The 64760-nt window shown below is 45.3% G+C and overlaps 1 protein-coding gene across 12 annotated transcripts; it reads left to right on the top strand.

The window, feature by feature from the left end:
- Positions 1-9746: 9746 nt before the first annotated feature.
- CTBP1 (C-terminal binding protein 1) lies at positions 9747-64380 on the top strand. Of its 12 annotated transcripts, none has more exons than XM_083503482.1 (11): positions 9747-10010; positions 29572-29654; positions 32868-33089; positions 40412-40566; positions 48893-49037; positions 52526-52732; positions 54141-54355; positions 57442-57572; positions 59605-59732; positions 60779-60896; positions 63306-64380. In XM_083503482.1, the coding sequence occupies exons 3-11, from the start codon at positions 33083-33085 to the stop codon at positions 63487-63489; spliced, it is 1290 nt and encodes a 429-aa protein (XP_083359608.1). In that variant the 5' UTR covers positions 9747-10010; positions 29572-29654; positions 32868-33082; the 3' UTR covers positions 63490-64380. The 12 variants fall into 12 exon arrangements, with proteins under 12 accessions (XP_083359608.1, XP_083359604.1, XP_083359603.1 ...); XM_083503478.1 differs by having other exon boundaries at positions 9756-10010; positions 63303-64380; XM_083503479.1 differs by lacking the exon at positions 9747-10010 and adding an exon at positions 10069-10317 and having other exon boundaries at positions 63303-64380.
- Positions 64381-64760: the final 380 nt, after the last annotated feature.

Raw genomic sequence — 64760 nt, 5'->3', positions numbered from 1 at the left:
AAATAAAGGGAATTTTTTTCCCCTTTATTCCCCCCCCCCCAAAGCAGGTCGGGGAAACCGAACCAGGTCGAGGAACAGCGGGATGGCGGCGCTGCGCCTCCCTGCTGTCCCCTGAGCTTGTGGGGCTTGCCCATGTCTGCCCGGTGCGAGGGGCGCTCTGCTTCAGGGCGCCCCGCCCGCTGGGCAGCAGGCTGCTATCCGCAGCGTGGGGAGCCCTGCGGGGACCTCCCGCAGGGCTGCCCAGGCTGCGGGTGTGTTCCCGAAGCGCCGGGCGCTCTGCTTTCAGCGCGCCCGATGCTCCGGGAAGCAGGCTGCTATCCCCAGCCTAGACAGCCCTGCGGGACCTCCCACAGGGCTGGCTAGGCTGCTGATGTCTTCCTGAAGTCGGAGAGCGAGAGGGGTCGGTGCGCACCGACCCCTCTCGCCCTCCAAGCTTCAGCGAAAGCCTCCATTCGCCCCATAGGACGCACACAGATTTCCCCTTCATTTTTGGAGGGGAAAAAGTGTGTCCTATAGGGCGAAAAATACGGTATGTATTAAGAGAAAGTGCGCCCCAAAATGAAACGATGAGTAAAATACAAAATGCATTGCCATGTGTATATTGCAGGAGTGCTGCACAATTTTTGTGAGGTCTTCTCCCCTCCCCGCCTTTTAATGGCAAACTGCTGTGGAAAAGCAACAAACAGAACTTAATACTGGAAAAATGAGAAATGGAGAAAGGCCAAATTTGAGAGATTCAGCCATACCGAATTGCTAAAGCTGCAAACAGTGTATTCTACCAGCTCCTTGTGTGCTGGGGGCTCGGCTTAATTTAGGATGCTGGATGTCAGATTGTAGTTTTAAATGTAGTATTTTTAAAATATTTAAATATTTAATGTTATATATGTGTGTATGTGTGTGAAATTTAATTTTTAAAATGTTTTACTGATGTACATTCTTCAGTGTGAATTACTTTGAGAGACAGTCTTGCCTGAAAAGCTGTAGAGTTGTAAAGGTAAAGGAACCCCTGACCATTAGGTCCAGTTGTGTCTGACTCTGGGGTTGCGGCGCTCATCTCGCTTTATTGGCCGAGGGAGCTGGCGTACAGCTTCCGGGTCATGTGGCCAGCATGACTAAGCCGCTTCTGGCGAACCAGAGCAGCACACGGAAACGCCGTTTACCTTCCCGCCGGAGAGGTACCTATTTATCTACTTGCACTTTGACGTGCTTTGGAACTGCTAGGTTGGCAGGAGCAGGGACCGAGCAACAGGAGCTCACCCCGTCACGAGGATTCGAACCGCCGACCTTCTGATCGACAAGTCCTAGGCTCTGGTTTAACCCACAGCGCCACCCGCGTCCCTACCTATCCACCTGGCTGCCTTTAAAAACAGGTTGGCAGGAGCAGGGACCGAGCAACGGGAGCTCACCCCGTCGCAGGCATTCAAACCGCTCACCTTCTGATCGGCAAGTCCTGGGCTCTGTGGTTTAACCCACAGCGCCACCCGCGTCCCTTGTAGAGTTGTATAGCACCCTTTAATTTTTTAAAAATTTTATATACATGCATATTTATGTATAAGGTACATAAGGATAATCCACTGGCTCTTCTATGCTCTTTGCTAGTTTCTGGATTATACGATACTACACTACACTAGCTAACATGATGCATAATCTATCACATGTTCTCTTTAAGAATCCTTTTGCTACAAATCTGCTAAATATGCAACTCTTCAGTGAATTTATGCAGATAATTTTTTGCAAAGCACTTCCTTGTGACTGGGTCTTCTGCTTAATTCATACATATAGCAGTGTGACAGCCCCTTTCAACACTGTATATAAACTCTTGTCAGAGCATTGAGCCATTCAGAAATAAAGGAATTCCAAAGGGGCTGCGGAAAGAATCCATTACCAATAGTACAAAAGTATTTTCAATGCTGCTGCAGTGTTCTGAAACATACAGAATCACTTCACCCCGTCAGATTATCTTCCTTGCTTGAAGATTTCCCCAACACAATTAGACAGAAAGCTCAAAATCGAGGTGTTGGATTTGTCAGGTACTGATGTCAAGCAATACAACCGTTTATTCTCATGTGCCATTTTTAGAGCCTTTTGTTGTCGTTTTTGGATTTTTGCATGGTTCTTCCAGCCCTCAAAATCATTGGTGGCTAAAAGGGCGTAGCCAGGATTTGGGGGGAGAACCTCAGATTTCTATTGATTTTTATTGATTTAGGGAGGCAGCTCCTCCCCTTGGCTACGCCCATGGAAGGCTATCCATTTTTAAACTCCGCCCCCCTTTTGTTTTTAAAGAGGACATTTCTACCCTGATAAAGGCATGCAAAGTGTAGAAGAGGCGAGGACTGTTTTTGTACAAGGAAGTTGAAAGGTGTGCCCTGATCAGAGGAATAGCTCATTAAACAAAGCAAAGTAAGAAGGTAAAAGTAAAGGGACCCCTGACCGTTAGGTTCAGTCGCGGACGACTCTGGGATTGTGGCGCTCATCTTGCTCTATAGGCCAAGGGAGCCGGCGTTTGTCCGCAGACAACTTCCGGGTCTTGTGGCCAGTATGACTAAACCGCTTCTGGCGAACCAGAGCAGCGCATGGAAATGCCATTTTCCTTCCTGCTGGAGTGGTACCTATTTATCTACTTGCACTGGTGTGCTTTCGAACTGCTAGGTTGGCAGGAGCAGGGACCGAGTAACGGGCGCTCACCCCATTGTGGGGACTCGAACCGCCGACCTTCTGATCAGCAAAAGTGTTCAGGAAGGCATGGTGGCAGGTTTGTGCATCTGAAGAGGAGGAGTATTACTTACGTCACAATTTATATATCTATTTAGAGTATTTCAAGAACACATAGAACCAAACAGCGGCCCAGCTTTGCCCATCTCTTCCATTACTTCCATTATGTGCTAGTGAGTCTGTTTTGTTTTGGTTCTTTTTCTGAAGGCAGCCCTGTTTAGGGAAGTGTGACATTTAAATGTATTTTTAATCTTTCTTGGAAGCTGCCCAGAGTGGCTGTGGAGGCCCAGCCAGATGGGCAGGGTACAAATAATAAAAAATTATTATTATTATTATTATTATTATTATTATTATTATTATTATTATTATTATTATTCGCTTGTGCTGTTCTGAAATGTGCAGGGAAGCAAAAGTATGGGCAGGGCTAACTGGTGTCAATTCTTCCCAGCATGGACATAGCCAGGATTTTTGTTGGGGGGAGGGCAGGCCCCCCTTTTTTTCAACAAGGGCAGAACCTCTGTTAACTATGTATCTTTATTGATTTTATTGACTTAGGGGGGCAGCTGCCCCTTCCTGTCTCTCCCTTGGCTACGCCAGTGTTGCCAGGTACACCAGCAGGGAAATGACCTAGGACTGCTGATGTTGATATTATTATTATTTTATACTATCCTAATGATTGTTGAATGTTACTTTTTTGATGTAGGTTGCTTATTTTAAAGGTATGTTTTATTATCACGTGTACTATTGCATTAGATTGTTATAAGATGTACATTTTTTGTTTGTTCAGCTTGTAAACCACCTTGAGTATTGTAAGACAAAAAGACGGTAATCAAATTAAAAATGAGGAGGAGGAGGATGAGGAGGAAGGAGAGGGTATAAATTTTAGTAACAGCAATGATGATGGTGGTGATAACCGCAACTGCCAGGGTGTTTAAGGAGCTGGATCTTAAAGGTAGTTAATTCCACTCTGTGGGCGCGGTGCTCCCCCCTCCTGAGAGTCAGTGAAGAGAACATTGCTTGAATCCATTGATTTGTGATAACTATAATCATACCTGCCATTCTCTCAACTTAAGTCGGTCTTGGAGAACAGTGATATTTGGATCCCTTCCCATCTAGTTTGTAGCCACAGCACTTTTAATATACTCAACAAATTATTCAGATTAATGATTTTTGGGCTTTCTTCCTTCAGATTCCTTTGTACATGAACTGATTTTTAAAAAACCCACACAAAACTCAATTCAGTAGGAAGGTTTGCACAAGAGACCCTTTCAACAAATTGTGGCCAATTAGGAGTTTTGCAGCTGACTGGAATGTAAACAGTATTATGTTAAATTGAATAGCATAATGAGTCGGTGAATCTTCGGGCACCTCAAGAGTGAAATGGTCTCTGATGGTGAATGACGAAATACATAAGATCCTGGCGAGTGACTTAATGAAGAACCTACGACATCGCCTCATAAACATCGCAACAAACCCAGTTTTGGATTTTCTACAAATCAGCATGCTCCTCAGATCTTATCTAGGTAAAGTTAAAGGGACCCCTGACCGTTAGGTCCAGTCATGGCCGACTCTGGGGTTGCAGTGCTCATCTCGCTTTATTTGCCGAGGGAGCCGGCGTACAGCTTCCGGGTCATGTGGCCAGCATGACTAAGCCGCTTCTGGCAATCAGAGCAGCGCACGGAAACACCGTTTACCTTCCCACCGGAGCGGTACCTATTTATCTACTTGCACTGTGATACTTTGCTTTCAAACTGCTAGGTTGGCAGGAGCAGGGACCGAACAACAGGAGCTCACCCCATTGCGGGGATTCAAACCACCGACCTTCTGATCGGTAAGCCCTAGGCTCTGTGGTTTATCTAGTCAAGCCCAATACCACAAATAGCATACAGAGAAATCAAAGAGGCTGGTTTGATGGGCAATGCAAGGATGCAAATAGAGATCTGCTAAGGGCTATTAGAATCTATCAGGGAAAACCTTCCCTATTCGTCATTTATTGTGGTTGTGTGTGCCTAATAATAATAATAATAATAATAATAATAATAATAATAATAATGTATTATTTATACCCAGCCCATTTGGCTGGGTTTCCCCAGCCACTCTGGACAGCTTCAAACAAATTATTAAAATACAGTAGTCTGTTAAACATTAAAAGCTTCCCTAAAGAGAGTTGCCTTCAGATGTCTTCTAAAAGTCGGGTAGTTGTTCTTCTCTTTGACATCTGGTGGGAGGGCATTCCACAGGGTGGGCACCACTACCAAGAAGGCCCTGTGCCTGGTTCCCTGTAAATTGGCTTCTCGCAGCGAGGGAACCACCAGAAAGCCCTCGGCGCTGGACCTCAGTGTCCGGGCTGAACGATGGGGGTGGAGACGCTCCTTCAGGAATACTGGACCGAGGCCGTTTAGGGCTTTAAAGGTCAGCACCAACGCTTTGAATTGTGCTTGGAAACATAAATAATACCATTTCCCCTTTCAAATAAGAGGATTTTATTCCCTTTTTTTATACCTTTATGGGCAATGCCTACTGCATATTCAAAATGTCTGCAACTTTATGATGACTGAACACTGAGATAAATGACACGTTAGAATGGCTCCAAAATGGCTCTAATGAAGAATCGTGAGTAATATATCTGGTGACAGGCAAAGAAAATGTTTGGGGATATATGGAGCATTGACTTTATGGCACTGCATCTAGGTTATAGCTAGCTTTCTGGTTATCAAAACATGAGTGGCAGAATGAAAATAGCCATCCAGGGAGCGAACCTGCCACAGTTTAAGCCATAGGTTGGCAAACTAAGGCCCAGGGGCTGGATGCGGCCCAATCGCCTTCTAAATCTGGTTCACAGACGGTCCGGAAATCAGTGTGTTCTTACATAAGTAGAATGTGTCCTTATGTTTAAAATGCATCTCAGGGTTATTTGTGGGGCATAGGAATTCGTTCATTCCCCCCCCAAAAAAATATAGTCTGGCCCCCACAAGGTCTGAGGGACAGTGGACTGGCCCCCCGCTGAAAAAGTTTGCTGGCCCCTGGTTTAAGCCCTTGTACAGTGGTACCTCGGGTTACAGATGCTTCAGGTTACATACGCTTCAGGTTACAGACTCCGCTAACCCAGAAATAGTGCTTCAGGTTAAGAACTTTGCTTCAGGATGAGGACAGAAATCATGCTCCGTCGGCAGCAGGAGGCTCCATTAGCTAAAGTGGTGCTTCAGGTTAAGAACAGTTTCGGGTTAAGTACGGACCTCCGGAACGAATTAAGTACTTAACCCGAGGTACCACTGTAACTCTAATTTACATCAGTATAATCATACACAATTTTCTGGGAACAAATGCCCCGAACTCAATGGAACTTACTCCTGAGTAGACATGTATAAACTTGGTCTGCAAGTTTTGCTGTATTGCACCTTAATAATGTTTAACTCAATGTGGATCATTAATTTGCAACAGTGTAACTTAATGGAGAATTGTTACTTTCTTATAGTAGCGATGAACAAACCTTTTAAACTAAAGGCTGTCTCTATAATAGGAAGTATAATCTATTCCTATTTGCAATGGCCTGACTAGTGGTATGTCAAAGGAGACCTGAATCCCTTAGTCAATTCAAAAAATAAAAATATAAAAAATAATTAATTATCCCCTATTCATTATTATTCCCAAAATTTGTGTGTTCTGGAGAGTCTTGTGAAATCTGGTGATTGATATTGCTGGAACTATTTCTGCCCTAGCACATATTTATTGACATAATTAAAAAAAACCAAAAACTGCCTCTTCCTGGGCATCTAACAAAAACTGCTTTCTCAAGCCTTTGTTTTGCATAATACAAACGTCAAATAAGAGGCACTTGGGTGGGTGTGAGTGTGTGGGTGTGTACAGAGTCAGGTTTTATTGATGAATAGCAAAAAAAAATTACATGTTTTGATTTCCTTTATTGCTGTCTCCTTATTGAAACTGAAAGCAATACAAAGGTATTTTAAAGCTGTTGAATTGACTGATCGTGCTCCGATACTCGTGCAACAAATGTGAGAAGCTTCCTGAAAACGGTTGGAAGGCATCAGATTAGAAATCAATGGCTACATCTCCAGTCAGGTAAATTATTAGGCCTTGAAGTGCACAGCCATTCTGAGAGTTAATTGTATTCTTCTATAGTATAGTGTGTACTGCATTATGCGTCAGCTGACCCAGCCAGGCAGCGGAGCTGAACTGAATATTTTGTTTGACATCCACCTCCTCAGCCTTTTTTCATAAAGCCCATACAATCTAATTGGAGGCAGTTTTGCTTTTTCACTATATATATATTTACGTACTTTTTACATACATAACTGATGCTCTAGGGAACCGAAAAGGTATCCTGATTAGAGTTGTCTTGTAGTCCTCTTACTAGTTGTCCTAGAACAAAAGCAATCTCTAACTTAGAACACTGTAGTTGCCTTAATAATAATAATAATAATAATAATAATAATAAATGAAAAGAAATGACTGCGCTTTTAGCAGAAAATATAATTAAAATCTAGTAGGGTGGTTTGAGCAGAGTTCTCTCCCCCTCACCTTTTTAATTTGGAGCTGGTAAGACTGATACATTTTTATGTGTAGACCTTGTATCCCCTCCCCCCCACCAAAGCACTTTTTATATTTCTAAAATTTATCTCTTCCCCATAAATGACCAATAAGTGGTTCTTTAGGAATGTGGAAAGGAGTTTGCTTCTCTTTTAGAAATTTCTGTTACCAGATGCCAACTTTGTGGCATTGTCCAGTATCTGGCTTTTTGTATTTGGTGCATTCATACAATTGCACTGAGATAATTTATTATGGTTGGAGACCATCTTATAAAACACACTTGGGGGTACAGTCACAGAAGAAAAATAGACAATTTAAAACAATGTACAACAATAAACTATCCCAGGGAGTTGATCCAGAGTCACCCATGGAACTGAGTTTGGGGATTTTCATGACGGACTATTTTGAGTTGGGAGATGGTCTGTGCCTACAGATCTGTACACAGAATCTGGCGACCATCCAGATCATTTTCTGATCTTTGCCTGACAGGAAAAGGTCAAATTTTTGTTTGAGCCTCACCAGTAGGGGATCAATGATCTTACTACGTGCCTCTTCATAAAAGGGACATCTAAAGAACAAGTGTTCTGGGCTTCCTATCTCTCCCAATGGACAGGTGCAAAGTCTCTGAGCATATGAGACTTTTCTAAAGGCTCCTTCCAGGACCAGTGAGGGTGTTTTTTTCTTCTTCTTTCTCCTAGCCCTTGAAATCAATTGCACTGATTTCAAGGGCTAGGGGGAAAAACCACAGAGGAGTAGGCAGAGAAAGGCCCAAGTATACCTTGTTTTTAGGGGGAAATGCAACAAGCTGATTTGCCCACTCAGCAGTTGCAGTGTCAGATGCGCCCACTTGCCAATTCTGCCAACTACAATTTACAGTGGGGGACCGTGTGTGTATATGTGTGATTATTCAAGGGCACTAACTCGGCTGTTGACTCAAGTCCTGTTGAAAGTAAAGAAGGTCGTACAGCGGCAATATTCCCTGTTCCCTAATATGGAGGACTTGCCCACCAATTCCAATTAATTCTGAGAATTATCAGGGGTAGGAAAGACTCGTCCACCCTGCACGTGACATCCTTCTTCTTCTTTGGCGATCGCGCGTAGCCGAGTAAGATTGTATCCATGAACACGGTCTTAAAAGTGAGTCCCTAAGTGACTCTGGAGACCAATTTTGGATCCACATGTCCTTCCACAGTGGGGACAGAGGTTTCCGGGTGGGAGTTGATCATGGTGTGGATTTGCCAAGTGTGCCTTCCTCTTAGCATGTTTCTCCCTTACGTCTTGAGTTCGAGTGTATTCAAAAGTCCATGACACCTTTGGTAAAGGCTGTTCTCCAACTGGAGCGCTCGCAGGTCAGTGTTTCCCAGTTGTCAGTGTTTATACTACATTTTTAAAGATTTGCCTTGAAACAGTCTTTAAGCCTCTTTTGTTGACCACAGGCCTCACACTTTCCATTTTTAAGTTCAGAATAGAGTAATTGCTTTGGAAGACGATCATCAGGCATCCACACAACATGACCAGTCCAATGAAGTTGATGTTGAAGAATCATCGCTTCGACACTGGTGATCTTTGCTTCTTAGTTAGTTTGCCTGTCTTCCCAAGTGATATGTAAAAAATTTTTGAGACACCGTTGATGGAATCTTTCGAGGAGTTGGAGATGGCGTTCATAAGTGGTCCACGTTTCACAAGCATACAGTAAGGTTGGTAGTACAATAGCTTTGTAAACAAGCATTTTGGTTTCCCTGCTGCAAATGTCCCGGTCCTCAAACACTCTGCACTTGAATCAGGAGGAAGCTGAACTTTCAGAGCTCAGGAATTGCTGGATTTCGGCATCAATGTTGGCCCTTGTGGGAAGATAACTGCCCTGGTTGTTGTTGTTTAGTTGTTTAGTCATGTCCGACTCTTTGTGACCCCATGGACCGGAGCACGCCAGGCACTCCTGTCTTCCACTGCCTTCCACAGTTTGGTCAAACTCATGCTGGTAGCTTCAAGTACACTGTCCAACCATCTCGTCCTCTGTCGTCCCCCTTCTCCTTGTGCCCTCCATCTTTCCCAACATCAGGGTCTTTTCCAGGGAGTCTTCTTTTCTCATGAGGTGGCTAAAGTATTGGAGCTTCAGGTTCAGGATCTGTCCTTCCAGTGAGCCCTCAGGGCTGATTTCCTTCAGAATGGATCGGAGCGTCTCCTCCAGCACCATAATTCAAAAGCAACAATTCTTCAGCGATCAGCCTTCTTTATGGTCCAGCTCTCACTTCCATACATCACTACTGGGAAAACCATGGCTTTAACTATACGACCTTTGTTGGCAAGGTGATGTCTCTGCTTTTTAAGATGCTGAACTGCCCTGGTAGGAGAAGTATATGTGGGACTGCACTCGCGGCGAGCCTCTTGCGCTTGCAAACGGGATGCTTGGGTTCGAAGAGCGCCTCCCCTCCGCGCGCTTCCCTGCGCGCTCCCGCCTTCCCGCGCTCCCTCCCGCCCCTTCTGCTTTCCGGGGACTTTGGCGAGGCAGGAACCAGAAGACCAACGCCTGCCTGCCTGCCTGGAGCTCCTCCCGCGCCGCCGCCTCCTCCTCCTCCCGGCCTCCGTTCTTGGCGAAGCGTCTGGGCCGCTTGGCGAGCGGGGAGAGCGACGGCGCCGCCATATGCGCCGCACTGCGCCCCAGACGCCGCCGCCGCCGCCGGAGGAGCCGTGCCCCTGACAGCGCGGTTCAATGGGCAGCTCCCACCTCCTCAACAAGGGCTTGCCGCTCGGTAAGGACCCGCCCGGCCAGGCCCTGCCTTGCCTTTGCCCTGCCTTGCCCGGCCTGCTTGGGTCGTGGCGCGGCCGGCGGGCGGGCGCTTGGAGAGGCCGGCGAGGCTCCCTTCCCTTCCCCCCCCCCTCGCCGCCGCGCGCTCCCGCCGCCCGCCGGGCTTTGTGCTGCGCGGCATTGTGCGTCTCGGGGCGCCTTTCGGAGGCGCGAGCCAGGCCCCCCTGCGCCTCTCCGCCGGGCGCGCGCCGGCGCGCAAAAGGGGGGACTTGGAGAGGCTCCAGCGCGCGCGCGCGGGTCTGGTCTGCGCGGTAAGAGGGGAAGGCGGCGAGGAGGGGCGGGCGGCCCTGGCTTCCCCCAGGGCGGGCGAGGGGGTCGGGGCCGCGGCTGGAGAGGGAGAACAAGGCCCACCCGCCGCCGCCGCCTTGCCCGGCCAGGCTCCTTCTCCGCGCGCGCAGAGGTTGCCTGGCGCGGCGGAGCGGGAGGAAGGAAGGAAGGAAGTTGAGCGGGGACGCCGTGTCCCTGTTATTACGGTCTCACGGACGGGAAAGGGTGGTTCAAGGCCTGTGGTGGCCTTCTGGAGTGGGCGGGCGGCCCCGCGTGTGCGTGTGTATGCGTGGACCCGCGTGCAGCCGGCGGGCTTCTGCTCCGCTGTTTGTTGTGGACAGCGCTGGCTTGAAAGGGCCGCGATGGCAGCCCGCGCCCCCAAAGCCCCGCTGGCTGGGCTGGCCTCCGTCTCTGCTGGGATGCTCCGCTGCTCCTAACCCTGCAGCAAAGATGAGATGTTGACACCACATGGATGGAAGAATGGAAAGGGGTACCATTCCCCCCCCCTTCCGACTCGTAACTCTTTGTAATAGATGGCATGCTGTAAAAAGCAGTATGGGGCTGGCGCTGCCCCTTTGGTTAGGGAACAAGGCAGGAACCCTGCTTTGAAAATATGGTTTTGGGAGATACTTTTAACGCTTGCCAGAAAGACATTCGCTTTCCTGCCCAGATGGAGAAACTGCAAGCAAATCCCTGTTTAGTTAGTTTTAAAAAATGAAGCATGATGAATCGGGTGGAGGGGTTTGTTGTTGCGTGCCACCGTCCCCTTCTGTTTTTTGCAATGAAGCGCATGAAATCTGGTGATGGCGGTATTGAAGCTGAGCGACTCGGCTGTACCATCGCTTATGATATGATTCACGCACCTTATACTCAACAGGGCCTGTTTTCCGTGATATTGTCGAGTTCAGCCTATTCGCAAAGCGAGGGAACCATGCTGATTTAAACAAATAAATTCGCAGCAGTTTGAAAGGCTCTCCTAGCATGGCATACTTTCAGGCTGTTCAGTAAATAACAGTTGAGGAACTCCTCCAGCTGACACGAGAGAGCTTGTCTAATTCTAATCTGATTAAGTGGTGTATCTGCACTGTTACACCGCTAACAGTGCACAAGGCTAATATTAGCAACACAGTCGGCATAGCTGCTTTAAAAATACTGCTCTCTATAAAATATTCTGATCAATACGTATTTTATACTTTTTGTGTGTTAACAAGCTTTGTTATTTATTAGATAAACTGGACAGATTTATCTACTACCTTTTTGCACATTAGCAGCTTCCTATATCAAATAATGCGCTTTTGTTTATTTATGTTCTAATAGAGAAAGTAATCTTCATGCAGTGATTTAAAATTCAGACTTTGCCCTAGCACTTGTTTTATTTTATAAAATGTAGATGGTTGTTATATTAGGTTGGGTTATTATTGATTAAACATAGCCAGTATCTCCACAGACGCATCTGATCTGATGCGTTTGCAGTTATATACAGCTTCATTTTAAAAGCAAGTTTCAAGAACTGCTTTTTTTTAAAAAATTTACATATGGCAGAGTAATAAATGCATAACACAACAGTATCAAGCTGCTTCTTAGAAATTCTTGCTCCAAGATTATTATTATTTTTAAATTACACTTGAAATGCAGATTCTGATCTTTTTTAAGGAGATATGTCATGATTGCTCATTTTTATATGGAATATGGTGTCTAGGATTAAAATTATTAATATGCAGATGCCATGGATAAACTCCTAATGGTTTTCGTGTTGCAATCAATTTGTCACATTCACAATAAGAAAATCTGTCTTCATTTATGTATAAGCAGTTTGCCCCAAAAATACCTTAGGAAAGGATTCCATATATGTTACTATTTATTGGGTAGTTGTTACCTAAATACTCAGCGTTCCCATTTATTTTGTAACTTACAAGAACAAGTTAATAGTTTGATATTTTAACTGGTGCATTAAATTACAAAGGGAAATCCCCTATTCCCTACAGTAAAATGGCCTGGAAACATAAAATATGAATGCTAGAACAACTCATTGCTTTATCCAGGATTGTATTAGCAGATAAAGTTGTCAAGAATGATCGAGATATTAAAGGGTGACAAAGCATCTTGTATAAGGTAGCACTAAAAAAGGAGAAGGAAACAAATGCAGAAAGGGAAAGAAATATAGTTTGGTATAATAAAGGAAATCTAAATCAATGCAACGAAAAGCATTCTAAGAAGGGTGACTCGGCTATTATTACTTTTTAGAACAGGCCCACATCTAAGGCCAGTTCGTCTAACTAGTCAAGTATTTTGATGATGTGCAGAGCATGAAAATCTTGATTTCTGCAAGTTATGTTCAGCCACCCTTTTACACAACCAAGCTTGATGCAGTCTGCCTCTAGAATTAAACTGGCATATTTAACTATTATAGCCAAAAGAAATTGTTGAACATCGTTAGAATTGGTTTCACACCTTTACCACTGATCAGAAGATAACCCACATCCTTTTTAGTTGCTGATTTAGCTGAAGTTGGATGCACCCCACCTCCGAGACTGAATCAATCCTAAGGATGACTTTCACTGCCTTGATTTAATGATTCTAGACATTGTGCAGGGTTTTGAAACTCTCTAGCATAACCATGAGTCTGGAAAGGCGGGTAGAATTTCTAAAGCAAACCAGATTGGGAGTAGAGTAGCTCTTGCATCAAATATATTAACTAAAATTGCATTTGCAAGATTACCATTCCTACTTTAAATGCATGCTCTTGTCCTAATGCAGAAAACGAATTACCGTATTTTTCGCCCTATAACACGCACCAGACCATAACACGCACGTAGTTTTTAGAGGAGGAAAACAAGAAAAAAAATATTCTAAACGAAACAGTGGATGTATGATTTTTGTGGTCCATGCTGTGGCCACAGACATGTGATCTGACAGTGAGTTTGGAGTAGCCCAATGCAAAAATCCTGAGGATCCATGTGGATCCATGCTTTGTAACCACAGAGGAGGGAAGGAAAGGGAACCATGGATTCTCTGCTCACGACTGCAGCAGATCCCCCCTGCCACCCGCAGGCATTCGCTCCATAACACGCACAGATATTTCCCCTTACTTTCTAGGAGGAAAAAAGTGAGTGTTATGGTGCAAAAAATACGGTATTTGACCACTTAATAAGTAGGACACTGGTGGTTTTCAGACTCTGCTCCTTAGAAGCTTATCAAGGGTTCTAAATTGGCAATGGCAGACAAGTTGCTCAAAAGAGAGCTTTTCCGTCATTACCAATATTCTTTGCAATGTGCAGTCATGTGGAGCAATGGGGTTAGGAGCAGAACACCCTCTCAGTTGTATGGAACCACAGTTGTGTTGAAAAGGCTCCTGGAAAATACTTCAGAATCTTTACTCAGCCGAAGAATTACTGTGCAAAGGTTTACTTGGTCATTTGAGTTTTGAAAGCCATTTATGGAGGGCGTGAATGTTTTTTCTAGCAAGACCTAGAACAATATAGTCCCAAGTCAAGGTCGGTAGATCCATAGTGGACTACCATGAAAATCTATGTAAAACAGACTTCTGATTGAAATTTGGATTTTCAGTACGTAGTTTTCAAAAGAGCTGGCCAACCCAGCTGAATTGTAAATTCCCAACAACAACAAAAAACGAATTTCCCAAAGGGCAAGGTGAACTGTGCAACTTCCAAGAGGCAATGATTATTTTGAAAGCTTACAGTTCCTATGGAATTTCTGGATAAATCTGCATTAGAAATCCGGAGTGGAGACTACATTTCCACAGAACTCATGGATCATTTTCTGCTCCTCTGTTTTTTGCCAGGCACTTCCAGCTGTGGCTGCAGTTAGAGAGCTCCAAAAATCAGCAGCAGGTGTTGAATAGCTTGAGTCGGGACAGATAATTAATAATGGTCCATTTTTAAAAACTGCATTTTTGTGCTGATGGTCAGTTGCGCATCAGGGACTTGTAAGTCAAGGGTGATAACGTTTGGGCTTTTATTTCACGGTCCAGAACACTGATGTGCTGATGCACTTGGCCTCTGGGCTTGCGGCATTTCAAGATTGTAAAATCCTGCAGTAGTTGGCAACGGAAGGAGCACTGCAGTCAAAACCCAGAGCTTCTTAAAACCTCCTGCGCCCGGCCAATCTTTGTTTAATGAAAACGTAGTAAAGGATTACACATGGAGGATGCAGCAGAGTCTAGAACATGAAAATCCAAAGTTGGAACAATAACTGTAGTCAGTTGATTCTATATTGCAGAACAAGGCCATTTGCATTTGGGACGGCTTCCAGCTGAACATGAAAAATGAGTCTCTGATAAATCCTCATAAGCCTTATGGGGAAAATACCTTTAAAATGTTAACATAATAAAAGTACTAAGAATTATTCCCATTCCTGCTCCTGTTTTGGGATGGAGGAAGTGGATGAATACCTTACAGTGGTACCTCGGGTTAAGTACTTATTTCGTTCTGGAGGCCCGTACTTAACCTGAAACTGTTCTTAACCTGAAGCACCACTTTAGCTAATGGGGCCTTCTGCTGCCGCTGCGCCACCAGAGCACGATTTCTGTTCTCATCCTGAAGCAAAGTTCTTAACCTGAAGCACTATTTCTGGGTTAGTGGAGTCTGTAACCTGAAGGGAATGTAACCTGAAGCGTATGTAACCCGAGGTACCACTGTACTTACTTTGCCAAACCTTTATTAGGCATTACAAATACAAGCCATCATAAAACATCCATATATACAATTTTAAAATATATATAAATAAACAGCCACATTAAAATATGTAACAACAAGGATATTCATTGGAGTGGAGGATGAAAACCAACTTTTGAATATGTGTTTTACTGTGGTGTCATAATCTTGTTTTTAAAATTCATACCAAACTTAAAACCATGGAGAGACCTGGTCTGAACAAAGACATTGGATTCTTATCTCATTATACATGACTAAGCCATTTTTCACCTTCTCACCCCTTGCCTTTTCCTGTAAGACCTATTGCAGTCGTTAAGAGTCGTCAACAGGCTCATCTCAGCTATCTGCCAATCACCCATTCCCACCACCCTCCTCACCTTCTCACTATATAGAAGGATCTGGCAACTTCTGTTTCAGTGTATCTGAAGAAGTGTGCATGCACACGAAAGGTCATACCAAGAACTAACTTAGTTGGTCTTTAAGGTGCTACTGGAAGGAATTTTTTTATTTTGTTTTTAAAATGTTTAGGAAAATGAATCGAAGGCCCGGGTCTAGATTTTAAAAGCATTTCTTTTACCCTGGCATATTATAAAAAAGATACTTTGTATTGGATATGAACTTTTGTATATCTTTGGATAAGTATTAATTTAAAAAATGGTATTTAAAATAAAAGGGAAGGGGGCATGATATAGGCCTATACAGTTATGCATGGTTGGGAAGAAATTGGCAGATCATACCAGAACCTGGGGTCATCAAAACACATTGATTGACTGCACTTTCATAAAAAAGGAACAACTTTTTCCAATATTTCCAAATTCTGGAAATATTTGCTCTAGGATATGGTGATGTCAATCAGCTTAGATAACTTTTAAGTGGGAACTGGGCAAGTTCAGCTGCAGTGTGCAGTTCAGTTGCTGAAGTACAACAGTCGGACAGGACTTTTGCCCTTCATCTGGTTGGGCCACCGTGGGAAAGAGGAAGCTGGGCTGAATAGATCTTTTGGCTCCAGCAGGGTTTCCCCCAACGTTCATGGCATGCGATGTGACTTGGGGTTGGGAGAGGCCTGCCATTCAAAGGAGGAAAGTATCCATTCCACTTGGCACAGCACAAACCAAGTAGTCCGCTTTGACTACTGCAATGCGCTCTACGTGGGGCTACCTTTGAAGGTGACTGGGAAACTGCAATTAATCCAGAATGCGGCAGCTAGGCTGGTGACTGGGAGTGACTGCCGAGACCATATAACACTGGTCCTAAAGGATCTACATTGGCTCCCAGTCCGTATCTGAACACAATTCAAAGTGTTGGTGCTGACCTTTAAAGCCCTAAACGGCCTCGGTCCTGTATACCTGAAGGAGAGTCTACACCCCCATCGTTCAGCCTGGACACTGAGGTCCAGCTCCGAGGGCCTTCTGGTGGTTCCCTCATTGCGAGAAGTGAGGTTACAGGGAACCAGGCAGAGGGCCTTCTCGGTAGTGGCGCCTGCCCTGTGGAATGCCCTCCCAGCAGATGTCAAGGCAATAAACAACTATTTTACTTTTAAAAGACAACTGAAGGTGGCCGTGTTTAGAGAAGTTTTTAATGTCTGACGCTGTATTGTTTTTATATTCGGTTGGAAGCCACCCAGAGTGGCTGGGGAAACCCAGCCAGATGGGTGGGTATAAATAATAAATTATTATTATTAACCTTGACCATGTCTGAAATAGCACTCTGGGTCCTGTAAAAAAAACGCAGCGTCCTTCAACAATTATGGCTAGTACAGTGGTACCTCTGGTTATGAACTTAATTCGTTCCGGAGGTCCGTTCTTAAGCTGAAACCGTTCTTATCCTGAGGACTTTAGCTAATCGGTCTCCTGCTATGTGCATGCCTCCGGCACACGATTTCCTTTCGCATCCTGGGGCAAAGTTCGCAACCAGGAGCAGCTACTTCCGGGTTAGCGGAGCTCGTAACCTGAAGCGTTTGTAACCCGAAGCGTTCGTAACCAGAGGTACCACTGTATCGCAGTGCTTGGATTCCCAACTGGGATATGCGTATGTACTGCCATCTGATAGGACAGAGATGAATTCACAGCCTGGCAGTAATTTCAGTACCTGATTTCTGCGGGTGGCGTGGTCATTAGTAATGCATGCAACCTCAAATGCTGCTTCATCCATTCCCTGACCCATGCAACATGTTTTGCTCTCTATTCAGAGTTCACCCAATATGGGTGTCCCATCAATATGCAGATGATACCCAGCTCTACCTCTCTTTCAAATCAGAACCAGTGAAGGCGGTGAAGGTCCTGTGTGAGTGGCTGGAGGTGGTTGGAGGATGGATGGCATCTAATGGATTGAGGTTGAATCCTGACAAGACAGAAGTACTGTTTTTGGGGGGCGGGCTGGTGTGGAGGACTCCCTGGTCCTGAATGGGGTAACTGTGCCCCTGAAGGACCAGGTGCGCAGCCTGGGAGTCATTTTGGACTCACAGCTGTCCATGGAGGCACAGGTCAAATCTGTATCCAGGGCAGCTGTTTACCAGCTCCATCTGGTACATAGGCTGAGACCCTATCTGCCTGCGGACTGTCTCGCCAGAGTGGTTCATGCTCTAGTTATCTCTCGCTTGGACTACTGCAATGCGCTCTACTTGGGGCTACCTTTGAAGGTGACCCGGAAACTACAACTAATCCAGAATGCGGCAGCTAGATTGGTGGCTGGGGGCGGCTGCCGAGACCACATAACACTGGTCTTGAAAGACCTACATTGGCTCCCAGTACGTTTCCGAGCACAATTCAAAGTGTTGGTGTTGACCTTTAAAGCCCTAAACAGCCTTGGCCCAGTATACCTGAAGGAGCATCTCCACCCCCATCGTTCAGCCCGGACACTGTGGTCCAGCGCCGAGGGCCTTCTGGCAGTTCCCTCATTGCGAGAAGCAAAGCTACAGGGAACCAGGCAGAGGGTCTTCTCAGTAGTGGCGCCCGCCCTGTGGAGTGCCCTCCCATCAGATGTCAAAGAGATAAACAACTACCTGACATTCAGAAGACATCTTAAGGCAGCCCTGTTCAGGGAAGTTTTTAATGTATGACATATTAGTGTATTTTTGGTCTTTGTGGAAGCCGCCCAGAGTGGCTGGGGAAACCCAGCAAATAATAAATTATTATTATTATTATTATTATTCACTGGCATTGAACCTCAACAGATTTCCAGGTAGCATGTGCGCAGTGCCATATTCTTTTCATCAGTATTTTAGCCAAGGAGAGAGAGGAAGGTTATGTCCGAGAAAAAGAAACCTGTCTGCATAGCAGCCTTTAGTTATACATCATTAGTCTCCTCTCTCTTAAGATGGAAGGGTACATGGGGAATGCCAGATTTCGGGGGCACAGAGCTGGGATAAACCTGCCGCAAGAATAAGTATTTTCTCTATCCAGATTGGCCTCTGTCTGTGGGGGAAAATGGTGCCTACGGCAGCATCAGCTTGCAGTACAATGTGCTGTGACTCATTTTTAGAGCAGCTGATGGAGAGCAGTCTGCAGCAGCGTTGCTGCTGGTCCATATCCAATGCAGCAGCTGGCACAGAGAGAAGGCAACAGTACTGCATCTGTCCTATGTGCTGATAGAGCAGCTGCCTTGGATTGAAGAATGCAACATGTTGGCTTGCATGAATTCTGATATCAGTTTTTGCACTGAGTTCCCAAACGAGACAGGTTTCCTGCTTTGTCATATAGACATTTTGCCAGGACTGTAACCTTAGCCCAGGGGTTGGCAACGTTTTTTGGGCATGGGCCGGTTCGCGATCCTGCAGACGTCATGGTGGGTCAGAGTGTGTGCGTGTGTGTGTGTGCCTCCTGTGGGAAATTAAATTCGCTGGAGGAAATGTATCCAAGCAGTGACTGGGAAGTTGGGTGTGTGTGGACACAGAATATTTAACAACACATGCCCTGTGGAAGTGGAATGAGAGGTCAGTCTAAGGCAGGTGTGAGGAAGGTGTTCAGATGTTGTTGGGCTTAAGGCACCTCCAGTTTTACGTGCATCTAGGGAAATTTCAGCCGGCGCAATTGAAGTGGATTGAAGTACACTGTCATTCTGCTGCAAGAAACCCATCTTTTATAAAATGAGCTGTCTGCTGTAAGGAAAGTGACCAAGAAAGGCATTGGAAAGTGTGGGACGAGCGAAGGGTTAATAGGAAGGCTTATAGCCTCCCCACAAGCAAAGGGAAACAAATGCAATCTAATATCTGCTTAAGCTTTGGTGTAAGCAAGTCAGGATGACTGTTGAATAAGCAGCTCACCTGGAGGAGCCTGACAACGCCTGTCTTTGTCTCTGGGGCAGATGGGAGTTGTAGTCCAATATTTGGGGAGGGCGCAAGTAAAGGAAGCTGGGGACATTATTAGGTGGGCTGTGATAGCTAATGGGAATGCATTGCCCATCGCTGATAAGCAAGCAGGGAGCTCCTCACACAATAGCCATTTCCATCACTCCTTCCGGCGCGGAGGAGGCTTGCGCAGCTTCCCATTGGCTGGAGGAGCTTCCTGCAGCCAATGGGAAGCCGGTCAGCATCACGGAAGGTGGTTCTTGCTGTGCTCTGCACCGGTTTAGCGTGGCACACGGGAGCCGACCGAGCCGGTTAAACGACACCCATGGGCTTCTTCCGGCCCATGGGCCTTAGGTTGCCTATGCCTGCCACAGCCAAAGCAACATGGTTTGGCACTGATAAAAAGCCTGTCTCCAGATTATTCTGACATCAAAACTATAATAATTAAATTAACAGAGATTAAATGTGTTATCTTCGGCTTAATGTTGTACATGTGTGCCATCATTACCAGTTCCCTTCATTCATTTAATCTACTTTGCAAATAACTTCAATGTTTGCTGCTGCACATCTCTTCTCATATCATTGCCTTTCCTGTTCATAAAATGAGATAAATAATTGGATTTGCTGGTATAAATTTTATGTGTGTTTTTATGCATTTCTGCACCTGGAGGAATGTTCAGACTGGTACAGATGGACGTGATGCCAGCTGGTCACTAGATCTGGAGTTGACGATTGCTGCTGCTTCTTGATGGTGGTAGTTTTATCTGCGCGATTTGGTTTTTAGGGCTTTAAAACCAAGAAAGTTAGTTGAATGCAGCCCAATGTATTTTAGATCCACCTGCTTAGGGAAAAGAACATTTGAGAATTCCAGAGGGGAAAGCTTAACGATAATGGATCCATTGTACTGTTTCTGTAGGAAATAACTAATTCAGTACGAGGGCTGTTTGGGAGTGCAGTAGATAATCTTCTTGATTCTCCAGTGTACTGTAAAGTTTCTGAAACATTCACAATGGGATTAGATTCACCTCAGCATTTTCAAAGGATCACGTATTAGTTTCCAGTAGCTTAACCTTTCTGCTGTTTGTCTGTTTTGACCAAGATGAAACTTTTTTTTTAAAAAAACAAACTGTTTTCTTCGTAAACAAAGGAAAACATCTCTCCTGTGAAAGTGGAAAGATGAGAACTTGGCTATATATCCACACATGCCTTCATTCATTCATTCATTACGATAGTATAGCACTTTTCTGCCAAGTCTTCATTTCCATTTCTGCAAGGCTATTCCATCCAGGAACATTTTCCTTGTTCTAAGCATCCCCTGAGAGTGAGATTGACTAGATCAAAAGCTTGTATATGGTCTATTCCGGTAATGGCCAAAGTTGGCCCTCCAGCTGTTTTGGGACTACAGTTCCCATCATCCTAGACCACTGGTCCTATGGGAGTTGTAGTCCCAAAACAGCTGGAGGGCCAACTTTGGCCATCACTGGTCTAGTCAGCTTCGCACTCTACTTAGTACAGTGGTACCTTGGGTTACAGACGCTTCAGGTTACATACGCTTCAGGTTACAGACTCCGCTAACCCAGAAATAGTACCTCGGTTAAGAACTTTGCTTCAGGATGAGAACAGAAATCGTGCTCTGGCGGTGCGGTGGCAGCAGGAGGCCCCATTAGCTAAAGTGGTGCTTCAGGTTAAGAACAGTTTCAGGTTAAGAACGGACCTCCGTAACAAATTAAGTACTTAACCCGAGGTACCACTGTACTTAAAATGAACTGCAATGGGATGTTAAGACAGGAACAGTCTCTTTCCAACAGACGGTTGGTATCCATCTGTCTCAAGAGACAATGGAGGGGGTGTGCCTTCAGGGATTGAGAGTTGCAGGGCCTGCTGTGGCTGTGGGGCCAACACAGGGGAGACCTTCTTTGTTGCAGTGGGGCAGATGAAGACTGTGCTGGTGCAGGTGGACTATGGCTTTTCTTGCTTCTGCGCTCTTCCCAGTGGTCATTTCTCCTCTGGTTACTGCTGCAGATACACAACCTGACGTGAGGGAGGCACTAATTTCCTGCATAATGTCTCCATGGTTGTTAAGTTAAATTGGAGCATTAAGGAGGACTTTACGCCTGTTGCATCGGTTCTGTATTCCACCCCCTTGTTCAGCCCGGACACTGAGGTCCAGCTCTGAGGGCCTTCTGCCGGTTCCCTCATTGTGAGAAGTGAAGTTACAGAGAACCAGGCAGAGGGCCTTCTTGGTAGTGGCACCCACCCTGTGGAATGCCCTCTGGTGAGATGTCAAAGATGTCAAAAATAAATAACTAGCTGACTTTCAGAAGTCATCTGAAGGCAGCCCTGTATCAGGAAGCTTTTAATGTGTGATGTTTTACTGTGGTTTTATAATTTGTTGAAAGCTGCCCAGAGTCACTGTCAGATGGGTGGCCTATAAATTATCATTATTATTTATGGATGGAATAATAATAATAATACAGTCATGCCTTGGGTTACAGACGCTTCAGGTTGTGTTTTTTTGGGTTGTGGACCGCCGAAACCCAGAGGTACTGGAACGGGTTACTTCCGGGTTTCGGCGGCCGTGCAGGCGCAGAAGCGCTAAATTGTACTATGCGCAGAAGCACTGAATCACAACGTGCGCAGACGCGACGCTGCGGTTGAGGACGCTGCGGGTTGCGAATGTGCATCCCGCATGGATCACGTTTGCAACCCAAGCATCTACTGTAGTAGTAGTAGTAGTAATAATAATAATAATAATAATAATAATAATAATAATAATAGTTTTTATTATTAATCTGTGCACAACCAGGTGGGAAGGTAACTTTCCTGTTTCAGTGATGCTCAGTGTTTCTCAAACTGTGTTTTCTGTTACTTCACTGAGGAATGAGAGCACATACATGGAGCTAATTAGCTGATACTCGGAATAATAAAATTGTAGAGTTGGAAAGGACCACGAAGACCCCCTGCGGTGCAGGGAACTCTGCAAAAGCCACCCAACCTCTGCTTGAAAACCTCCAAGGAGAATCCATCGCCTCCCAAGGGTACCCGGTTCCGCTGCTGAACCGCTCTTACTGTCAGAAAGTATTTCCTGATGTTTAGTCAGGAATCTCCTTTCTTGTAACTTGAATCCCTTGGTTTGGGTCCTACCCTCCAGAGCAGGAGGAGACCAGCTCGTTCCATGTGACAGCCCTTTTGGATATTTGAAGATGGCTATCGTGCATGTTATTCCCCAGCTAAAGAAACGGCAAAACAACAGCGATGATGTCACCTTTCCCCATATCTTTGTAGCCTGAGGCAATTGGTAATTAGCCCAGATAAAGATATGAATGATGTATTACATGGTTGTAACAGTCATTTTGAACTTTCTAAAGTATGCGTGAGAGATGAGAAGGCCGGGGTTTCCCCCCCCCCCCCTTTGCCGGAAGAGCCCGAAATTGCTTCTTCCTTTTACAATCAATGTTTTTGATGGCTCTGAGGCTGATCATAGAGTTGTAGAGTTGGAAGGGACCCCCAGGGGTCATCTAGCCCAACCCCCTGCTACTTGGGAAATACATAGGTGTCGTACCCAAGTTACACTGAAGTTATACTGTGGGGTGGAGAATCACCTCAGCCCTGAACAGATGGCTGGTTTTGAAGTCTGGTAGTGTCAGTTGTGTCTGTAGTTGCATGCTTGAAGTTGCCGCATTGTTAAACATTCTTCTCATAGTCTTAATAGATAAGAACTTCTTTTTTTGTGTGTGAACGCTGCGAATTCAAAGGAAGCTACGCATATTGGGAGGGCAAAGGCGCCTTTATGATTCCAGAGAAGATGAAGTGGTCAGTGCTGCAGTAGTTACCAGTGATTCTGATTCAAAGCCTGCCTGAAAATTGTAGCAGGATGGAGGATGACCCATGTACTAAGTCAGATTTTGGCCCAGCTAGCCTAGGGGTGTCTGTTCTGCCTGGCAACAGCTCTAAAAGGTCTCAGGCAGAGCTTGATACTGGCAAAATGTGTAGTAGACCTCTGTGCGTTCGTTATTGGGGGCTGCGGTCCTGTGTTCTGTAAGGTGCAGGATCCCCTGGTTATTTATAAAGGGTGGTATATAAATTTAATATATAAAATAAATGGAACACAGGTGGACTTAGGAGTAAAAATGCCTACAGTGGTACCTCGCAAGACGAATGCCTCGCAAGACAAAAAACTCACTAGACGAAAGGTTTTTCCGTTTTCGATTTGCCTCGCAAGACGAATTTCCCTATGGGCTTGCTTCGCAAGACGAAAACGTCTTGCGACTTTGTTAAACCGTTAAAACCGTGCTTCACAAGACAAAAAATTCGCTAGACGGCAAAACTCGCGGAACGAATTAATTTCGTCTTGCGAGGCACCACTGTAGTTCTGTGCATTGTTGGGGAAATTTAATAATGTCTTAACACAAATAACATTTAAACTACAGTGGTACCTCGGGTTAAGTACTTAATTTGTTCCGGAGGTCCGTTCTTAACCTGAAACTGTTCTTAACCTGAAGCACCACTTTAGCCAATGGGGCCTCCTGCTGCCACCGCGCCACCGGAGCACGATTTCTGTTCTCAACCTGAAGCAAAGTTCAAACCTGGCAGGATACCTCTTTGCAGCTGTGACGTATCTGAATAAGAACACAAGCTGTCAAGTTTCTTTAGAGTTTGGATTTTAAATGTATATACATTTTTGGAGTGTCTTAGATGCGGCACCAAACGATCAGCGTGCTTGGATCTTCAAACCCTCCCATCGAAACAGAATATATGTTTTGATGATTACATAATCATAAATGGTGCACAGAAAGTAAATAGGTCAGCGCTACATGCAGGGCTGGCTGATTTTAATCAAGGAGAATGACTTAGGTTATTTAAATAAGAAAATAGAATTAAATGATGAATTTAAATCATTTCACGTACAATAATATGTATTAATTGCTTGCTATGGCAATGAAGATGTATTAGTTTACTAGTGTAAACTAATCCATTTTCGTTGCCGTAGCAAGCAATTAATACATATATTATTGTACATGAAGTGGTTTAAATTCGTTATTTAATTCTGTCTAGAAGCATAATGCAAAATCTCTGGTCTGCAGCACACCTTGTGTAATGCACAGTTATATGTGATGTAGAGAAAGGAAGGAGGTGTGAAATGGAAAGTTTTCTGTCTGCTTTTCTTTGAACATACAAGGACATCAAGCTAGATCACTGACTTGAAGAGCCAGAACATCGCACAGTTAAATGTGTTGGATAGTGCATTGAGTGCCCGTAACTTCCCCAGAGGGAGGCTGGTAATTACTAGGTAAAAGCCGTCCTTCAATATGAAATGCGATTGCTTGGAGAAATATTCCCCCCCCCCCCAGCGTTTCTCCCCCCTTGTGCGCAAAGCAAGCATTAATGCAGCGTGTTTGATAGAGCTTGGTTCAAGAGATGAATTGTGGATTTAATAAAGGGTCATGAGCCCATACAGCAGAATGGATCCAAATAATGTCTTTTCTGATGCCCGCTCTTAATGGATTTACGGTAGTTTAGATAGATTATGAGTTAAACATCTGGCTAGTTTAGATGACAACTTTGAGCTAAGCTAAGAACTTAAAGAAGAAAAGTCACTTAATCCAGGGACAGCCCACATACATATTGACTATTATTCTGACCTCTTTTTCTTAATGGCGACATGAACCATTCATAATGTAAGAATATTCTTCATAACTGTTAGCAGGGCAGTGGGGTGGGGTAAGTGAAGAGAAGAGACAGCAGTTAACTAGAATGTTGTTGCAGTTAACTAGAACGTTGTTCACTGCTCCTGCCCAGACAGCCCAGAAAAAGCATTTTGGTTACTGAACTTCATCCTGGCGCCCAGGCATCATTACTTGGCTGCAAAAGGCTGATAGCCAGGTACAAAATGCGCCTGGCGCCTGGCTAATTTCAAACAGCGATTAGATGGCGCATACGACAGCAGCCTCCGTCAACCTGGTGCCATCCTGGGCTCCCATCAGCCCTGACCCTTGGCTGCGGTTGATGGGGGAATATGGGAATTACAGTCCAAAACATTTGGAGGGCACTATGCTTACAAACGCATACAAAGTGGGACGCGGGTGGCGCTGTGGGTTAAACCACAGAGCCTAGGACTTGCCAATCAGAAGGTCGGCGGTTCGAATCCCCGCGACGGTCCCTGCTCCTGCCCACCTAGCAGTTTGAAAGCACGTCAAAGTGCAAGTAGATAAATAGGTACCGTTCCAGCAGGAAGGTAAACGGAGTTTCCGTGTGCTGCTCTGGTTCTCCAGAAGTGGCTTAGTCATGTTGGCCACATGACATGGCAAGCTCCCTCGGCCAGTAAAGTGAGATGAGCGCCGCAACCCCAGAATCGTCCGCGACTGGACCTAATGGTCAGGGGTCCCTTTACCTTTATGCTTACAAAGGCTGTTCCATAGTAAATTCTAGTTCGTTTCCATTTCGTACACGGTTGCCTGACTCTACCCCACTTCCTCTGATTTGCAGAATTGCAGGGCCCAGTTTCACAAGAATAACCTCTAGCACTTAATCACAGAAAGCTTCGGAAAGCTGGGCTGTAAGTGATTTTAATAGGCTCAGATGGCATCAGGGACTAATGGTGGGTGGGGGGGTACTAGATGATTTTAAACGCAACATTTTTCTTTTTATCTATTCTGCCACAAATAGCAAGTTTAGCTAAGGGGGAGATGAATCACAGCGAAAGCTTTACTACAGAGAAAACCTTCAGAAGTTGATGTCTCAAGAAAAGGAAAGTTTGTCTCCCTCAGATAAGACGAATTAGCTCTGAGGTGGCTTCCGAATGTGCCGCTCAAAATCAGAAGTACAGAACGGGTTTGATTTTAGGAAAACGCAGATGAAGTACTCGGCTTGTTTTTATTTGTTGGGGTTTTTTTTTTTGTAAAACAAGCTGGGATTGGCCTGTGTAATAATAATATGATCCTTCCAAGATGCCATTCCACTGCTCCCTAGCATTTCTGCTGGAGTCATGGATGTAGAAACCCAGATGTAGACACCGATCGAACGGTGAAGCTCTAGAACCAGTTTGCATGTCTGAATCCGTTTCAGGCATTACAGTGTAGCCGTAATTATTCAAATCAGCTGATTGACGGGAATAGCGTTGAGCAGGTGGGGACTTAATCCCCCTGTCTTAATAGCTGGTGGATGTCATTATTCCTCACAGCGAAAACAAATAGTTCAATATGTTTAAAGTTATTCATTTTTAAAAAAACAAAACAAAACCCAACCCTCTGTTCAAGGTGTGTTTGAACTTGTTCTGAGGTGAAAGGACAAGCGCCGGTTTTTAGGAAATGATGCCAACAGAAAGAAAAAAAAGGGCTGTGATTGATGGGTACGGGCGTATGAAAGTCTTGCCCCCTTATTTTGTTGGCAATAGAGGGGAAACCTTTGCTTCCTTTTATTTATCTTCTTGGTTCCTTTGTGCTATTTATCTGAAAATTTTGGGAAGGAATTTGGAATATCCTTGAAGAGACCCTGCTTTCATGTGGCCGTATGTTAGCCAAAACATAAATGTAAGTAAAATTATACTTGTGCTTTTCAGTCTTTTATTCAAAAATCTGTGCAAGTAGATTGGAGATCTCAGCTGAACTTTCAAAGGATCAGTAAGACCATGATTTCTCCTTACTTGCAGTGATAAATGCCTTTGTAGTGTTTTCCATATTTTAGTGGGATGGCAGAAGAAACCTTACAAGAGTGTTCTTCTGCATAGTATTTTGTGTTGTGCAGCTCTGTGTCGGGGGTCGCAAACTTTTTTTGGACCGGTGGGCACATTGTGAATTTTGAGAATGCTTTGGGTGCCAGTCACAAATGCGGGGCATGGCATAACTAAATTAGATAAGAGTACAGTCATTGACTCAGGGGGCACTGTGGTCTAAACCACTGAGCTCATGGCTTGCCGATCGGAAGGTCGGCGGTTCGAATCCCCACGACGGGGTGAGCTCCCGTTGTTCGGTCCCAGCTCCTGCCAACCTAGCAGTTCAAAAGCATGTCAAAGTGCAAGTAGATAAATAGGTACTGCTCTGGTGGGAAGGTAAACGGCGTTTCCGTGCGCTGCTCTGGTTTCGCCATGACCCGGAAAAACTGTCTGCGGACAAACGCCGGCTCCCTCGGCCAGTAAAGCGAGATGAGCGCCGCAACCCCAGAGTTGTTCGCGACTGGACTTAGCTGTCACAGGTCCTTTCCCTTTCCCTTTTTACGGTCATTGAACTACCTCATGCTTGTTGTGGGAAGTAGTCTGTGTCCTACTAGTCCTGATTTGTGTACACCACACAATATTGCTTTTACACACACACACACACACACACACACACACACACACACAGACACACAATTTCTCTCTCACACTTACACACTTTCACACTTTGATTAGTGACAAACTACACAACCCCCTCTCCCTCTCTCTGCCCAAGTGAATCCCTCTCAGTCATGCACACACAGTCATGTACCCACCCACTGACCACCCAATTCAGAAAAGTGTGACGGAAGCGACTTCTAGTTCCAAAAAACAACAACAACACAAGGGCCACTAATCTGGCAGCTATGGGCATTCAGTTGGCCATCTCTGCTCTGTGCTACCCTCTCAATGTTTCGTTTTAAATCCTGAAAGCAGATAGAGCAGGGATCAGCAAACTTTTTCAGCAGGGGGCCAGTCCACTGTCCCTCAGACCTTGTGGGGGGCCGGACTATATATTTTTTTGGGGGGGTGGGGAATGAACAAATTCCTGTGCCCCACAAATAACCCAAAGATGCATTTTAAATAAAAGCACACATTCTACTCATGTAAAAACACGCTGATTCCCAGACCGTCCGTGGGCCGGATTGAGAAGGCGATTGGGCCAGATCCGGCCCCCAGGCCTTAGGTTACCTACCCATGAGATAGAGCCATAAACTTGTAGAGTTGGGAGTTACTTCCAGGGCTCATGAAGTCAAGCCCCCTGAAGTGCATGATGTTTCTTAGATACAGAAATGAGCCACCAGGCAGAGAATTACATTGGATCCTATGCAGACATACTTAGAACGCATTTCCACATGTTAATCCAGGGGCACTCCCAGATGTCTGCTTTATCCAGTCATCGAAGTGCCTTTGCAGGCAACTTGCAAGACAGACACTCACAAGACAGGTGTCAACTGCGCCTCTTGCTTGCTGCTAACATGAACACAATGACAGGGTCAGTGTTGGGGCAAAACCATTAAGTACCTCCTAGGTTCCGTAACAACAAGTATCTTGTCCGTTAGCTGTTTTCCTACATTTTGCGGAGCTTTTGCAAAAGAGCAAGCTAACATCTGGAGCGCTTTAAATAACCACCGTATTTTTCGCTCTATACGACGCACCAGACCATAAGACACACCTCGTTTTTGGAGGAGGAAAACAAGAAAAAAAATATTCTGAATCTCAGAAGCCAGAACAACAAGAGGGATCGCTGGCTTCTGGGATAGCAGCGCATCCTGCATTCGCTCCATAAGAGGCACACACATTTCCCCTTACTTTTTAGGAGGGAAAAAGTGAGTCTTATAGAGCAAAAAATATGGTACTTGGAATAAGAGATTCACCCAGGTTATCATTGTTTTTAAAGCACCCAGACATATAAGCAGTTACAGATAGGTAGCCGTGTTGGTCTGCCATAGTCAAAATAAAAAAATTTCTTCCAGTAGCACCTTAAAGACCAATTGAGTTAGTTCTAGGTATGAGCTTTCGTGTGCATGGTATCTGAAGAAGTGTGCATGCATACGAAAGCTCATACCTAGAACTAACTCAGTTGGTCTTTAAGGTGCTACTGGAAGAAATTTTTTTATTTAGACATATAAGCAGTCAGCAATAAATGATTTGCAACCTTCAGGTGCTTGGAAGAATTGGTAGCCTAGTGGGATGAAATTAAGAGATCACAGGGAACATATCACAAGTAGGAGTGCAAGACTTTTCTAAGTGTCTAGTATATGTTGTGTGCCAGCGATGCCATCTCTAAAAAGTATTTGTTTTTAAATGTTTGCATAATGCATGTTAATTTCAAAACAAAAAAAACCCATAGTTCATTGCATGTTAAAGCAGAAGTAAACTAAAATCTAGCCTCTGAAAAAGGCAGTGCCCACAAGGAAGATTATGAAGATTAAGAATCCTAAGACATTTGTGCACGATAACCTCTATAGACGTGAAAACATGGGACTCCGTTCTGTTATGTTACCCTTCATTTCACACACTTGCTGGTTTGTAATTTATAGGGTTACTCATAAGTGTTGTGCTTTTTTGGCATTTATATATTTTTCAGAAAAAGGAGAATTCAAGCATTTGTTTTGAGGAAAAAAGAAAAAAATTCTTTGGACTTTGCAAACAGATGTTAGAAAATGAAAGGTAGGTCAAATGTTGGGCCTACAAATCATGGATTTGCTGAGGGATGCAGTGAGCTATGTAATTATAGTGGTCTGTGGAGAAGTGGCATACAAATCAGTTTTAAATTTAACTCTAAATTGTGCATTTCATTCCATTCAGACATGGGTTGAAATGATATTGGCCAAATCCAGAGAAAGTTACCCAAAGCAATAGGCCCAGTTAGTTGCAACTAATTTGTGCCCCATTAATTTCAATGGAACTTAATATAACCATATAATCCTGTTCATATTTACTCAGATAAGCTCGCATATTTCACACAGAGGGTGCTACTACTGAGAAGGCCCTCTGCCTGGTTCCCACTTCTCACAGTGAGGGAACTGTCAGGAGGCCCTCAGAGCTGGACCTCAGGGTCTAGGCTGAACAATGGGGTGGAGATGCTTCTTCAGGTATACAGAGCCGAGGCCATTTAAAGGTTTAAAGGTTAGTACCAACACTTTGAATTGTGCTCAGAAACACACCGGGAGCCAAAGTAGATCTTTCAGAAACTGTATTATATGGTCCCAGTGGCTGCTCCCAGTCACCCATCTGGCAGCTGCATTCTGGATTAGTTGTAGTTTCCGAGTCACCTTCAAAGGTAGCCCCACATAGAGCGGATTGCAGTAGTCAAAGCAGAAGATAACCAGAGCTTGTATCACTCTGGCGAAACAGTGTGCAAGCAGGTAGGGTCTCAGCCAATGTACCAGAAGGAGCTTGTAGACTGCCACCCTGGATACAGAGTTGACCTGCACCTCCATGGACAGCTGTGAGTCCAAAATGACCCCAAGGCTGTGCACCTGGTTCTTTAGGGGCACAGTTGCCCCTTTCAGGACCAGGGAGTCCCTCACACCTGCCTGCCCCCTGTCTCCCAGAAACAGTAATTCTGTATTGTTGGGATTCAACCTCAATCCACTGACCACCCTCCAACCATCTCCAGACCCTCACACAGGATGTTCACTGCCTTCACTGGTTCCGATTAAAACCAGAGCTGGAGCTGGGTATCATCCACATATTGGTGGACACGCAGCCCAACCCCCCTGATGATCTCTCCCAGCAATTTCATACAGATATTAAAAAGCATGGGGGAGAGAACGGAGCCCTGAGCATACAGGGGTCCATGTACCAACCTGCCATTACCACTTTCTGCACATGGCTCAAGAGGAAGTCCAATTCCCAACCCTCCTAGATGGTAGGATACCGTGGTTGAAATGTAGTAGGAGTGCAGCCTATCTCCCTCTGGATTTGTGCTATTATTTAGAGAAAACTCCTTTTTTTTTTAAAAAAAGCATATGATTTTCAATATTCAAAGTTTTAATATTTAGAATAGCGCCTAAAACATTTGCTAAAGAGCCTTGCTATTATGCCTTCAATGCACTGTTCAGAATGTAATCAGAATATAATAAAATATAATAAAACCATCCAATGTGCTGCATTAAAACTAAGCAATAGCAGGGCATAAGGGGTGCTATCGTCAGATCAAGGTGTGGTGGGGATTTTGTCGTGAAGAGGTTTTGCTTCAGGAATTTGTTGATTTATCTGTTCTGTATCAGAAAATAAAATCATTGTTATGAGCCCACAAAATTTATTGTAATTCCACTCACCCTTAATTCCCTGGCGGGGGGATGGGGGGGGGCACAATTTTGTGGTTTATCTCGGGTGCCAAAATGTTTTGGGCCGTCCCTGTATATTGGTGAAATATTGTTCTTGTCCTTGATTTTTACTAAACATCACATATCAAGAAAAGTTTTTTAAATGGGTTAAATGCTTAACAGTAGGACGGTTTGCAGAATATCTTGAATGGGCTGACAGTGCCCTAAACACTGCAAAAGAATGTGAGAGTGGTTAAATACTACCCTTGGATCATATACACATGTATGGTAGGGTTATCCTAGTGGCCTGCTTCATCAGTGGTCAGTAGACTAAAGGCGGTTTAATAATTGCATTGTTAGATACATAATTAAAAATACATTTGGAAGACATTAAGGGTTTAACTCAGGCATAGGCGAACTCCAGCCCTGCAGATGTTTGGGACTACAATTCCCATCACCCCTAGCTAACAGGACCAGTGGTCAGGGATGATGGGAATTGTAGTCCGAAACATCTGGAGGGCCGGAGTTTGCCTATGCCTGGTTTAACGTCATTCCCTATGTACAGGAAATTCAAAGTTAAGCCTTCTCACTGGATCTTTAGTTCCTACAGCTGCAGTAAACTTACTAAGGTCACGTGCTGTATCTTCACGCGCCTCCCAGTTCGTACGGCACGTTTTAGTGCATTTACGAAATCGCTACGCAGCCCCTCCACATAATGTTGAGTTGTATATATTTATAAACGTACACACATGCACACGCGACGTCATTTTTAAACATCACTGTTGCCCCTCCCAAATGTGTTCTACAGACCTTACAAAGAAATTGCTTTTCAGATGATAACATAAGCTAATGTCACCCTCTGCTGTCAATCACAGTTTGCTCCTCTCGGTGAGCGTGGGCCATTCAGCCGTTCTTGCCTTGCACTATTTTCCTTTCTGCTTTCCTTCTAGAAGGTAGGCTCAAGTGCACTGGCCACAATCTTCAACCAACATGAAAAAGTGTGTGTGTTGTTGTTGTTTCTAACTTTTGTGTTTAATAATAATAATAATAATAATAACAACAAATTTTTATTTATACCCCGCCCTTCCCAGTTTAAAAACCGGGCTCAGGGAGGCTAACAGCAAATATAAAACATTGATTAAAATGCGACTTAAAAACAGCATAAAATACAACATAAAATGCAGCATCAATATCAATACAATTCAAAAATTCAGGGGTCTTTTTTTTGGGGGGGGGAATTAGCTCACTCTATGGATAGGTGTTAACTTAACCTAAAGCAGCAGGGGCTAAACCAGGCATAGGCAAACTCCAGCCCTCCAGATGTTTGGGACTACAATTCCCATTATCCCTGACCACTGGTCCTGTTAGCTAGGGATGATGGGAATTGTAGTCCCAAACATCTGGAGGGCCGCAGTTTGCCTATGCCTGGTCTAAAAACAATGCCATGTTTTCCACCAGCACTTAATTTGTCTTCCTGTTCTGCTCATTTGCAGTTGGAAAGTAGATTCAGTGAGAACTTTTTAAGTTTGAACTTGCTGGCTTTTGCAGTTGTCAGACCCTTAATGTTGTCTTACTGTATTTTTTGTTTGTTTGTTTTTTAATTTTTTAGTAAAAATTTGAACTCGAGCCCAAGATACAGAGCTTGCACAGTGGATAAGAAGTTTTAAAAGCTTTGGTTCAAGATTGCAGGAGGCTGAAAAGAAAAATTAAAGACATGAGAAGGAGGATCAAATGACAGGTTGCTGTGTTGACTTCCAGCACTGAAGATTGTAAATAGCTGAGAAGTGGAATTAATGACTCTGAAACTGAAACCCAGTTTAAGAAATGTCAGGTTGGTAGGGGTTCCTAGAACTCTGGAACTAGCTTACAACTGTTTTTAATCAACTTTGACTTTGTTTTTAAGGAAATGCTTGTCCAGCTATGGAAACTTAAATGCTTGCTTGTGGCTAAAGTTCTATTTTTAATTTAATTTTCAGTTCTTGCAAGTTGTGTTGCAGTGAGGGTTTGATCTGCATCATATTTATGGCCATTGTTGTGTTGGGGACTTTTCAGACACAACCCTAAGCTTACTGGAGTTCCCTGCTACGTCTGAACGTAGAGGAACTCTGGTTAGTTCAAACTGGTTTGTTCAAACAAATGAGGATAAATCCATGGTTAATTTTCCTCATGGGCTATAATTGAAACCAGCAGTGGGAAATAGTTTTTGGGGTAATTTTGTTTGGGGGCTTTGGAGCCAAAAGTGATTGAGGCCCCATTTCCTTTCTCTTAACAAATAAATAAATAAATAAATTCATTGATACTTATTCAAAGATCTACAAAAACACACCCCCCCATTACAAAAGTATCTTTGTACGATATACAGAGATAAGGCCGCTGCTTAGTCAAAAAGAGAACAAAGTCAGAAGGAAGAAAAGACAAGGAGAGGGGAATCCTAAGGAAACAGAAAGCAAGAGAAAAGGAAAAGAAAGAAAAAACTAAAGAAGAAAATTAAAGGACTTCTGGCTCTCTGTCCTGCAGCTACATATGATATTCATGCCTTAAGACCCAACCAATTCTAGTGTTCAAAACTCCCATTGTACTAGGCACATTTTGCAACAGGGAATTTCATTAGGGCGAGCAGTTTCTGAGCTCCGGGCGCAGTACTGCACCGGAGGTTTCAGATTAAAACTGCAGAGTGGAAGGAAAGGACGATCTTTTTCTGCCTCCCCACTTCCAGCCACTCTGAAGACTGGAGAAGAGACCCTCTTAAGAATATTAGGGAGGTGGGCAGGAGAAGGACTGGGCCATGTGAAAAACAAACATAACATTTTAGCTGCAGTTCATTCATTTTCAGCTTTGTATTCTTATAAAAAAGTGTGCCTAAGACATTCCGTTGCTGTGCCCATAACCTCGGTTTAAGGTGCCATTTAGCTTCCACCTTTCCTATCTCAGTTTCTAACACTGAACCATTCTATCTTCTATAAACCAGTCTTTTTTCAATCTTCAAATCCAGATATTACAAGTTCATTTTCTCTTCTAAGCAAAAAAGTCCGTAAGAAAATTCCAATCCTTAACAAATGTCCGTAATGATTTTTCTCTTAATTAAACGTGTTAACTTTCCCATCTCAGCCAATTCCAATAGTTTTAACCGCCATTCTTCTATAGTGGGGTAGGGTTCTTCTTTGGCGCATATAGCAATCTCACCACTGTAACCTAAACCTTTTCCTCTCTCAATTTAGTCATCCCTCTTCTATCTCATCCCCCCCCCCCGCCCATGAGATTAGGCCAAGGGGGGCAGTTGGGCCACTTCTGGCTTAAACGAACTACAGTTCCCAGAGTCCAAATGTAAAATAATATGGGATTGTGGTTAGTTTAACATTAGAAGCAGATGCTTCAGATCTGCTCATGGCTACTACAAAACACGGGATGCAGTAGAACAGAAGATTGTTCGCATAATTTGTATAACTCGATGAAGACATCAGCCCAGGATGTGGCAGCTGTGAAAAGGGAAAATTCCATTCTGGGGATTGTTAGGGAAAGGAATCAGAAATAAAATTGCCAATATCCTAATGCCATTATACAAAACTATATACAGTTCTGGTCGCCTCTTCTCAAAAAGGAGCTGGAAAAGTTTCAGGGAAAAAGGCCAGCAAAACGATGAAGGGCAGAAAGGGACTTTTTTGGGGACTTTTAAGTTTTAGAGAAAAGACGATTAAGAGGCAACACGATAGAAATTTTATACAATTGAGCCTGGCATGGAGAAAGTGGATAGAGAAAGGGGAGCAAATTGGGATTTGTATTTAATCAGTTTTTCTTTTAAAGAAAAGAACCAAAGGAGAAAATATTTGCGCTGGGAGTGGGGAATGGAGAGATTGACGCAGTGGATAATTTTTGTGGGGAAAGTATTCCACAAAAAGCGCACTAGCCTCATTTCCCAGTATATTACTTAGATTGGGAATTAATGGCACACTGATAACCCGGGGGGTGGGGGGAGAAACTATGCAAGTCCTTTCCACTTTGCAGAAACTTCCCTGTATAGGTTTGTGGCTACTTACAAGGTTTATGTTAAGAAAAGTGGAAACCTGTTTCGTGGAGAGAACCTGTTACATTCTTTGTGCTCTTTTCGGCAACCCAGGTGCTAGACAAACCCAGGTTTTAAATTGTCAGTGGTGAATGAGTAAAGGTAAAGGGACCCCTGACCATTAGGTCCAGTCGTGGCCGACTCTGGGCTTGCGGCACTCATCTCGCTTTATTGGCCGAGGGAGCCGGCGTACAGCTTCCGGGTCATTTGGCCAGCATGACTAAGCCGCTTCTGGCGAACCAGAGCAGCGCACGGAAACGCTGTTGACCTTCCCGCCAGAGCGGTACCTATTTATCTACTTGCACTGGCGTGCTTTCGAACTGCTAGCTTGGCAGGAGCAGGGACCGAGCAACGGTACCCAGATTCTTTTCCCTTCTACCTGCTTCTGAGAAAACGAATCACCCAGGGATGGTGATTTGGTCCTCTAAATGTTGCTGGACTACAACTCCCATCATGCTGCCAAGGGCTGATGAAAGATGTAGTCGAAGTATATCCGGGGGGGGGGGGCGCAGATTCCCCATCCCCACTGTAGCCCAAGGGTTGCAGAATAATAACCCTGAGGGATAGGATGGACTAAGAGATACAGAAATATTCAAGGTTGCGCACTGTCAGAGGTGGGATTTGAACTTGCCTTTCCCCATTTTGCACAAGTCTGCAATAGCTATATTGTTGGTCTTCAACAGGTGGCTCACTCTGATTGACACCACAACCTCCTTTTAGAGCGAGAGGGAGACAAAGGGGAGCGCCATTCTAACTGGGTTCCGTATTTTAGATTCGTTCGTCGGCCGTTAAAACCCTGGGTTTTAGTTTTGAATGGTTGCATTATTGCTAGGCTCTTAGACTGTAAGTTATTCCTGTGTCCATTATGTTCCTCCAGCACTGTCCGTTCTTACTGATAGCCCTGTGTTTCTGCTACTGAAGGCAGCTGTTTCTTAGGCAGCCTGTATCCTCCATGTTGCTGTTTGTAAGTTCAATGTGTCTGGACAGTCCTAGACTAGCGCCTGTGATATGCAACTTTCCATGATGCTGTCTGTTCCACAGATCTTTGCAGGACTTCTTACCTGAATGACTGTGAACAAAACTCAGTAATTGTGTCTGTGTCTGTGTGTGTGTGTGAGAGAGAGAGAGAGAGAGAGAGCGCACCATCTGTACAAACATTGACAACTAAATAGGAAAATAACTATTAAAAACTTCCAGTGAAGGAGACAAAGCACCCGGGTTGCAGTACCCACTGCTGCCCCATCAAGCCAATCCTGGGGTAATTGGAGGCCATCCCTGACCTCCTTTTGCTTCGCCAGCAAGAACGTTAGCAGGTGTGGAGTTTGAAGTCATTAAGGTAAAGGGACCCCTGACCATTAGGTCCAGTCGTGGCCGACTCTGGGGTTGCGGCACTCATCTCGCTTTACTGGCCGAGGGAGCCGGCGTACAGCTTCCGGGTCATGTGGCCAGCAAGACTAAGCCACTTCTGGTGAACCAGAGCAGCGCACGGAAACGCCGTTTACCTTCCCACCGGAGTGGTACCTCTTTATCTACTTGCACTTTTACGTGATTTCGAACTGCTAGGTTGGCAGAAGCAGGGACTGAGCAACGGGAGCTTACGCCATCGCGGGGATTTGAACCACCAACCTTCTTATCGGGAAGCCCTAGGCTCTGTGGTTTAACCCACAGCGCCACCCGCGTCCCATGAAGTCATTGTTGCTGGCTAAATATGGGAAAGGAACGGCTCTGAAGAAACAAGACTTTGCCATTTCCCTTTACCATCCCACAGAAGAAGAGTTTGGATTTGATATCCCACTTTATCACTACCCTAAGGAGTCTCAAAGCGGCTAACAATCTCCTTTCCCTTCCTCTCCCACAACAAACACCATGGCGCCAGATATGCTTAAGACAGCCCTGTCCCCACCCTTCTGGCCATCGTTTGGCTCACTGCTCTTGCTGTGTGGTGTAGTGGTTAAGAGCAGTGGACTAGTAATCTGGTGAACCGGGTTCAATTCCCTGCTCCTCCACATGCAACTGCTGGGTGACCTTGGGCCTCACTCAACCTCACTCACCTTCTTGGTCATTCACATGTGTTGCCCATCCTAAACATGACAATTTGCAGAATACGAATCGCATTTACAAGGTTTGCCCAGGTATCTTAACAGCCGTCAAATCTGGGCAGCTAACTAGGTTCCGAAAGCACTGTTAAAAATCCACGATTAGCTCTGCTTAACCCAGAATTGCATGTTTGCACTATATTAAACTGAAACTATGTTGAAAAAATTCCCCAAACCTAGCTCTGGGAAAGACAGATTGAGGAACTAGCTCTGCTCACTTTGCTTTATGTCTGGCTGAGGTTGTTGTTGCTGTTATTATTATTATTATTATTAATTATTTATACCCCACCCATCTGGCTGGGCTTCCCCAGCCACTCTGGGCGGCTTCCAAAAAAAATATTAAAATACTATAATACATCAAACATTAAAAGCTTCCCTAAACAGGGCTGTCTTCAGATGTCTTCTAAAAGTCTGGTAGTTGTTCTTCTCTTTGACATCTGGTGGGAGGGTGTTGCACAGGACAGGTGCCACTACCGAGAAGGCCCTCTGCCTGGTTCCCGTAACTTGGCTTCTCGCAGTGACGGAACCGCCAGAAGGCCCTCGGAGCTGGACCTCAGTGTCCGGGTAGAACGATGGGGGTGGAGACGCTCCTTCAGATATACCGAATACAGATAATAATAATAATTATTATTCTATTTCTATGCTGCTTCTTATTCAAATAAATCCCAAAGCAGCTTACAAACAAAAGATAAAAATAACATAATGGAACATCACGAATACAGCATAAATTGTATAGAATACTGAACACATCATCAGTAAAACGTTCACAAATCACAAGTAAAAGAATTACCATCTATGTAACACTATTAACAAAACAACTAAAAAATAAGCTAAGCATCACAGTTACACCAAAAATCATAGTGTAAGATTCACAAAGCACAACAGCATTCATATCTATAAAACAACTTTAACATAATACAGTGGTGCCCCGCAAGACGAATGCCTCGCAAGACGAAAAACTCGCTAGACGAAAGAGTTTTCCGTTTTTTGAGTCGTTCCGCAAGACAAATTTCCCTATGGGCTTGCTTCGCAAGTCGAAACGTCTTGCGAGTTCTTGCGAGTTTGTTTCCTTTTTCTTAAAGCCGCTAAGCCGTTAATAGCCGCTAAGCCGCTAATAGCCGTGCTTCGCAAGACGAAAAAACCGCAAGACGAAGAGACTCGCGGAACGGATTAATTTCGTCTTGCGAGGCACCACTGTAGCAACAAAACAAACAAAGCCCTGTTGAATTTGTACCTGGGTGTCTTCCTCAGTTGATTAGAGCCTGGTGCTGAGAACGCCAAGGTTGCAGGTTCGATCCCCGTATGGGATACTTTGCATATTCCTGCATTTCAGGGGGTTGGAGTAGATTATCCTCAGGGTCCCTTCCAACTCTACAGTTCTATGATTCTGTTATTCTCAGGAGCTCAGTGAAATTGGGAAAGTGGGACATGGTTGGGTGCGGTGCTGATTCTGACCATCTGTTGCCTCTGGTTCCGTAAGCTTCATCAACCATACCTGCTTTTTCCCTATCAGAGTGTGATTGTAGAAGACCCATAAAACCGCTTGTGCCTGGAGTATTCTTTCTTTCTTTTTACAAATAAGCAAAATAAATTTTGTTCTTATTTAATTAGGCTGGTTTTATATCGTAGTGCCACAGATCAATGCATTATAGCACTGCAGGAAAATCTCCCCTATGGTCATAAGAATTCAAAATGAAGCTTTTAAAGTGAATAGTCTTCACTAATTAAATGTAATATAACCACAAACAGGAATATCACCAATTGTCCTCTTTGGTTATTCATTTTTCTTCATTCTGTCATGTATGCCAGTTTATTGTGTGGCAAAGTATGTGTGGGGTTTTTTTGGGGGGGGCAGTGAGTGTTAAATAACGACTAGGTAATCTCTCGTGAACAGGGATCCTAAAATATAATTTACAAGAGCTGAAGCATCTCTTTATTGCAAGGCTTGTAAATAAGTCCACCCAAGTCCCTAGCCTGCTTGCCCACATGTGCTATTATGGGCAATGTTTCAAAAATTCACCTGAAGGGAATTTTTAGTTCTCCAGGTGTTGGGGAGAGCAGAGCTGGGTTTAGGTTTGATGAGGCCCTAAGCTACTTCATTATGTCCAGCTGTCCTTTGTCAACAACAAATTTCTGCTGTTTTTTGTGTTTAATATATGCTATATGGTAATTTATGGCCCTAATAGGTATCTAAAGCCATTTGCTTAAAGGAAAATAGGTATTTTATCAAAGTAATTTTATTTTATTTGTTTTTTATCTTCTATTTTATCTTCTATAGATCTTCTATCTAACCCATCCAGGGTTTTTTCCCTTTAAATTTTTTCGGACCCCCAAGAGAGTGGGGCCTTAAGCTATAGCTTGTTTTGGTTATACAGTCATACCTCAGGTTACAGACGCTTCAGGTTGCGCAATTTGGGTTATGGAGACGCTAAAACCCAGAAGTACCGGAATGGGTTACTTCCGGGTTTCGGCGCTCACGCATGCGCAGAAGCGCTAAATCACGCTATGCGCAGAAGCGCCGAATCGCAACCCGCTCGCGCGCAGACGCGGCGCTGCAGGTTGCGGGCCCTGCGGGTTGCGAATGTGCCTCCCACACGGATCGCGTTCGCAACCCGAGCATCCACTGTACGTAAATCCGGCACTGGGGGGGAGTGGCTCTGTACATGTAATAAGTGCAACAAAAGAATTTTCTTGGTGACTCTTTGTATCGTGTCTTTGCAATTTCACTATCCTGAAGCACATAGTCTGGGATTTGAGGTGATTCGGTTATTACCATTTTCTCATATGGCTTCAAAAGAAGTCGCTTTTAAAGGTCTGCCAGCGACTAAATGCCTTTTTTCTTCGCTTCAGCTAGTCAGAATTCAGTCTCTCTGCCACCGCTGGTCATTACTTCCGATGACCCGTAAGCTGCTCAAGAAAGATAGTTTGTTTACATTATTTCACTTGGAGATGTAACTTAGCATGTGTATAAAGCAGCGTTTCCCCTTTTTGTTTCAGGCATTCGACCACCAATCATGAATGGGCCCATGCACCCGCGTCCCTTGGTAGCACTGCTGGATGGCCGGGACTGCACAGTGGAAATGCCAATCCTGAAGGACGTCGCCACTGTTGCGTTTTGCGATGCACAGTCCACGCAAGAAATTCATGAAAAGGTGCAGCTGAACATTTATTTAAATTACCCATCTAGGAAGTACCGTATTTTTCGCTCTATAGGAGGGGGAGAACGGGGGAAAAAAATTCTCCCCCTCTCTGCTCAGCGTCCCTTCAGCGAAGCGGGAGGAGAAACGGAGCCCCTTCCATTTCTCCTCCCGCTTCGCTGAAGGGGCGCTGCGCAGAGAGGGAAAACTGTGCAGCGCCTCTCCCGCCTCTGTGTGCACCGACCCCTCTCGCTCTTCTGGCGGCTATCCGCAAGCCTTTGGAGCACAGCGGGAACTCCTGCTGCGCTCCGGGGGCTTCAGGCAGCTTTAGCAAAAGCATCGTGAAGCCTCCGGAGCGCGGGGGGAGCTCTCCCTCTGCGCTTTGGAGGCTTCGCCTTGCTATCGCTGAAGCCAAGGAGCCTGCATTCGCCCCATAGGACGCACACACATTTCCCCTTCATTTTTGGAGGGGGAAAAGTGTTTCCTATAGAGCGAAAAATACGGTATTGTGAACACCGTGTACCACTACCACTTTCCCCATATTCTGCGTGGCACTTGAAAGGATAATCTGAAATGGCAAGCTGTTTTACAGATAATGCGCAGAGGAGTATACAGCCCTGCACTGTGTCCATCCTGGCAAATCTCAAACATGGTAAAAAACAACAACAACCTTAAGCAGGCTTCCTCAACCTCGGCCCTCCAGATGTTTTTGACCTACAACTCCCATGATCCCTAGCTAGCAGGAGCAGTGGTCAGGGATGATGGGAATTGTAGTCTCAAAACATCTGGAGGGCCGAGGTTGAGGAAGCCTGACCTTAAGCTTAACTAATACAGGCGTACCTTGGAAGTTGAACGGAAGCCTTTCTGGAAGTCTGTTCGACTTCCGAAACGTTCGGAAACCAAAGCGCGGCTTCTGGTTGGCTGCAGGAAGCTCCTGCAGCCAATCGGACATTCGGCTTCCAAAAATAGTTTGCAAACAGGAACAGTCACTTCCGGGTGTTTGGGAGACAAAATGTCTGAGTACCAAGGCATTCGGGATCCAAGATACGACTGTAAATATTTAGGACTCTCAGATATCCTGGCTCTGGTGGCATGCCCTTTCAGACTGGGGAAGCCAGCCCTGGCTATGAGCTGCCAGTACCAGGTGCTCTCTTTCCTGGTTGAATGGTTTGGTGGTTGCTCCAACCAGTTGAAATAATAACAGGAGAAGGGTTCTAAACTGAGCTAGGGGTTATGAGTGCAAAACCAGTAAGTCTGCTTTGTTGATGATCCCTCCAGGTCTTCCAAGAGTCATGTATGTGCTCGAATGATTTCAGGGACGGGGAACCAGAGGCCAAATACACCCCTCTGTACCAGTTCCTGGCCTTCTCGGTTACAGGGAACCAGACAGAGGGCCTTCTTGGTAGTGGCACCCGCCCTGTGGAACGCCCTCCCACCAGATGTCAAAGAGAAAAACAACTACCAGATTTTTAGAAGACATCTGAAGGCAGCCCTCTTTAGGGAAGCTTTTAATGTTTAACAGACTACTGTATTTTAATGCTTTGTTGGAAGCTGCCCAGAGTGTCTGGGGAAACCCAGTCAGATGGGCGGGGTATAAATAATAAATTCTATTCTATTCTATTCTATTCTATTCTATTCTATTCTATTCTATTCTATTCTATTCTATTCTGTTCTGTTCTGTTCTGTTCTGTTCTGTTCTGTTCTGTTCTATTCTATTCTTCTCAACTCTCCTCAGGCCACAGCCACTCTCAGCACCCTCTTGTAGTGCGTTTGCTTGCCTGGAATGCATTCCTGAACTGTGATTAGGACCTGTTACTTGCCTGGATAAAAGGGATGCGGGTGGCGCTGTGGTCTAAACCACAGAGCCTAGGACTTGCCGATTAGAAGGTTGGCGGTTTGAATCCCACGACGGGGTGAACTCCCGTTGCTCGGTCCCTGCTCCTGCCAACCTAGCAGTTCAAAAGCACGTCAAAGTGCAAGTAGATAAAGAGGTACCACTCCAGTGGGAAGGTAAACGGCGTTTCTGTGCGCTGCTCTGGTTCGCCAGAAGCGGCTTACTCATGCTGGCCACATGACCTGGAAGCTGTACGCCGGCTCCCTCGGCCAATAAAATGAGATGAGCGCCGCAACCCCAGAGTCAGCCACGACTGGACCTAATGGTCAGGGGTCCCTTTACCTTTACCTTACTTGCCTGGATGGAGGATAGAAATGGGGTTTTGTGTTTATAAACCTATGACTTCTGTGTGGCTGGAATATAGCCCACTCTACAAATATCAGCGCCGCATGGTCCCTCTGTGTTCCTTTTTTTGCCTTTGGCACTGCTCACCACTAGCCTGCAACTCCCAGAAGCTTGCCTTTGAGGAAGACAGTTGCCCTCCGGCTGAAAATAAGACCCATCCTGATTTATAGCAATGCTGGCCTTGCAGAGAGTTTCTTAGAGGCTATTGGGGCAGTGTACATTTTTTTAAACATATGAAATGTGTTGTAAGAACGCTAAACATTTGCTTTTTGGAACAGCCCAACACAGAAATGGCTAGTGTCTCTGCAGAATAAATTTGAACTAGTATTGAACTATAGATCCGGATCTATCTGTGAAGTCTCAAAAAAAATTGGTTCCCTACCAAATAAATTAGTGTAATTTCTGTAAACTGCTAATGGCTGACCTTTTCAGAGAAATGTCAGGTTTGTTTCCTCTAATGGATGGAAGATTTCACCAGAGATGTTGGCAGCATCTCACAGGATAACTTGCTTCAGATTGTAGCTCGTCAGAAACACTCAAATGTTTCCACTCCAATATGGGCGACTGACCTTTAAATCCAAGGTTACCATAGGTCAGACCTCATTTTTCCTGAAGATAAGCACATTCAGTTTCCTAATTCAGTGAAGGGAGAATGTTCAGCACTGCGCTATTTCTCCTACCTAGCTTTTTTATTTGGGCGGGCAGGGGTGTGTGTGCAGGGAATCAGGGCCTTTCAGACAAGATGCTACTTCAAAGTCGTAGAATTGCAGAGTTGGAAGGAATCCCGTCTAGACCAACCCCCTGCAATGCTGGGGTGTAGACAATAGACTCACTCTCAGGTCCACTAACACGGTTGCTGCTAAATACCCTTTCCTGATACCCGAAGAATTGATGCTTTTGAATTCTGGTGCTGGAAGAGACTCTTGAGAGTCCCATGGACTGCAAGAAGATCAAACCTCTCCATTCTGAAGGAAGTCAGCCCTGAGTGCTCACTGGAAGGACAGATCCTGAAGCTGAGGCTCCAAGACTTTGGCCCCCTCATGAGAAGAGAAGACTCCCTGGAAAAGACCTTGATGTTGGGAAAGATGGAGGGCACAAGGAGAAGGGGACGACAGAGGACGAGATGGTTGGACAGTGTTCTTGAAGCTACCAGCATGAGTTTGACCAAACTGCGGGAGGCAGTGGAAAACAGGAGTGCCTGGCGTGCTCTGGTCCATAGGGTCACGAAGAGTCGGACACGACTAAACGAAGACAACAACAACAATTGTTGTATTATGCAGCCACTTCTCTGAGGTTTGGTGATCAGACCATCCACCTGATGTATTGGCACCTAGTTCATGGAAGCTTGTGCTGCAATAATTCCAAGAATCTCTTTTTTATCTGTGAACCTGCACGAGAACATGAGAATTCAATCCATTTCTGGGTGCCCCCCCCCCCCGCTGTAAAAACTGTGAATAGTGCGGGAGGCAGTGGAAGACAGGAGTGCCTGGCGTGCTCTGGTCCAGGGGGTCACGAAGAGTCGGACACGACTCAACGACTAAACAACCAACAACCCTTTCCTACATGCGACTCGTGGCCTACAGAGCAGCTGGGTTAAAAAAGGTTAAAAAAGCTTTGGTCAGAGTTCATTACAAGGCTCTGGAATGGTGCAACCCATTGCTTTCAGGAAGTGGTAGACTTTGGGGCGCCTGAGCGTGGTGGAATAGCAAAGGCCATAGGTGGCAGACTGCCAATATTTGTATGGAGCTTCTGGGCGAGATCACCCATGGCTACAGCGTGTGATAGCTTTGATATGTTAATGACAATACATTATTACCCTAGGAGCTCGGGTGGCGCTGTGGTCTAAACCACTGAGCCTCTTGGGCTTGCCGAACGGAAAGTTGGCGGTTCAAATCCCTGCGATGGAGTGAGCTCCCGTTGCTCGGTCCCTGCTCCTGCCAACCTAGCAGTTAGCAGTTCGAAAGCAAACCAGTGCAAGTAGATAAATAGGCACTGCTGTCGCTGGAAGGTAAACGGCGTTTCTGTGCGCTCTGGCTTACATCACAGTGTTCAGTTGTGCCAGTAGTGGAAAGAAGCCACATGACCCAGAAAGCTGTCTGTGGACAAACGCCGGCTCCCTCGGCCTGTAGAGCAAGATGAACGCCACAACCCCATAGTCACCTTTGACTGGACTTAACCATCCAGGGGTCCTTTACCACCTGGTATCTGGTACCAGTGTACTGGTACCTGGGACCAGTGAATGCTGCCTATTGTTAGTGGACAATAACAGCTTATCTCCCTCCCCATGTGTGTGTGTTTGTCACACAAATATTGTGTGATTGTCACAAACACAGGACATAGCACTGACTTCCCATGGTAAACATGAGATTGGGCGAAGGCAATCCGCAGCAACTCTCTAATTTTGTGCAATGTTTTGCCTTCACAGAAGACACACCCTGCAGTGGCCTTTTTGTGACCGGTGCCCTTGGCACTATTCACAGTTTTTAATTCTTTTATCATTCAAAGCAATAAACACGGTGCATAAAATGTTAACCATTTCGGTTTTTATTTCGGGTTTTTTTTTTTATTATTATCCACATGTTAATTAAACGTTTGTCACAAGTTCAGTAGGGAAGGGAAGAGAGGCACTTTATAATTGATCAAAATGTGAGGACTGGCACCTCCCCCCAAAAGCACTGCCCTTAATATTATTATTATTAATATTATTTTCATATGTTTTGTACGCCATCTCAAGAGCTTTTAGTGAGCCATCTGGGAGCTTAGGGCTAAAATGTGAAGAAATGAGGCCTGTGCAGAAGATATGATTGATTTGTAAAGTGCTCCTTTAATGCACGTCCTGCTGGGCAGGAGTCCCTGGGGGGAAAGAGTTTATATTTTGGGGGAGCTCCCATGCTATGCTTTCCTTTGCTTTTCTGAAACAAGCTGTAGGCTTCTTCAGCCTCTTGGGTGCAGGTAAAGTTGACAGCCAAAATAAGAGGCAAAGGAGAACTTCTGCTGAAGAATAGAGAGCAGCCATAGGTGTGCATTAAGCCTGACAGCTGATCCTATTCATCTCTTCTGTCTCTCTGCACAGTGGCTGCAGCAGCAGTGTGATGGGAACAAGGTGGAATTGTTGTTTAGTCGTGTCCGACTCTTCGTGACCCCATGGACCAGAGCACGCCAGGCACTCCTGTCTTCCACTGCCTCCCGCAGTTTGGTCAAACTCATGCTGGTAGCTTCGAGAACACTGTCCCACCATCTCATCCTCTGTCGTCCCCTTCTCCTTGTGCCCTCCATCTTTCCCAACATCAGGGTCTTTTCCAGGGAGTCTTCTCTTCTCAGGAGGTGGCCAAAGTATTGGAGCCTCAGCTTCAGGATCTGTCCTTCCAGTGAGCATTCAGGGCTGATTTCCTTCAGAATGGAGAGGTTTGATCTTCTTGCAGTCCATGGGACTCTCAAGAGTCTCCTCCAGAACCTTAATTCAAAAGCATCAATTCTTTGGCGATCAGCCTTCTTTATGGCCCAGCTTTCACTTCCATACATCACTACTGGGAAAACCATAACTTTAACTATACAGTTAAATGATACCCAGCTCTACCTCTCTTTTAAATCAGAACCAGTGAAGGCGGTGAAGGTCCTGCGTGAGTGTCTGGAGGCGGTTGGAGGATGGATGGCGGCTAACAGATTGAGGTTGAATCCTGACAAGACAGAAGTGCTGTTTTTGGGGGACAGGAGGCGGGCAGGTGTGGAGGATTCCCTGGTCCTGAATGGGGTAACTGTGCCCCTGAAGGATCAGGTACGCAGCCTGGGAGTCATTTTGGACTCACAGCTGTCCATGGAGGCACAGGTCAATTCTGTGCCCAGGGCAGCTGTTTACCAGCTCCATCTGGTACGCAGGCTGAGACCCTATCTGCCTGCGGACTGTCTCGCCAGAGTGGTGCATGCTCTGGTTATCTCCCGCTTGGACTACTGCAATGCACTCTACGTGGGGCTACCTTTGAAGGTGACTCGGAAACTACAACTAATCCAGAATGCGGCAGCTAGACTAGTGACTGGGGGCGGCCGCCGAGACCATATAACACCGGTCTTGAAAGACCTTCATTGGCTCCCAGTATGTTTCCGAGCACAATTCAAAGTGTTGGTGCTGACCTTTAAAGCCCTAAACGGCCTCGGTCCAGTATACCTGAAGGAGCGTCTCCACCCCCATCGTTCTGCCCGGACGCTGAGGTCTAGCGCCGAGGGCCTTCTGGCGGTTCCCTCATTGCGAGAAGCAAAGCTACAGGGAACCAGGCAGAGGGCCTTCTCGGTAGTGGCGCCCGCCCTGTGGAGCGCCCTTCCAGCAGATGTGAAAGCAATAAACAACTACCTGACATTCAGAAGACATCTTAAGGCAGCCCTGTTCAGGGAAGTTTTTAACGTGTGATTTTACTGTATTTTTGGTTTTATGGAAGCCACCCAGAGTGGCTGGGGAGGCCCAGCCAGATGGGCGGGGTATAAATAAATTATTATTATTATTATTATTATTATTATTATTATTATTATTATTATTATTATACAGACCTTCGTTGGCAAGGGGGTGTCTCTGCTTTTTAAGATGCTGTCTAGGTTTGTCATTGCTTTTCTCCCAAAAAGCAGGCACCTTTTAATTTTGTGGCTGCTGTCACCATCTGCAGTGATCATGGAGCCCAAGAAAGTAAAATCTCTCACTGCCTCCATTTCTTCCTCTTCTATTTGCCAGGAGGTGATGGGACCAGTGGCCATGATCTTCGTTTTTTTGATGTTGAGCTTCAGACCATATTTTGCACTCTCCTCTTTCACCCTCATTAAAAGGTTCTTTAATTCCTCCTCACTTTCTGCCATCAAGGTTGTGTCATCTGCATTCCACAAGGTGGAATGGGAGATGGCAAAACCCCAATTGGTACCAGTTGTGCCATTGGATGTGCTTATGGCAATTTTGATCCTTATAGAGGTGTGGTTTTTTTTTGTTACTCTTTTCGAGAAATAAGCAAACTATTGACAGCAAGAGAAACTCTTGCCAGCCCACCACTTATTGGAGAGCTCATGAGAAATTCTTCGTGACCTTAGATGCCTCTTGTATAAATTGACACCAGATGATGTTTTGGAACATAAAATCTTGGCTCGCTTTGGAGCTCTTTGCATAATGCCTATCTCTAGAGTTATTTTACTTTGAAGGATAGGTAGGGATGGGAACTGCCTTTCAGTTGTTTTATTTGTGTTACGCTTTTAGTAAAAGTTAAAGGATCAGAAAGGAACAACCGTTCTCCACAGTGCTAATAGCTCCACAAGAAAACACTTCCATTGCTTTGCTCTATTTTTCTATTTTGCTTTATTTCCCCAAAGGCTTTTTTCTTGCCTTAAACAACTAGGGTACACTCAAGTTCAGTGAAACCTGATAAATGTCTTGAGATTTGCCATGGTGCTAAAAACAAAATCTGCACCTCAGACTGTTGGTGGGCACCGGGTCCAGAGTAGTCAGATTACCAAGTACGTAACATCTTAATCCATGGTATTTTGCTAGGTTAAAGGTAAAGGTAAAGGGGCCCCTGACCATTAGGTCCAGTCGTGACTGACTCTGGGGTTGCAGCGCTCATCTCGCTTTATTGGCCCAGGGAGCCAGCGTACAGCTTCCGGGTCATGTTGCTAAGCCGCTTCTGGCGAACCAGAGCAGCACACGGAAACGCCGTTTACCTTCCCGCTGGAGTGGTACCTATTTATCTACTTGCACTTTGACATGCTTTTGAACTGCTAGGTTGGCAGGAGCAGGGACCGAGCAATGGGAGCTCACCCCGTCGCGGGGATTCGAACCGCCGACCTTCTGATCAGCAAGTCCTAGGCTCTGTGGTTTAACCCACAGCGCCACCTGCGTCCCTCTCACCTCCCAGGGGGAACTAGCAAAATATAGTAGCATTTGTGAACAGGTCTCTCAAGTGAACAGTAAGTCTCAGGCAATCATTTTGCTACCCATTCTGCTGCAACCGCACCTTGAAATTCTCCCTTGAGAGATGACCAGACTATTGGAGACGATGGCGTGTACCCCAGGAACTGGAATTCTGGAGGGCGTGTTGAGAACGTAACTGAATTGTGTTTGCCTTTGTTTTTCAGGTACTAAATGAAGCAGTGGGAGCCCTGATGTACCACACCATCACTTTAACCCGTGAAGACCTGGAGAAGTTTAAAGCACTTCGAATAATCGTTAGAATTGGAAGTGGTTTTGATAACATTGATATTAAATCTGCTGGCGATTTAGGTATGTCGTTAATTCACGTCTGTGAAATTTTATGTAGAAACCCAAGGGGGTTGGTGTTCAGACTTTGCTGACGTGCTTGAAGGTTGCACTTAAGTGTGGTACTCTGTATTTGAAATTAATTGAATAACTCAAGTAAGGGTACTCCAGTTGGTGCTTACAAAAATAAATAAGTAAAAATAAATTTTTATTTCTATCCTGCCCTCCCCAGCCGAAGCTGGGCTCAGGGCAGCTAACAACAGTAAAATAATACAACAGTCTAAAATCATTTCATTATAAAATCAGTTCAAATCAGATTAATGGCAACCATTGGGCTAGAGTTCTGTGAGGATAGCCAAAGGAGGGGGTCAGGCTGTGCCCTGGCCAAAGGCCTGGTGGAACAGCTCTGTCTTGCAGGCCCTGCAGAAAGATGTCAAGTCCTGCAGGGCCCTAGTCTCTTGTGACAGAGCGTTCCACCAGATTGGAGCCACAGCCGAAAAAGCCCTGGCTCTAGTTGAGGCCAGCCTAACCTCTCTGTGGCCTGGGACCTTCAGGATGTTTTTGTTTGAAGACTGTAAGTTCCTCTGTGGGGCATACCAGGAGAGGCGGTCCCGTAGGTACGAGGGTCCTAGGCCGTATAGGGCTTTAAAGGTTAAAACCAGCACCTTAAACCTGATCCTGTACTCCACCAGGAGCCAGTGCAGCTGGTATAGCACCAGGTGAGTGTGATTTCGCAGCGAGGACTCCGTAAGGAGTCTTGTCGCGGCATTTTGCACCCGCTGGAGTTTCTGGGTCAGTCTCAAGGGCAGCCCCACTTAGAGCGAGTTACAATAATCCAGTCTGGAGGTGACCGTCGCGTAGATAACAGTGGCTAGGTCAGGGCGAGAGAGGTAAGGAGCCAACTGCTTAGCTTGGCGGAGGTGAAAAAATGCCGCCATTTTTATAGCTGCAATCTGCGGCTCCATGGAAAGGGAGGTGTCGAAGATTACCCCCAAACTCTTAACGGACGGTGCTGGCACTAATTGTGCCCCTGCAAGAGATGGGAATTGCCCCCCAATCTCATATCATCCCGACCCAGCCAAAGGACCTTTGACCCAACGTAAAGGTAAAGGGACCCCTGACCGACTGGGGTTGTCCGCTCATCTCGCTCTGTAGGCCGAGGGAGCCGGCGTTTGTCCGCAAACAGCTTCTGGATCATGTGGCCAGCATGACTAAGCCGCTTCTGGCGAACCAGAGCAGCGCACACAAACACCGTTTACCTTCCCGCCAGAGTGGTACCTATTTATCTACTTGCACTTTGACGTGCTTTCGAACTGCTAGGTTGGCAGGAGCTGGGACCGAGCAACCGGAGCTCACCCCATCGCGGGGATTCAAACCGCCGACCTTCTGATTGGCAAGTCCTAGGCTTAGTGGTTTAACCCACAGCACCACCTGCTAATGGAAGAGGAGGGGAGGGTTTTTTTGCCAGTTTGCCCTTCCCCACTAGCCATGGCACCTTCCGTCCTGTTGGAGGATTCCCCCACTCTGGAGCAGGTCTTCAGCGTTTGATGTGAGCTGGAGGTTACAGAAGGAAAGGGGGAATATTCTTCCTTCTGTTAATGGAGGCATGCACTGGATCAAAAGCACATCTGTGAACACAAGGGGGTTCCACTATTTATATTTAGGCGTTCGTTGCTTTGCACTGACTTAGGCTGCCCCCTCCCAGCGCACTCTTGCTCCTTACATCCACCAAAATCTCTGGCTGCGGACATTGACTCAAAAACTTATGACACGTTTTGCTGTGGCAACGTTGCTGTGAACCGTAGCCCAGCTTCATTGCATATTTGTGTCATCTCTGTTGCAGACAGCGAAGGTATAGGTGCCTAACTTGAGTCATGCCGGCTGGGGCTGGTAGAGCATTATTATTATTTATTAATTTATTACAGAGGTACCTCGGGTTACATACGCTTCAGGTTACGTACACTTCAGGTTACAGACTCTGCTAACCCAGAAATAGTACCTCGGGTTAAGAACTTTGCTTCAGGATGAGAACAGAAATCGTGCTCCGGTGGTGCGGTGGCAGCAGGAGGCCCCATTAGCTAAAGTGGTGCTTCAGGTTAAGAACAGTTTCAGGTTAAGAACGGACCTCCGGAATGAATTAAGTACTTAACCCGAGGCACCACTGTATTTACACCCTGCCCATCTGGCTGGGTTTCCCCAGCCATTCTTGGCGGCTTCCAACAGAATATTAAAATACTGTGATACATCAAACATTAAAAGCTTCCCTAAACAGGGCTGCCTTCAGATGTCTTCTAAAAATCTTGTAAAAAAATTCCTTCCAGTAGCACCTTAAAGACCAGCTAAGTTAGTTCTTGGTATGAGCTTTCGTGTGCATGCACACTTCTTCAGATACACTGAAACAGAAGTTGCCAGATCTTGTAGTTGTTGTTCTCTTGTTGTTGTTCTTGTAGTTGTTGTTCTCTTGTAGTTGTTGTTCAAAAATCTTGTAGTTGTTGTTCTCTTTGACATCTGCTGGGAGGGCGTTCCACAGGGCGGGTGCCACCACCGAGAAGGCCCTCTGCCTGGTTCCCTGTAACTTGGCTTCTTGCAGTGAGGGAACCACCAGAAGGCCCTCGGAGCTGGACCTCAGTGTCCGGGCAGAACAATGGGGATGGAGACACTTTTTCAGGTTTACAGGGCCGAGCATGAGATTCTTAACCCAGGGCTGTATGTTTGAGCCCCACATTGGGCCAAAGATTCTCGCACTCTGGGGGATTGAACTAAATGATCCTTGTGGTCCCTTCCAAACTCTGTGATCTGGAGCAGTGTTGGCTCTGGGTTTTGATGGGCTCTTGGGCAAGGCATCCTCCATGCCACCTCCATGACTCCCAGCTCCTCACCGCCCCACGTCATGGAGGGTTCTTGAGCCCTCCAGCAGATGCCTGAGCATGCTGACCATTGGTGCCAGCCCTGGTCTGGAGGACCACAGGTCAGCTTCGCCTGGATCACAACCTTGGAGCATTCTAGAAACTAAATTCTGGCAAGTGAGCCTTGGTCCCATCCCTGGAGCAACTGCTGACATCCGGCTCCACTCTCCCCTGCCCTACCCAAAGCAAGAGTTTATTCCACAACCCCTCTATTTCTCTTGTGCTTTTCTGATGCATGACTTTTTTTAGATGGTTGAAGCAGCAGGTGGGGGCTGTCCATTTTTTAATCGTTGGAAAGGTGCATAGTCTTGCTTTAGGTCAGGCATAGGCAAACTTGGCCCTCCAGCTGTTTTGGGACTACAACTCCCATCATCCCTAGCTAACTGGACCAGTGGTCAGGGATGATGGGAATTGTAGTCCCAAAACATCTGGAGGGCCAAGTTTGCCAATGCCTGCTTTAGGTGCTTAATAGTATATGTCTTTCCAACATCTCTGAGGGCCAGGGGCTGGTTGAATTCATAAAGATGCTGGGGGGGGGGATTCCGTGGCATTCTGGAGCCACCCTAGGATTCAACACATTGTGTTTTTTTCTAATTATTATTTAAGGGATTGCAGTGTGCAATGTTCCGGCTGCATCCGTGGAAGAGACAGCAGACTCTACAATGTGCCACATCTTGAACCTGTACAGACGAACCACCTGGCTTCATCAGGCCTTGCGAGAAGGCACGAGGGTGCAGAGTGTGGAGCAGATACGGGAAGTGGCTTCTGGGGCTGCAAGAATCCGAGGGGAGACCCTGGGCATTATTGGGTTAGGTAGGCCCACCCTGTTGTCCTGCTCTCTGCTCTTTGAAGATAAAGTCTGTTTGTTAGTTAAATGCATCCATTGTTGTGGCTTAAGGCTAATCGGGACCCTAACAAACTGCTAGGGATGATGGTATCCTATTTAGAATCGCTGCCCTGGGTTAGCTAGTGCCCTAAGATGCTCCAAACCTATTGTCTGCGTTACCAGGGCCAGATATCTACCCCTCTACAGTGGTACCTCGGTTTAAGAATAGTCCTGTTTATGAACGATTCGGTTTACGAACTTCGCAAAACCGGAAGTAGTGTTTGCGAACTTTACCTTGGTCTACAAATGGAAACCGAACTGTGGAAGGGCACCGGTGGTGGGAGGACTCATTAGAGAAAGCGCGCCTCGGTTTAAGAATGGAATCGGTTTAAGAATGGACTTCAGGAACGGATTAGGTTTGTAAACCGAGGTACCACTGTATTTTGCTCGGTAGTTCATTTCTAAAATGTATTCCAGAACCGCCTTGTCACTCCGTAGCAGAAATAAGTTTGTTGAGCCATAGTGGGCAAGAGCCTACACAAAGTCTGGGGAGTGGTGGAAGAGTAACAGTGATGTTTTCCTAATGGAGCTGGAAATTTCTCTTCTCCATGTTTCATTAGAACTCTTTAAGTTGGACTACTGTGTACGTACTCTGCAACCTCATTCTGACGTAACACTAAACTATGGCTTATCATTATATGAATGGCCCTCTGCTTTGTGAACTCCCTTCTCTTCTTCCTCTGCAACCATGAGGAGGAGTAGATAGGAAGGTTTTGCTTCCACTTGCAACTAATTAGGGCCACGCGTTATCCTTGGACCCAGATAAACTGGGTATTCTTTACTATGGTTTAGGGAAAGAAGCAAACATTAAACCTTGGTTTACGATTCTGCTAAACCAGTGTTCTTCAGCTTTGGGTCACCAGATGTTGTTGGACAATATCGTCAGCCAGCTTAGCCGCAGGTGGGACCCACAATTGAAAAACACTGTCCTAAACCATATTTAAGAGTCAGCTTTGGGGATAATGATAATAAACCATGGTTAATTGAAAGCAGAAGCAAAACCTTCTCCTTATAAGACTCACTTTTCCCCTCCTAAAAAGTAAGGGGAAATGTGTGTGCGTCTTATGGAGCGAATGCAGGCCGTGCAGCTATCCCAGAAGCCAGAACAGCAAGAGGGATTGCTGCTTTCACTGCACAGCGATCCCTCTTGCTGTTCTGGCTTCTGAGATTCAGAATATTTTTTTTCTTGTTTTCCTCCTCCCAAAACCAGGTGCGTCTTGTGGTCTGATGCGTCTTATAGAGCATCCAAGCACCATCTGCATGAATGGGTGGTTGTTTTATACCTGCCTCAACAATATTTGTTGCAAGACAAAAAAATTCTCCCCCTCCCCGCAGGACGAGTTGGTCAAGCGGTTGCACTACGTGCAAAAGCCTTTGGCTTCAATGTCATTTTCTACGACCCGTACCTATCAGATGGCATGGAACGTGCTCTTGGACTTCAGCGGGTGACGACTTTGCAGGATTTGTTGTTCCACAGCGACTGCGTCACCCTCCACTGCAGCCTAAACGAACACAACCATCACCTTATTAACGACTTCACCATTAAACAGGTACGTTTCGGATAATGTCACAGTGACGATAAGAGTTAACATTTACATAGAATTTTTGTGTGTTCTAAGCACTTCACAAACATCGCCTTAGAGATACTTACGAGGCAGACAATGATGCCATCGCCATTTTGCAGATATATTGTTACAGTGTATATTGAGAGGCGAGCGGTTCTGCCATGCAACCAGGTATCAATTTTGTCTGCTGTCTGTCCTAGTAATAGGTTCTACTTGGTGAAGAAATGTCACATCCTACCACTGTAGTTTAATCACGTGGATCTTTGTTTACTCATGAACTGAAAAGTTGCCTTCTGATAAAATTTCTGCACATCTCAATTCGTAGATTAAGTGGCTACTGCCCCCTTGTGTTCAGTGCTAATACTCACAAGCGTTCCCATCCCAATTTATTTGTCCGGCTACTGGCGGAGGAGAGTACTTGAAATAATTTCGGACTTTCAACTGAAACGTTTGCAGATCACCCATGGCATTTACAGCCGTAACTGAGTTTTTATTGAACTTACATTATCAGAAGTGTATGCTTGCCAATCAAAACAACCATTTCTTAGTTCTGCAGGCGGAGAACTGCCTACAGAATAATGGCAGTCTTGCAGTTAGTTGCATCCTAGATGACACAACCTTGATGGCAGAAAGTGAGGAGGAATTAAAGAACCTATTAATGAGGGTGAAAGAGGAGAGCGCAAAATATGGTCTGAAGCTCAGCATCAAAAAAACTAAGATCATGGCCACTGGTCCCATCACCTCCTGGCAAATAGAAGGGGAAGAAATGGAGGCAGTGAGAGATTTTACTTTCTTGGGCTCCATGATCACTGCAGATGGTGACAGCAGCCACGAAATTAAAAGGTGCCTGCTTCTTGGAAGAAAAGCAATGACAAACCTAGACAGCATCTTAAAAAGCAGAGACATCACCTTGCCAACAAAGGTCCGTATAGTTAAAGTTATGGTTTTCCCAGTAGTGATGTATGGAAGTGAGAGCTGGACCATAAAGAAGGCTGATAGCCAAAGAATTGATGCTTTTGAATTATGGTGCTGGAAGAGACTCTTGAGAGTCCCATGGACTGCAAGAAGATCAAACCTCTCCATTCTGAAGGAAATCAGCCCTGAGTGCTCACTGGAAGGACAGATCCTGAAGCTGAGGCTCCAATACTTTGGCCACCTCATGAGAAGAGAAGACTCCCTGGAAAAGACCCTGATGCTGGGAAAGATGGAGGGCACAAGGAGAAGGGGATGCCAGAGGACGAGATGGTTGGACAGTGTTCTCAAAGCTACCAGCATGAGTTTGACCAAACTGCGGGAGGCAGTGGAAGACAGAAGTGCCTGGCGTGCTCTGGTCCAGGGGGTCACGAAGAGTCGGACACGACTAAATGACTCAACAACAACTATTGTGTTATGCAGCCATTTCTCTGAGGTTTGGTGATCAGACCATCCACCTGATGTATTGGCACCTAGTTCATGGAAGCTTGTGCTGCGATAATTCCAGGAATCTCTTTTTCATCTGTGAACCTGCATGAGAATTCAATCCACTTCTGGGTGTGCCCCCCCCCCCCCGCTTTGAGAGGTCTGGCGACTGGGCAGGAGGGCTTTTCAGCTGTGATGAACAGAATATGGAATAGCCCCTGGCTGCTTCATGGCCTCTATTTAGGCAGGTTGCAAAACCACCTTTATTTCAGCAGGCATTTTCAGGGCACATTAGATTTTAGAGTTGTGCTTTGATTCCCAGGGAACGAGGTATTAACATTTAGAAAAGCTTCTCTGAGATGTCTTGAGCCCATGGGACAGAGCAGGATGTCAAATAAAGAAATATAAACACATTAGTTAACCTGTTTCTATCTTGCTGCTCCTGCAATTATATGAGGTACTTCAAATTGTCGTTTTATTCTTTTTTTATATTAATTACAGTGCCGATTCTGTTTTTAAAAATGGTGCTGCAGAAATGTTGGTGTAAATGAATGCTCTGATCTTTAAGGTGCCACAAACCTTTACTTTTCTTTATTGCAACCAACAGAATTTGCTGTGCAGCTAATTCTATGGATTCTCTGTTGAGGCAGTTCATGATTTGTCTTTTATCTAGTCATACGCTTCACATAAACTGGTTTCTACAGCTTTCTGGGTTTCAAGTTAATTGGGTTTCAGCAAGCAAGAAATCTCAACATTATGGGCTGGCCATTTGTTGAATTACATTAACATAGTTTATGGATATGTTTGCTTGCAAGTTTCTGAAAGCCATGATACTTCTTGATGAAACATAAGTGTATTACTGAAAACTACAATTGTCTGTGTCAGTTTTATAATTTATTAAATATTTCCGCTTTCCTAAAGGATCTTGGAATGCAAAGGTGTTCTGATAAGTTATTAATATGCCACTTATTTTTATGTCGACAGCTGTGCTGTTCTACTTGGTACAACTTTAAGTGTTTCCATTGATATGTTAAGGCAAGTAGAAAATTACAATGTTGCCTCAGTAAGCAAATACATTTTGTTTGCTAATGGGTGCTTGTTTTCACATGTCTCGTTTTTAGTAATTTCTATTCACTTTACCTAAAAAAATTTTTTTTGCAGTAAATCAGTTCAGTTTCTTGTGAAAGGTAGAGGAAACAGCCTGTGCACTTTCTCCAAAGCCACGGCAGTTCCTTTCAGCGACTCAGAGTCTTAAATTTCATAAATTGTCATCTGACTTCAGTGCAGTACAACAGGGCACACATTTTAAAGTCCTGTTAACTAGATGGAAAGTATTTTTAAACCATATTTTAAAGGCTTGCTTTCAGTATTGCCTTAGGCTACATTATAGCATTTAAACACAGACTGAACATCTGTCAAATGCAAAAATTAATCTGTCTGATGCTCTTCCCCCTGGGCGTTGTTCAGTTTAACCATGATAAAGATGCAGTTTTGCTTGGCTATTTACACCTTTTAAGCTTCGTTTATAAGAAGATTTTTGTAGCATTTTTCCAGTGTGTAGTAAGGCGAGTGGTCCACTTTTTGGTGTAGGCTGTTCCAATGACAGCTGGTTCCTCTACTAACATCAACTTTATTTCACGCGCTTTTAATCTCGGTATTTTAACTTCCCGCAGATGCGACAGGGAGCCTTCCTTGTGAACATGGCTCGAGGAGGGCTAGTAGATGAAAAAGCACTTGCACAGGCCCTGAAGGAAGGAAGAATACGAGGGGCAGCCTTGGACGTACACGAGTCAGAACCATTCAGGTGATTCTGTTTCCTGTTCAGTGCCTGTTCTATTGCTAAACAAAAATTAAAAGGTAAAGGGACCTCTGACCATTAGGTCCAGTCGTGGCCGACTTTGGGGTTGTGGCGCTCATCTTGCTCTATAGGCCAAGGGAGCCGGCGTACAGCTTCCGGGTCATGTGGCCAGCATGACTAAGCCACTTCTGGCGAACCAGAGCAGCGCACGGAAACGCTGTTTATCTTCCCGCTGGAGCGGTACCTATTTATCTACTTGCACTTTGATGTGCTTTCGAACTGCTAGGTGGGCAGGAGCAGGGACCGAACGGGAGCTCACCCCGTCACAGGGATTCGAACCGCTGACCTTCTGATCGGCAAGCCCTAGGCTCTGTGGTTTAACCCACAGCGCCACCTTCCAAATGAAGATTCTCTGGTCCTTCCTAGAGTGTTCCAAGTGTCTCCTATACTTGCATCTCTGGGTTATTATCAGAATATGCAGTGACCCAGAATATGTTGCTTCCTGCTCTTTATTGAAAAGAAAATATCAATTATGTGCCCCTGGTGACCATCCTTTGCTCGCCTTCGGACCCACTGGCCTGGGTAGCAGCAGGTTCCACTTGCCCTTGCTTCTGATTAGTAGGAAATTAATGGTTCTACACAATCTTCCAAGGGTAAAAGGCGTACTTTGTAGTAAAAATATATTCCCGCCTGACTGCTTGGCCTGTCCTCCATCTATATTCTCTGTCCTGCAGGGCTCTGAGATACTGGTAGTGTTTTTGGATGATGCGCGAGCACCTAACAGGTCCACACAAAAGTTTAGACAACACCTTGATAGCTTCCATGGATTCAGTCAGGAAAAGATACCTCAAAGATGCTGTTTGATCCCTTTCCACTATCAAGTTTTGGCCAGGGAAGCCCACCCACCCCAGTATACAGCTCAATCATACTTTCAAAATCTGTTTGGGGTGCCAAGATATTGACCTGGTTGAGACTTGATATGAAGGCAAGGAGAAGCTGTTCAAAAGAACCACGTTCCTCTCATACTACCACAGAACCAGTAACTCCAGAACTAACTCTCCCAAAAGGTTACCATAAATACCGTATTTTTTGCTCTATAAGACGCACCAGACTACAAGACGCACCTAGTTTTTGGAGGGGGAAAACAAGAAAAAAATATATTCTGAATCCCAGAAGCCAGAACAGCAAGAGGGATGGCTGTGCAGTGAAAGCAGCAATCCCTCTTGCTGTTCTGGATTCTGGGATAGCTGCGCAGCCTGCATTCGCTCCATAAGACGCACACACATTTCCCCTTACTTTTTAGGAGGGAAAAAGTGAGTCTTACAGAGCAAAAAATATGGTACTTCTCTTTATATCTAGGCAAATGGCTGTCTTGCTGTTTTATTACATATATCTTCCTCCAGCGAACTCTACGGAAGCATCTACTCTGCACTTTCAAACCCCGTCTCAATACTGTTTCCTCAAATGCACATGTTGTTGTTCCCATTATCCTCAGCACTGGCTGTGCTGTTGAGAAATGGAAGTCGTGGGTGTTTGCAGTTCATTTCTGGCTGTGTATACTTATTCTTGGGGATGCGGGTGGAGCTGTGGGTTAAACCACAGAGCCTAGGACTTGCCAATCAGAAGGTCGGCGGTTCGAATCCCTGCGACGGGGTGAGCTCCCATTGCTCGGTCCCTGCTCCTGCCAACCTAGCAGTTCGAAAGCACATCAAAGTGCAAGTAGATAAATAGGTACCGCTCCGGTGGGAAGGTAAACGGCGTTTCCGTGCACTGCTCTGGTTCGCCAGAAGTGGCTTAGTCATGCTGGCCACATGACTTGGAAGCTGTCTGCGGACAAACGCCGGCTCCCTCGGCCTACAGAGCAAGATGAGCGCCACAACCCCAGAATTGGTCATGACTGGACTTAACTGTCAGGGGTCCCTTTACCTTTTTATACTTATTCTTAATAAACACACAAAAGCCTCTGTTCAGGAAGATGATGATGAATTACAGTATAAGATGTACAGCATATGATACCTTTCTTTACTTTTTCTCTCAGCTTTAGTCAGGGTCCCCTGAAGGATGCGCCAAATCTGATCTGTACTCCCCACGCTGCGTGGTACAGTGAGCAGGCCTCAATAGAGATGCGGGAAGAAGCAGCCCGAGAGATCCGGAAAGCTATCACAGGTGCCAGCCATATTCCCCTCCATGTTCTTTTACCGACTTCCTTTAGCATAACAAGCATGCCGTTCTTCTGTATCTAGAACATCAGTAGTACAAAGGACTTCAAACTGGCTTGGAATAATGTTTGCTAAGTGTGGCACTGCTAACTTTGCAAACGTTGACTTTTAAGCACGACTCTGAATGTGAACTGACCAGATGCACACCTGACCCCATGTGTATTACAGTGGTACCTCTAGTTACAAACGTTCCGGAGGTCCGTTCTTAACCTGAAACTGTTCTTAACTAGAGGCGCGCTTTCGCTATTGGGGCCTCTTGCTGCCGCTGCACCGCCGGCACGCGATTTCCGTTCTCATCCTGGGGCAAAGTTCTCAACTCGAGGTAACTCTTCCAGGTCAGCGGCGTCTGTCACCTGAGGCGTTTGTAACTCAAGGTACCACTTCATAGTGATTAATATCAAACGAAGGAGAGAACTTGCCAAATAATAATAATAATAATAATAATAATTTTTATTTATACCCCACCCTCCCCAGCCAAGGCCGGGCTCAGGGCGGCTAACAAGCAATAATAAAAACAAGTTGAATGAATACAACTTAAAAACAAGATTAAAATACAACATTAAAATATTAAAATGCAGCCTCATCACAGGAGGAGAAAAGGAAAAAGAAAGAGGGGGAGGGAATCAAATTGACTCCAAGCCAAAGGCCAGGCAGGCAGAACAACTCTGTCTTGCAGGCCCCGAGGAAAGAAATCAGATCCCGCAGGGCCCTGGTCTCATGAGGCAGAGCGTTCCACCAGGCCGGAGCCAGTGTTGAAAAGGCCCTGGCTCTGGTTGAAGCTAATCTAAGTTCCTTAGGGCCCGGGACCTCTAGGGTGCTGCTATTTATGGACCTTGAGGCTCTCCGTGGGGCATACCAGGTGAACTGATAACAGCCAATGAAAAACGGCCATTATTAACGTGTCACGCACATTCGCGTGCATTTTATTTTTAACCTGACATTATTTGCACATGCGGAGTTTACTTATGCTGCAATATTTAACTGTCTGGCTAGGTCGCATTCCAGACAACCTGAGGAACTGTGTCAACAAAGAACATTTGACTGCAGCTACACATTGGGCCAGCATGGACCCAGGAGTTGTTCACCCAGAGCTCAATGGCGCTGCGTACAGGTAAGATTGTGGCGGCAGCAGGAGTTTCTCTTGCCGCCGATTTAATGGCGTTCCCTTTTGTCTGCTCTAGAAGTATCCACTATGTATATCTGTTGACATGCTGATGGTGAGCTGTCATTGTGAGGCGTCAACTCGGGGAGAAGAGATTCAAAAGGTTTTAATGTTTTGAGTCAAATGCCACTCCTGTCAAATGCTATTGCTATAACTTCCAAATCTCTTGTGGACATGTGGGGGTGGGGTGGGGCAGCTGGTACTCCACAATAACCAGATTTTTTTTTGGGGGGGGGAAAGCTTTAGTGCAGGGGTCAGCAAACTTTTTCAGCAGGGGGCCGGTCAACTGTCCCTCAGACCTTGTGGGGGGCCAGACTATATTTTGGAAAAAAATAATGAACGAATTCCTATGCCCTACGAATAACCCAAAGATGCATTTTAAATAAAAGGACACATTCTACTCATGTAAAAAACACGCTGATTCCCGGACCGTCTGCGGGTCGGATTGAGAAGGCGAATAATAATAATAATAATAATAATAATAATAATAATAATAATAATAATAATAATAATTTATTATTTATACCCCGCCCATCTGGCTGGGCTTCCCCAGCCACTCTGGGCGGCTTCCAAAAGAATATTAAAATACTATAATACATCAAACATTAAAAGCTTCCCGAAACAGGGCTGCCTTCAGATGTCTTCTGAAAGCCTGGTAGTTGTTGTTCTCTTTGACATCTGGTGGGAGGGTGTTCCACAGGGAAGGCGCCACTTGGGCCGCATCCAGCCCACAGGCCTTAGTTTGCCTACTCGTGCTCTAGTGACTGATCTCCCATGTAAAGGTAAAGGTACCCCTGCCCGTACGGGCCAGTCGTGTCCGGCTCTGGGGTTGCGCGCCCATCTCGCTTAAGAGGCCGGGGGCCAGCGTTGTCCGAAGACACTTCCGGGTCACGTGGCCAGCATGACAAGCTGCATCTGGCAAGCCAGCACAGCACACGGAAACGCCGTTTACCTTCCCGCTCGTAAGCGGTCCCTATTTATCTACTTGCACCCTGGGGTGCTTTCGAACTGCTAGGTTGGCAGGCGCTGGGACTGAGCAACGGGAGCGCACCCCGCCGCGGGGATTCGAACCGCCGACCTGACGATCGGCAAGTCCTAGGCGCTGAGGTTTTACCCACAGCGCCACCCGCGTCCCTTGATCTCCCATGTAGTTGCTGCTAAATTGGGGGGGGGGGGGCAACTCCATAACCTTCCCCCGCCCCTGAGAGGTAGCAACGTCATCTGCAAGAGTGTCAGAATAGTTAACAGCCCTCCTTTCGTAAGTGAGCAATTAAATGCGGCATTAAGCTACTTTTCCCCTTTTTAATGGGATTTCTACTTCTGGCTGTTAGGGACGCGGGTGGCACTGTGGGTTAAACCACAGAACCTAGGACTTGCTGATCAAAAGGTCGGCGGTTCGAATCCCCGCGGCGGGGTGAGCTCCCGTCGCTCGGTCCCAGCTCCTTCCCACCTAGCAGTTCGAAAGCACCCCTAAGTGCAAGTAGATAAATAGGTACCGTTTTATAGTGGGAAGGTAAACGGCGTTTCCGTGTGCAGCGCTGGTGCTGGCTCGCCAGCTGCAGCTTCGTCACGCTGGCTACTTGACCCGGAAGTGTCTTCGGACGGCGCCGGCTCCCGGCCTCTTGAGCGAGATGAGCGCGCAACCCTAGAGTCGGTCACAACTGGCCCTAACGGGCAGGGGTACCTTTACCTTTTTACTTCTAGCTACCTATTTACACGGTAGCACTCCTTTGCAAGATTTCATTTCTGATTAAAAGCTTAAAAGTTGCCAGTTGGAGATCTTTTGTTCATGTTCATGCATTCAGTGAATCTGACTTCCAGGTCGATAGATATGCCTCAGACAACAGTTGTCATGTGCTACAAGTTAAAGGTAAAGGGACCCCTGACCATTAGGTCCAGTCGTGACCGGCTCTGGGGTTGCGGCACTCATCTTGCTTTATTGGCCGAGGGAGCTGGCGTTTGTCCGCAGACAGTTTTTCCGGGTCATGTGGCCAGCACGACTAAGCCAATTCTGGCGAACCAAAGCAGTGCACGTAAACGCCGTTTACCTTCCCGCCGGAGTGGTACCTATTTATCTACTTGCACTTTGACGTGCTTTCAAACTGCTAGGTTGGCAGGAGTTTGGACAGAACAACGGGAGCTCACCCCGTCACGGGGATTCGAACCGCTGACCTTCTGATCAGCAAGCTCTAGGCTCTGTGGTTTAATCCACAGCGCCACCCGCGTACCTGTGCTACAAGTTACTCTTCCTTAAATTTTGTAGGAAATCTTCTTCACACACACGCACAATAAAATAAAATAAAAAGTCACACTGGGTCTCAACAGATCTCTGACGCGTGTTCTCCTTTCTCTCAGCAGGTATCCTCCTGGGGTCGTCAGCGTGGCTCCACCTGGCCTACCTACCGCAGTAGAAGGAATAGTCCCCAACGCCATGTCCTTATCGCATGGGCTTCCTCCTGTCGCCCACCCTCCCCACGCTCCTTCTCCGGGCCAGACAGTCAAACCGGAAGCTGATAGAGACCACCCTAACGACCAGTTGTAGCCTAAGAAAACATCATTCCCAGCCCGGGCAACTTTGGAAAGCGTGTGGAAAACCGATTGGACTTTGAATAGATGCAAAATCATGAACATACAGAGGAGGCCATATTATGTTTTAGAAAGTGGTCCAAAATGCAGTATAACGAGAAATGGTGGGAGATGAAAGATTTGAAAACTTTATTCCTCCATATAAAAATGTAGTTTGTCCCTTGTTCAGTGACCTGACTCACTGTTTCTGTGTCCTATGGGTTCTTTGTTAAGCCAGAGAAGTTAGTAGTTTAATTATATCATGAATGTACTTGTCTGTGTACAGTTTTTAGAACATTAACAAGGGTTTGTTTGCTTAGTTGTCAACAAGAAAAAAAATATATATAAGGGAGGCATTCGACAAACCATTTTTGAGATTTGGGATCCTTTGTTTTTTATATGTTTAAAAATGCCTAAAAGCGAAGCAGTTGGTGAACTTCTCAGGACAACGATTTTTCCCATTTTTCTTTCTATGCCACGCAGTGCATTGTTTTTTCTACCTTCTTGTCTTATTTTTTTAGAATAATTTAATAAAGTAAAAACAGTTTCTCTTAATTTCGGCACAAATTCCCCTTATTTCAGAATGAAGACATTTCAAAGAGATTTTGAGGTGCAAAATAAAAGTTTTTTTTATAAACGAGCATTATGCTTTTTGTCACCGGTTAATATATATTATTGGTGGGATGCAGAGAGAGAGAGAGAGATTGAGAGAGGCACTAGACTACTGAAAAGTAGCTGCATTTCATTGCCTACATGGATTCCTTCCTGGTAATGTGGTAGGCTAGCAATATTTTGGGTTAAAATCATGTTTGTGACTGTGTCCATTTGTATGAATTATTATTTTCAAGAAATAAAAATTCCAAACAAATACCATGTGCACCATATATATGTATATATACATATTTATTTCTGGGTGATTCTTCATCTTTTATGAGGATTGAGGGATACTTCACGCCTAGGTTTATTTTGCTCTGAATGTTGTAATGCTTTCTCAGAAGAACAACAACATCATTAAATGCAGTTCTTTTAAATTCAGTATTTTACAGCAAGGATAGGGATATGTTTGGCCTTCAGCTTGGACTCCCCAGCCTTTGCAGCCATTGTCAGTGGTTAAGGAAAATGGAAGCTGAAATCTAACAGCAAATGGAAAATGAAAGTTTTTACTGACTGGGAAGCTGGAAATGATGTATTGGAAAAGAACACTTTCGTTTCATTTTTCCAACTATGCGAATCGGTTTTCTTACATCT

This window comes from Podarcis liolepis (assembly GCF_965112155.1).
Source record: "Podarcis liolepis genome assembly, chromosome: 5".
In the NCBI taxonomy this organism is placed as follows: domain Eukaryota; kingdom Metazoa; phylum Chordata; class Lepidosauria; order Squamata; family Lacertidae; genus Podarcis; species Podarcis liolepis.
This window is presented reverse-complemented; position numbering and strand designations above follow the sequence as displayed.

What these genes read in the sequence shown, in the direction of transcription:
- CTBP1 (XM_083503473.1), top strand. Translation starts at nt 9,971, where the DNA reads ATGGGCAGCTCCCACCTCCTCAACAAGGGCTTGCCGCTCG. An exon ending in CGCAAGAAATTCATGAAAAG is followed by an intron (nt 40,567 to 48,892) that starts GTGCAGCTGAAC and finishes TTTGTTTTTCAG; the next exon opens with GTACTAAATGAAGCAGTGGG. An exon ending in CCTGGGCATTATTGGGTTAG is followed by an intron (nt 52,733 to 54,140) that starts GTAGGCCCACCC and finishes CCCTCCCCGCAG; the next exon opens with GACGAGTTGGTCAAGCGGTT.